Consider the following 57,433-nt stretch of genomic DNA (forward strand, 5'->3'; position numbering starts at 1 on the left):
TAATATACTATATATTATGGTATATAATATCCATCGCAATATCAAACTTCTACGTATATTCTCATGAAAAATCAAATATTTATCGGAATCAATATTTTCATGTTTATTATCATATTTATATTACACCTATTCATGTTTTCCCTTCTAGCAAATCAAAAATGGTCATAAGCTCATAGCAGTGTTTATTTTATTTATTTATGGAATCCACGGCGAAACTGTGTACTAGAGGGGCCACCTTGGCCAAACATGTATTCAGGGAGGCCAATGGGGCAGCCGATTGGGTGGCTGGCCATGTGGCCCACCACTCGGGGTATGCCCTCTGGTCAGGAGAGGCGGAGCTGCCATTGGCACTCCGTGAGGTCTTGTATTTTGACTTTATTGGGTGTATTCGTACCCGTACTATATGAAGTACCCGCTTTTAGCAAAAAAAAAAAAAAAAAAAAAAAAAAACTGTGTACTAACTTGCCCATTATTTTAACCTTATCAACCAATAAAGCAAACGACACCGTCTGATTCGTGCGCCAAGCAAGCAGCATGGGCCCCGTCAAGCGCTGACACCGTTGGATCCATACAGCTGGGAATTTACGGCTCGAGGACCCAATGCGTCGTTCTTTGGATCCTGGGCCGGCCCAACAATCTGGACTTTTGGGCTTCCTGTCCTTCGTAGCGACCAAAACCCCCGCCATCGCCTCCCCCCTTCGAGCCATGGGGATTAGGGTTTTTTCCTTCCTGGTCGCGCTTCTCCTCCTCGCTTCTCCGATGATCCAAGGTATTCGTCTCTCTCTGCGTCCCCCGATCTCTAACTCCGAATCAATTCCGCCTTCGTGGTTCTTGCTTCTGATCTCGATCCATCTCGATCTTTCGGGCTATATGGTTCCATTTCAACGCGAGGGGCAGGACGTGGAAGAGTGGGCGTGCGTGGAAACAGTCATCGCCACTCTTCCACGTCCCGCCCGTCTGATGTCATCCGGCCCCACCACCTCGCAACCTCCCCCGAAATCTATTGAAATTTTTAAAATTACCATCCCGCGCTTTTTGAGGCTGCATCGAATGCACCGTTAAAATAAAAAAGAAACGCTGATTCTTAATTCTGATAAAAAGAGAGCAGAGGATGATGGTTTCTTTTAAAACAAACCCCCGTTTCTTTGCTCTCCTACTCCTCCTCCTGTGCTGCTCTTCGTCGATCTTCTCTGCGTCCTTTGGATTCCACGAAGGAGGGGATGGTTCGATTACGATGGCCACCCTCGGAGGCATGCGTGACTCGCAGGGCAACCAGAACAGCATCGAGATCGAAGAGCTCGGCCGCTTCGCTGTCCAAGAACACAATAAGAAGGAGGTTCGCCGATCTTTCTTTTCTTTCTTCCTTCTTATCCAATAACTCCATCCTCTATAACACCTACTCCAGTGCGCATGCCGATACCATTCTCGGCCAGAGTTTGAATTTTCTTTGAAAAATAAAAAAAAACCAGTCCCATCATGATCCAGTGCTGGGGCCGTTTTAGGACTTTTAAGAAGTTAACCCTTTCGGGAAATGTTAATGTGTATAGGTTGTTTATTCTGATCATTTGCATTTCCTCTCTTTTTAACACGAAGAAAAAATGCTTCAGGCTAATATTGAATTTTTTCCGCTTTTGTATATCCCCATGGAAGAATTTTGTACCATTTATTTGTTTGCTCGGTTGATTTATTGCGGCTCGTTGTTGTTATTATTATTATTATTATTCAGTTTTAAATTTTTATTAACATTTTGGTGCTTTTTAAAATCTTCCAGTAGCATTTAATTGGATCACGTTTTCTGATGATGTTGATGCAGAATGCGCTTCTTGAGTTTGTTCGTGTGGTGAAGGCGAAAGAGCAAGTGGTTGCGGGCGCTCTCCACCATTTGACTCTGGAGGTGATGGAAGCAGGGAAAAAGAAGTTGTACGAGGTGAAGGTGTGGGTCAAGCCGCGGCTCAACTTCAAGGAGCTTCAAGAGTTTAAGCATTTGGGTGATTCCTCCTCGGTCACTTCTGCCGACCGTCGTGTGAAGCGAGGTGACATTGAGACTACAATCCCATTTTGATTTAGTAGGCATCCATGTGTAAATTCTGTATTGAGGGTTCAGGGACATGCAAGCATATTTTTTTTTTTCAAAGATAGATTGTCTATACTTCAATATTGTGTCATGGTCAAATTTACTTTTGTCTTTGCACCTTTTCAATAGTTTTAACTTTTAAATAATATTAATTTTCATAATTATTTTGGTTTCATTTCTGATATTTGAATAAAAAATATGCACGATGGTTGCATACAACATAGAAATTTTTGGTTTGATATTTGCAAGACGTTATTTAGAATTAGTTAATCAAAGTTAATAAAAATCAACTTATAATAGTCCAGGAAACTTATAGCACCTGAATTTAAATCAATCAACATGTAATGGTGTGGGAGAGTTAGCATATTGCCTTGAATTCACATCTTCAACCGACATATAATGTCTAAGGAAACTTGGCAAGTGCTTACGCTCAGCCTTTGCTTTGACTGCCCTAAACATATGGAGGTTTCTATTTGCCAGTTCGAGTCCCAAGAGGCTTCTTGCCATCGCATCAAAAAAAGTTTTTGGATTTAAATCATCTTCCAAATCAATCTTCCTTTGTTATGTTCTTGTGCAAGGGCCAAACATCACCCGGACGTAGGGTGACGATAAAGTATTGGCCCAATATGCACGTTTTGATAAAGAATTTTTTATTATGAGCTCACAATGCATATAGCCAGATAGGGACATAGAGAAGATAGGATGAAATCATTGAAATCTATGTTAGATTAGGCCAAATTTGAATCTTATCAATGTGTTCAACTCTTATAATTAATATTTTTCCTTTTCAATTGTGCATCCTACTATTTGTTTTGGGTTGTTAATAGTACATTAAGAGTTACATTACCACCAAAGCATTTCTGAGTGCTTTGACAATCTACACGAGAGCCTACGTTCTGGCCAAGATGGAGTGGGGTTGATGGAAACCCCCCAAAACTGCATAGCCATGGCATTCGGTCAGGCGAGGTTCAGGCAACACTCGGAGACCAGATCGGGCAACTGATGAGCCTAGAGGCTGACCAAGCCTTAGGTGGCCAAAAGGGGCAAAGGCAAACAGGCACACACACAGGCCCGCGTCTGTGCGCGGCAACAACACTAGCAGCAACACATAGGACCAGCCCGCGTGCCAAAATTCGCCCCATCAGCACAATGGGCGCCAATCGAGCAAAGCAGAGGTCGAGCGTGCTACGCATCAGTGTCTGCGCTCCCGGCCAGCCGCGCGTGCTAGCCAAACGAGGCAACGGCCACACGTGCTATGTACCAGTGTTTGCACGCCCGGCCAGCCGCGCGTGCTAACTTAATGAGGCAACGGCCGAGCGCACAACTCACAAACTTCTACGCGCTCGACCAGCCGCGCACGCTCGTGCGCGCTCTTGTCCAAGCGCGCAACACACAAGTTTTTGCGCGCCCATCCAGCCGCGCGCGTAAGGGCGTGCTCTCTTGTTCGACCCCAATGAGGCATTCCTTTCCTACTACCCCAGCGGGTCATCCGGCCAAAGCTCATCCCGAGGGTTCCAAAGTACTGAGGAGCATTGCAAATGGATTTGGCCCGAGCCAGATCGCTCCGTGGCCTTGGCCGTGCACGGGCGCGCCGCAGCAGCGGTCTCCTACCAACCCAGCAAGGCATCCGCCCAAAGCCCACCCCGAGGGTTCCAAAGTCTGAGGTGCATTGCAAATGGATTTGGCCGAGCCATGGCCTTGGCCGTGCGCGGGCGCCCATGGCTGTGGCCATGTGCGGGTGTGTGTGGCACGGAAGACGCACCACAGTAGCGACCCCCTACTATACCAGTAGGGTATCTGCCCAAATCCCACCCCGAGGGTTCCAAAAGACCGAGGAGCATTGCAAAGAACTTCGGTTGGGTGCGCGCCCAGTTTTTCAGGATGCGCGGCCCGGTCAGCCGGATCCCACGAGCCAACTGCAGCCAATCGCAGCCAATTGCAGCCAAGGGCAACTACATCCCAGCAACTGTATCCAACCTTGCAGTCTATAAATATCCTTGAAAGGCAGAAGTGCGGGGCATCCAGATTGTGAAGAAACCTGTGGAGAGTCCACTTGTAAAATTCGGCCTTAGGGCTTGGGCTAAGGAGAACCACATCAAGTTCTCACTAGATTAGGCTAGCAAGAGGAATGTCTACCTCTACTAGATTGGGCTAGTGCGGAAATCTTGTATGCCCCACTAGATTTATTTATCTGTACTTGTACTTAGTAATCCTCATTTTAGTTCAAATGAATAGCCACTGGGCAATCAATTTCCATCCATCCGAGTATGTGATCCAATTTATTTAGGCGTAGGAATTTGTTGCCACTTCCAATTCCTACGAGCTAAACCTTGGCGCTTACCTTCCTATCGATCCACGGCAGCATTGCAATCCGGCAAGAAGCCAAGAGACAACGGAAGGCAATGGTGTGGGGCTTGGGGACCGAGAGCTCCCATCAGGTAAGTGTAGGGTAACAGGCGGGTCATCCTACGATGGTTTAAATGGATGTTCTCATTTGTGTATAGATTGCCATTAGTTCACCTCGTGAACTACAAAGGCCTTCCATCAGAGGAAGGTCTAAAGATATGGGCAACTTCAAGTCAGAAATTGAGCAACATGTGTTTTTATGCTGTGAAGATATCTACCTAGACTGTGAACTCTCCAAGAAATGATGATGGTGTGATGATTGATGAACCAAAAAGAAACTTAGCAAGAACAGTAAATTCCATTTTGCCTCCAATACAAAGTTAAATTTCCTTTATGATATATGCGAGGTTCCCTTCATCCAACCCATAGGCAGTGATGAAGTTTACGTGGGTTCGAGGAGGCAACCTTGGCTGGCTTGCTGACTTTGTAATTAAATGGGTTGGTCAAGCCCAATACAAATTCTAGGGTTCTCTCTAAATTCACTGTGACGATCATTACAATCTAATATCTAATACAAAAAAGAAAGAAAAAACTGCAACCCGCGCATTGCACAGGTTATATGCTAGTTATATTCAAAATCTGAGAACAAAGATGGTTGAATAATTGTAGCATGAGGGAACGGAATAATGACTAGCTATTGGAGGCTTTTACGTGGAATTTGATGCATATAGCATTAGAAGCGTATATTGGTATAAGGTTGAATATGGTTTCGAGACAATTTGGCAAAACATAGACATGTACGACTGTTTTCACATTCTCCTTTAGGAAGCCAGCTAGGAGTACAAAAATGGATTCATGGTTGCAGATTCTAAAAGCCAAGGGTGGTGGTTGGGGGGTTGTGGGGTGGAGGGTGAGGAAGAGATAAACCCATGTTTAATGATTGCCTGTTTTTTAGCTAGATTTAATGGTTGCTCTTTTTTTCGGTAGATTTAATGGTTTCTCTTTGGACCTTACTTGGCTGTCCAAAAGCTTGGCTCAACAAATAGGATAATATAAACTTTTGTTGTTTCTTCCAAGTCTGTTTCAGTTGATGAGATATTCAATATGAACATTCTCAGTAAACTTTTGTAATCATGTTTTTTATTTGGGTTGTGTTGGTTTTTGCTTGGGCTTGTATTTCCTGCCTCCCCTTTTTCTTCCTCCTTCCTTCTTCTTCTCCTTTCTTCATTTTTTATTTATGTTTTTTTGAGGCTTTCCCTCTTTGAAGTCTCCTTGTATCATCTCATTTTTTCCAAGTCTCCTTGAAAAAAAAATGTTGGTGCCTTGGTGGCTTATCCATGTGTATTTTTATTTTATTATTTCTCTCCAAAATAATTGATGCTTTTGGTTTTTAATAATTTTTCAAGCATGTTGAGATTAGAACTGATTTAAACTAGAAGAAACTTAATTAAAATTTGACCCATGGGCAATACAGAACCTTTTATGTAACTATTTGGTTCATGAGATGTCATGTATGTAGTAGGTTTTTAATTTAGTTTTAGTTAGTGAATTTGAACATCACATGTTAGACTGTACATTCGGATGTGTAGAGCCAGCTTGTTGGGTCACCGAGCAACTCAAGGAAACTGCATTAGATTGGGCCATTTCTTTTATATGTGTTTCTATTTTAATGGAATATTTAAAGAGGCAAAACCATAAATGTCAGAAATTGAAGCTGCGAGAACAAATGTGGAAAAGTTGACAGAGAATGTAGCCTTAACTGATACATGGTGAAGACAACTCATAAAATTAACTTCAAACAATTAGGGGATTAGGTTTGTTTAATGGGTTTAAGATGGAAGGCCATTTCTTTTATATGCCTTTCCTTTTTACTTGAAGACATCATATTTGTTTTCCAACGTCAAAATGTATAGCCTACTAATTTTCTACATAAAATTCGACCTAATTGGTACAATGAAGTAAAAGCATAGTGAACTGACATGAAAGTGCAACTTTTTGTACATTGTGAGTTTTTGAGATTTGATTCACTTTAAAAAAAAAGAGTTTTTGAGATGGAATGGTTGTGATGTGTGAATTAACTGAGTATATTGTATGATGTTTCTAGATAGAATGTCTTCTCAGATTAATCATTCTTGCACTTCAATCATCATTTGAACACTCAAAAGTACATTCCACTATGGTGACATATGATGTTATGATTTTCCCCCAGCTGAAATGCCTTCTGTGAAGACTGAAAAAAGGCTTTCAAATCCTCTTATCAGAAAAGATGGAAGGTTTATTGCTTGTTCTCAAAAGAATCTTTTTGCATTTGAAAAGAATGGTACAGTTGCATGGGTTATTCCTCTTCATTATGAATGCAGAACAGATATCACCCCTGTTGCTGATGAAAGAGGGAAGGTAAACTCTTTGGTTGTATTTAAAAATGCATCACTTGGATAAAGATATGTAAGTAGAGCTTCAAATGCATTTGGAATTAAATTTCTTTTCTCTTTGTGCTTCATAGACTTAGTATTATTTGAAATAGGGTTCTGATGTAGTCTGGTTTGTGAAATAACAACTGTTTTAATGTGTGAACTGTAAAATATTCTTGAGAAGTATGCATTTAGGGCATTTATTTCTTGCATTTTTTTTTTTTGAATCACTTATACAACCCAAGCTTGGAAACTATACCGTGCTCTGAGAAGCAAATATGCCCTCCATTGAAAGATGTAGTTCCAAATACATGATACTTTATGATTTCTAAGTATCCATCTGCAAGCTAATTGTATGCATGGTTGAGAGCAGGTTGTGACACATCAAAATTTAGTGGATCATGCCTTGTCCATTATAGATGGGTTAAGGCTTGTTTAAAAATTCAAGGTTTATGTGTTTCGTTGCGATGCATCATATATCCCTTTACCTTACATTTGGACAATGGAACTTCATTTGTTTGCAGATGATTTAGAGTGAAGATTATTTCAGATACAGGGTTGTATGTGAATAGTGGTGCAACTTGGGTTGCGTTCAACCTGAAATCTGCCAACCCAACTTGCTCATTGGGTAGGGTTAGGTTGAAGTTTTATAAATTTGGGTTGTGCTTGGACCCAAAAGTCCCAGTCCGATGTATAGTAGTGTTAAGTTTGACCAGAATATCATTCTTTACTTGGACTTATTTTTGATACTTATAACTTATCCTACTCTAATGCACCGCATGTGTATATGCAAGAATTCCTAGCAGAGGCCTCCTTTTATGTCTATTATTTTGACAAGGATGATGAGTTCTTTTAGTTTCATCACCTTAGGCTTTGTGAATGAATTGTGCAGTGGCTTGTTCCACTTTTTGTCATCTATATATATGTCCAAAAATCAACATGTTATTTGACTGTCTCCTTTCGTATTGTAGTTAATATGTTAATTTCACAACAACTTTTTGTAGGTAATGATTCTGACAGAGTACAACCCTGGCAGATATATTTGATTGCAGAAGACAGGATTCTGCAAGTAATACCCTCAAATATTGGAACTTCTGAAGCTAGGGTCAAAATTTTCTTTGGTCAGAATTCAACTGTTGGGGGATCAGGGGAAATTATTGGATTTTCAATTAGTATATTGTATTCCTCTCTCTTCGTTACTGTAAAGAATCGTGGACTCTTTGCAATCCTTCTTCATGGGGAACTTCTTTGGAGTGCTGGACCAGTACTTTACCGGTTTGGCTACCGTCAGGGCTGTAAGAAAAATATAACAGATTGTTATTTTAGTTCAGCTCCTATCGTTGATCAGTGCGAGGGGGCCCTTTACGTAAGATCTCTATCTATCTTATTTTAACTTCTTGGATTAATGTTATAAATATTATTTTTAATTCTATTGGCTTCCTAATCTCACAAATATTGTTGATCATGAGGATCTCTTTCATCTAGTTATCTTTTTCCTTTTTCTTTATTTGAGAATTTGGCAACATACTTTCTACTGCTTTTTCTTTTTTTTCTTTCTTGGAGAATTTGAGGACATATATTTCTAGAATTTTAATTACACTTCCAAGTTATTAAGTCAATCTAATTCTAATTCAACTTCGGCGAACATTTAATGCATCTGTGTTATCAAATTAAAGTGTACTGCGATGTACTCCTAAGGAAATTATTGAGAAATATTTCTCTAGTTGTATTGCAAAGTTGCCCATTTCAGAGGCGAAATAAAACTTAGATACTCTTTAAATTCATAAACCAGGTAACTTTGTCAATCTATAGCCTTAAGAGCAACTTGTTAGCATAAGTTACTGACCTGGAAAGAGCATTAAGGCAGCCAAGATGAACCGAGAGCATGCTGTTGCGACCTAAGAAACATTGCTGCACCAAATGATTACATTATGTCAGTGAATAGAAATTACAGAGAACAAGATACATGAAGAGAAATGACTGTAAAGGTTGATTTACAGTATGATATCTAATTTGGTGAATTGAACAGGTGGTCGAAACTACATGATTAAGTTATATAATGCATGACTAGAGAAGATCATGAACTGCATTCTAGGTGCCATAAGTTTAGTGTCAAATAGTAGGATATTATAAACTGTTTGGTGACATTTTTCTGAGAAAAAGGGAAGGAGACCCACCTGCCACCAGGTCCAAATTATTAGGGATGCACCACCCAAGAGTCAATCCCAGAACATCCGGTTGCTTATCAGAGGGGCGTGATCACTGGGGCAAAACCCAGTTCATGAATTGTTTGGTATTATCAACTTTCAGTGTCATAATTTAATATCTAGTTCACAAAAGAAACAGAAATAATCAACTTGATATATGTATCTTACGGGACTTGATTTGCAGGATCCACACATACAAATATATTGTAAAACCGATGGATTTGTTTTAAGTTCATAAATTTTCAGCAATTCAGATACTGCCGGTGTAATGGTAGCCATTATTCAAATGTGGAATTCACCATGAAAAAAGGGAGAGTCTTGTTTCCTTCACATGCTCTGCGTTAGATTGTGTTCCATTTGAGGGAGTTTCTCAAATATCCCTGTTGGTGGCCTTTTCTGGAATGTCTTCTGGGTGCATTTCTTGGATGTTGTCATGGGCCCATCCATCCTGTGCTTCTCTTGGTTTAGAGAAGTGATTTTTCTTAAAAATTAGAAAAAAAAATTTCCATACAAAAAGCAGTTATACTTTACAGTTATTAGTGTACCTGACATGGTACAGCTACATACTTGAATCTTGTGTACTTGGAATATGAGCTAAGTCCACTTGTTAGTGAACCATGCAAATTATTATATTTGTTGGGTTCTTTTTCTTTCCTTCAGTTTTCCTTTAATGTATCTTTCATGATGAATTTAGCTATTTAGGGCTCTATTCATAGCAAATTTGATACAATGCAACTATGTATGAGAACGTGGTTGGCTGAAACAGAACTTTGCACAATGTTTTCATTCTTCTATTCTCTTTTAATTATTTAACTAGGAAACAATGCACTACCTTCCTTATATCCTGCCAGTAGATGCCTATCCAACATATAAAAGCAAGAACAGTGGCATGACAGGCAATCCTGGGTCTTCAAATCCATCATAGGAAACAACTGCATGAAGAAAGTCTTGGGTAGTTATAAAAAAAATAAAGAATAGTAGGACATGTAAAAGACTCAGATAGAAGTTAGATGAGATTGACTTAGCATTTAACCTGGCTTTGTGGAGTATCAAAGAAGAGTTATAAAGCTGAAAACAGTGATATATTTATCACTGAAATGAAGAAGCATGGCATTATATTTATAACGCGTCTCTGGTCTCACAGCTCATCGTTGGCATTGATATCTGCAGTTCTACACCTGATAGACATGTTCTTCAGTGATAATTAATATGATAGGATGATATCTTAACAAATCGAAGATCTGTTAAAACAGTAAGATGTTACTGGCTATTTACTTGATGAAATAGTTCACCTTAAATTTCAAGAACTTTTGTTTTTTGCATGCTTATGGAGTTTGAATGGTTACTTGCAATTGCAGATTGCAAATACTGAAGGACAACTTTATTCTTTATATATACACAGTCCACACTTTAGATGGATCCAAGATTTTAGTTCAGTCGACAAGTTGCTGACAATTACATCTGGAAATAATGGACATTTGTATGTAATTTTTCCCAAGAAGGCTTTAGTGATGGCACTCGATGTTTCTACTGGAAATGTTTTGTGGCAAAATAATGTTGGCCCCTTAAGTACAGAAAACTGCTCGCCCGTCGTGGATTCTAATGGTAAACAACCATTCATAGTATCTACAAATTCAATTTGTGTAAATTCATGTGGAAACTTTTATTTCTAGAATGCTTCTGTTGATGTTAATCTGTCGCAAGAAAACTGCTTTTGCAGAACTGATTTAATAATATATTAGTTTACTGTGCCTATTACATGCATTCATAGATTTCTAGTCTTAACAAGTTCTCTTCCCCCCCCCCCTCTCTCTTATTTTTTGGAGAATTCATCATAGCATACTTCTGAAAGCTTGCTAATTTAACTCATAAACAAGGTTGGATGTCTGTTGGCTCGTTGGATGGATTTCTGTATTCATTTTCACCAAATGGGGATCTGAAGAAGTTTCTTGAAACAACTGCACCTAACTCTGTGATTCAAGTTAGTCCAGTCGCGGACTGCTCTGGATTTGGAGTTTACATCTCTCAGACAGTGATGGAGGGAAAATCAAGCCGAATTATTGGTAATTATACCTACATATCTGCGATGAAGCCAATAAACATTATATTCAGTTTGTTGGCTCCTGCTACTGGAACTGTTTACTGGACAGGAAAGTATCCTGGTAAATGTCAGTTGGTTGTTAGTTTGTTACATTTATATTATTGATATATTCCTACTTGTACTTAGCTCCAGTGCATGAAATGCCTCAGGAGTAATGAGCATTGTCTGTTTCTTTACTGTGTATGCATGTATCAGGGGAATTGTCATCTTTGTTGTCCAAGAGCCATCTACGCTACTTCATGCTAGATGAGAGGATTCTTCTCACATTTCTTTCTGCAGGGCGTGAGTTGTTTTTCTCGTTACACTGATTTCATGTTCTATGCATGCATTTATCTAAGATCTTTGTTCTTCATGACTCTGTGTAGCAGGTTTATCACACAAAAATCTGAAAATTACTGGCATTATACTTTAGCCACTCAGAATAATCCAATCATAAAAATTACCTACTTAGGACGATGTAATTAAGCAGATTGAGCTATTTCTAGGTTTCTGGAACTTTCATCATCATGTCTTCATTTTTTCCCTTAATCAGCACTACAACTCTGTATTTTTGAATCTTTTCAGTCTATGATTATGTAGCTTTAAAACACATAAGAGTCAGGGTGTTTTTAAAACTGAGATTAACCTTGAACAGTTTACATGAAAGTTTCGCATTCATCCAACGTCTTATGTGTACTCTAAAATTTTGTGAGAATCAGTGCGGATGCTATGTAAAATATTCAAAACACTCTTTTTGGTGTTAACTATCCATCTAATTTTATAAGTTTGTTCTTATACACTAGTTAAGGAATGATCAATCTTATATTTGAGACAATAACAGTGTCAGACTTCAAATTTTTAACAACAGATTTCACAGATTACTCCACTTATAGAATGGTATTATTTAAAATTGCTCATGTAAATTGATTCAGGGATTGGGAATAGACTGCCATGCTACACAACAGGTAACTATCAATTTTCCCATCGTATGGTTAATTAGATTTATGCTCCAGTACTTTCATATGCATTTTATGCTTTACTCCTTTTGTTTTACCAGGTCAAAAAATTGCCTGGACCTGCTCACAGGCAAAACCAAAGTTTGTCAGCATGGACACTGGTAAATTATTTCTGAATTTGCTCTTTCCTCGATACTCTGCTATCACTTTCTTATACTTTCTGTTTATGTTAGGCAATGAAAGAGCAATTCTGCTGTTCCTGTTCTTCCAGTTTGCGATCATTATAACATTAGCTGGAGTTGTCCGGTTTTGTTGCATCTTTTGGAGGAAGAAGAAGCTTCAAGATCATGGCCTTGGGAGATTCCTTGAGAAGAGGGTAAATGCATGAAAAAAAACTACCAGCACCACTTTTTTGGTATTTTTGTGTTTTTAATGTGTTTTCCTTCCCCCCCCCCCCCCCCCCCCCCCCCCCCCCCCCCCCCCCCAAAAAAAAAAAAAAAAAAAAAAAATTGCAGCGATCTCTTCATAGCAAGAGGAAAATGTTCAGCAAGATGATCTCAGAGCTAGAGAAAAAGGCAGCTGAGGATGCCACGACCAATGAAGCTTTGGATCAATTGGGAGAAATAGTTAGAGCTAAGGAAGGAGTGGAGAGAAAACTGTCTACGTCTTATAGTTTGGGTAGGGACAGGATTGGTTCACAGCGAGGTTCTATATTGCCTTTATATGATGGGAAGACCAAAAGCCACTCATTCCATGGTTCTAGGAAAGAGAGTGTAACCATCTTTAACACAATTAGCGATACTTCTACCTCAGTAGAAAGCAGCAGTGGCAGTGACTATAGTAGTAACAGTAGTAGCAGGAAAGAGGAGCATGGGCATAGCTATGGAGAAATGAAGTCAGCAACAAAAGCTAAAGCAGTGGTGGAAGCTGGGTCTTTGAGCAGAATTTTTACACCTGGAGGGGATTGTGGGGAGGAGTCATCAGATTTCACAGAGGGGTCAAGGGTATTCATGAATCCAATGTTCATTGAACACCGGATTGACAGTAACGTGCATTCAACAGGTGAGGGGCTTATGATGGAACCCATGCAGGTAGGGATGGGTAGGAGAACGTGGTTAAAGAGGAGGAGGACACTGTCTTCAACTAACTGAAATGGGAAACCAACAGAAACTTTTCGTGTATGTTTGATTAATACACCATGTGCTCGTATTCAGTGACTCCTAAATTTATATTTTACTTTGATCGCTTGCTTTCTTGTTTTGGTTGGATAACTTGGAAGGGGAACCAGACTTAATTATGAAAACTGATCTAATCCAGTTAGGTGTTGCTTTGATGTGTTCTTTTCTACTAGTGATGGTTTCTAGGTGCCAACATTATGTTTGAATGATGTTTATTTGTCTAATGACTGTAAGTTTGTCTTCATGCATCTCACAAATTGTTGATTTACACAAAATGTATTATTGATACAAAGATGTATATTTCAAAACCGTTTTTTACTTATTATATATGATATAGGTGCCTTTCCCCCCCTTCTTTGAGGTTGAAGTTTGGTTCCAGCTCTAGAGTTGTGGTAGCTCTAGGGTTGGGAATGTCTACTTCAGAGTGATGGAAATCCTTCATTGGTGGCAAGAAGGATATATCTTAAATTCCTTTTTCTTTTTCGCAGGTATGGCCCAACACTGGAAAACTCCTTGCATACAGGAAGAAAATTAATACAATTAACAGAGTCAAAAGAAGGGATTCAAGACTTGGAAATTTGGAAATTTGGTGTTCATCTCCATTTGCTATCCATATAGCATAAATGTATCGTATTTCCAAGTGAATTGGTGTTTTTTTCCCATATTATATTCACTCTAATCTCAATTGGAATCGGATGCCAGCAGGAGGTCTCGACCAGTCATAAGCATTATCAAAGTCTTGCAAAGGCATTGTCATAGTCCCACGTTGCCAGTATTCATTTTGCCATTTCGTCATGGGAAGACAAAACTCAGCCAGCTCGCTCCAAAGCGGCAGCTACAGCTACAGCTACAGATCGGGACCCAACCTATCAAATTACAGGTCATCCACTAATCTAGTCAACTAACCTCAGAGAGCCCATCTAAAAGTTTAGAGATTCAGCACGTGAGTGCCCAAGAGGCCCAAGAACCGGACCCATAACTTAGGCTCTGTTTGGCAGAACTGTTGGCAGTAAAGCTTTCGAAAATAGAGCTTTTATAAAAAGCTATTTGTTGTTTGGTAACTATATTTTTAAAGTATTCTAAAATTTTAATATGTATTTGGTAAACAAATTGAGAAAGAACTTTTGGTATGATCATATGATCATAGTATTATAAAATAAAGCATAATAAAATATAATATATATTAATATATAAAGATATTATATAGTATAAAATTACTGTAATTTAATATAATATTATTATAATATAGTAATATAATGTTGTATACTATAGCACAATAATATAACATAATTTAATATTATATAATATAACATATCAATGTATTATGATGTAATGTAATATAATATTATATTTATAGCATAATACAATAATAAAGATATAAAAATATTATAATTATTATCATTATATATTAATATTTTATTAATATAATACTTTTAGGAATTAATTTTTGGATTTCTTGGTTTCTTTGTTGGGGCTTCTGTAGATTTTTATAATATAAAGAGACATTTTTTGTAATTATAATATTTTATTATGGGTATTTTGGTCCAAAGAGAAAAAAAATAAAAAATAAAAATAGTTTTTCGACACATGCGAAAAGTGCTTTTCCGAAAAATCTTTATTTTAGAGCTTCTCCCAAGAAACTATTTTAGCTTTCTGGCAACACTAAAACAACTTTTTAATTTTTTTACCAAATACTTCTATTCTATCCAAAAGTACTTTTGGAAAGTCAGAAAGTATTTTCTGACCCACCAGCAGTTATGCTAAACGGGGCACTAGTAGATTTGGGTTCTAGATCCTATTTAACTTAGAGTTTAGGTCATATTTGGTTGGGAAGAGTTGGCCTCCGAAATTGGAATAGGAATGAGTGATTTTCATTCCAACCATTTGGTTGGGGGAGTCTCATTCCCAATTTCCCATTCTGATTTCATTGGAGAATGAGAATGCTTAGCCTTAAAAATCTAATCCCAACTCTTCCCTAATATTCAAATTTCATTTGAATTCTAATTCTGATTCTGATTCCAGTCATGAACCAAATACTAGATCATCACTAATAACTAACTCGAGAGAGCCTATCTAAAAGTTTAGTGATCCAACACATCAGCACCCTAGGGGCATATGAAGCAGACCCCATAACTTAGTAGGTTCGGGTTTTGGATCCTGTTGAACTTAAAGTTTAGGGGATATTTGGTTGGGAAGAGTTGGGTTCGGGAATGGAAATCCTATTCTCATTTTGATTCTGATTTCGACTTCAGTCAAAAACTAAATATGTTGGAGAACATAGCCATTCCAAATTATATTCCAATTTATTTTGATTTCTTTTCCAATTTTGGCCGCCTTAAGGGGAGAGTAGGAATTAGAATCAGAATTAGAATGAAATTTGAGTATTAGAAGAGAGAGTAGGGATTGAGTTTTAGAAAGTTAGGATATTTATATTTCTTCTTTTTTTTTTTTGCTTTAAAAAGGGGGAAGGGGGGAGGAAGGGACACGCCCATCCCGGCGTAGCAGTCCTCGTTGGGCCCCCACCCCGCCAGAAGAATGTTCGATGCGGGCAGAAATGACCGTGTGTTGGGCACCCCGGTCGGTTTTACTCATATCCTCCCCACCCATGGGCTCGGCTTGGTTACCTCCTGGACTCCGGCGCGAATACCACATGTGGGTACATCATACTTGGCACCACCGAAGCTGCTAGCAGAGCGATACGTCCTTCCAGACCCCGTGTCCGAGCAGCGAGCATCCGGTCTCCACAATTTAATCGACGCCCGTGCGTTTCGAACTCGAAACCACTTGGTTGGAAGTAAGGTCACACTTCTATTGGGCTACCACCTCAGTGATTTATATTTCTTCTTTGGAATTAGAATCGAAGCAGGGCTCTCCCAATCAAAAAACCGTAATAGGAGTAAAGTAATTCGCTTCCATTCCCATTCAATGCTCCCAACGGAACGTATTCTTAATACAATCCACCGAGCTATTGGCACTTGATTTCAACTTGGAATGGCACGGTAGCATAGTACATTATACAAGAAAATAAACATGCTCTCCTACCTATTGATCAATAGATTAATTTTGAAAAGAGAAATTTTTTTTGAAAAGGGCGGGCTTCCTCCGTCGAGAGAAACAAGAGATGTTGACCTCCCAAAGCCAGTACGAAAAATGGCAAACGCGGCATTCAGAACTCGTGAGTTTCGACTCAGGGTACTTTCATTGCTTTTATTCTTTCTCCCGGAGAATGGCGGGAGCAATTGTCGACGTTGAAAGCTCCCAAATTCCTCGCTTTCTATCTGTCGATGGCTTCAAGCTTGTCAGGTATGGAAGAAGCGCTTCCGAAACCTAATTTCTCCTCTCTCAAACAGTAGGACCAAATGCTTAGGTCTTGATTCTACTCCTTCATAACTCTTGGAAAAATTCCTAAATGCTTATTTTTGTTTCTAGAATTCTCCTTTTTAATCTGTTTCTAATTGCTAGATGTTTAATTTTGTGCTCGAATTCCCTTTTAATATCTTTCTAATTGGTTCTCTAGGCGTGTTACTGAAAGTTGTTAACGTGTATTGTTTAAATTTTTGTAGTAGTTGAGATGTCCGGCATTATCTTATACTTCAAACAGATTCGAATTACTATGTCGAGGATTCTGGGAGAAGAAAAGTGTTGCTTAATTGAGCTATTAAATTTCGTAGTTCACCAAAGTGTGGATTTGCTAACTTGGTTGACTTGTGTAGTATTTAGCAGTCTTTCCAAAGTGTATGCTTTTCATGTCTTTGTTTCCACGTACTTCTTCCATTTTTTTTGAGAGAAAGATGGGGCTCGTCATTGCTTGATCTCTTATGTTTGCGTCCATATGTTTTAGGAGCGCATTGCTATAATTTATTGCTGTTATATATCAGTTATTACGGGTATTATAAAGTTTTGGATGTTATGCTTGCTAACTCAAATTGATAAGTTCCAAGGACCAACAGAAAAACAAGAGAGAGAGAGAGAGAGAGAGAGAGAGAGAGAGAGAGAGAGAGCTTGTTGTGCCTTAAGAATTTCTATGAATGTATTGACAATTTTTCTAGATTTTATGATGATCAATTGAGTGCTTTATTTGGGGTTCGTTTTCTCTATTATATCGATCCTTAAGTCTGATAAAGCTTCAAAATAATGATGTCTCTTAATGTTTCTATGTTTTTCCTTTTTCTTCTTTGAGCAATACCAAGGATTCAAACACCCAACCTCCTCCAAGGGCAAGCCCACTAGGGGAGAGGTACCATGCTAACAGTTATTGGCATGTTGCTGCATTTTTTCAGTCTCATATTAGGAAACTAATTCCTCCTTTCTGTACTTTGTTGTACATGCAAGGGATTCTTGACTAAGGTTCACATGCACCAATTGGTCCGTCCTTTCATATGATTGTGAGGTGCTGAGCCAAGCCGAGCAGGTGCATTAGGGTTCGGCCAAGCCAACTACTGCTATTTAATTAATTTTATTATGTTCTGCAGATTTTCTAAGCAATTACCTGATGGAGGATTGTGGGCACTTTTTCCATTTGATCTTTTGCATCCTAAGCCTTTCAAAATCTGCAAAAAAAAAATTCATTGCTTCCTTTGTCTACTTTGCAATCTCTTGCCAAAAAGATGGAAGGGCTTGTCTTGCTTTGAATTTGTGTGCTGAGATCACTGGTGTTGGTGATTGGGCTCTTGAATTTTGGTAAGATGAACTGTATGACCCTGAATATATGGAGGCAACCACAACTTTAGGGAAGTGATAAATCCTTCAATCCTATACTAATGATCCAACTTTCCTTTACTTGTTTAGTTCTGATTTTCAAGCACACATTTGTGTAGAGAGAGAGAGAGAGAGAGAGAGAGCTAATTTTGCAAATTCTAAAACATGCATTTTGAATTATCTAAGCAACAGTTTCTTATTGTCTTGTGCCTGTATTTGTGAAAATGGTAAATCTGGCCCATTTTGCATACTTTCATGTATAATATCTTAGATTTGGTTTGCAAATAAAATAACTGTTCTGTCTTATCAAGAACATTGCTCTCTTCCATGAAGTTTGTTGGTATATATGAATGTTGAGCCTACATGCTTCAATCTTGTTTTGAGGTGTTATCTCTCTAAATGCTTTTTTACTATCTGCTTCTGCACTTCAACTTGCAACAACACTTTGTTTCTTGCCTTCTTGCTTTCTTGGATATTCTTCAGTAGGTTTCAAAGCAGCTGCGCCATATTTCATATGCAATTGTAAAATGGCTATTTCATATGTGCTGCAACTTGCTATAGGGGAACAAACAGCTAGTCTTTGGCTTTTCCCCTCCTTTTGTACCATCATAACTTCTCATTCTGTGGCACAGGGTGACAGCCTGTCTCAAGAATGGTGCCACAGAAGCTCATATAGTCCAGTCAATAGGCAACATGGTAGAAGTGAAGAGGTGCATTTGCTCATCAGTTGCAGACTTGCACAAAAAGGGTTTTGGCATGCAAAATTTTTTCGTAAATCTTTATAATTTCTCCAAGTGCTGCCATAGACCAACAACCATCTGGAGCATCAATACCATGGTAGCCCTTGTCATATGAAAGCACTGGGAAAATCACAGAAGTGAAATGGTTTATTTTCTGTTCAATTTCAGACTTAAATCTGGAGTCAGGAAGGGTAGTATGGACAGTTGTTGTTTCTTCACATGGAGCCGCAAATAGAAGTATAGTGCTCGTCATATTCATATGGTTGTATCTGCCCAGCAAGGTAAAGCTTTCTCGTAGGTAAAACTTGTGGTTATTGAAATCTGAATTCCTGGTTGTTAAATCTCTTCTTTGTAGTGAAAATCTTATTGCTGTATTTTTCATCCTGTCTACATTTCTGGCAGATTTCTTTGATGGCATTCAACTTCCATTGGATGGCTGTCAATGAACTGCTGCACCAGTATCAGAAACACCCCAAGGTTAGGCTTGTTCCTCCTTCCTGCTGCAAGTTTCATGCACTGATTAGCAAGATATCTGTTCAAATTGAACATTATGGCATGAACTGGCACAATATCCTCAACTATTAAATCATAAGAGAAGTGAGTTGCTGCATCCTGTTCCAAAAGTTACTGTGCATGAGATCTGCCTGCCTGTAGATTCCACAGGAACAAATAATTGTGCCCATCCATCTAAGAAGATAGAAACAAGCATTCAATGATGCTTTCAGAATTTTTTATCAATTTAAGTTGTATAATGATGATAATTAAAATATTTATACAGAAAGTTTAGCACTTTTAGGCTTTTTGAGCATCAATTGTCATAAATATTTTAACGGCTTGTTGGCAAGATTATAAGACAGGGGTGAGGATCCTAGTGTTATTTTGATGCTTACAAAGCCATTGAGGCCATATAGAAGTGCTAATGCTATTAACTCAATTAATCCAGTACATAAGTGAGTAAGGAAGAAATATTCGATACATCATTGATAAATGACACACCCTCGATATATTCACGATACATTAAGAATATATGGTCAAAACCACTCTCAAGAATTGATAACGAGATAAAATTTGTAATAGAGAATGGTAGAAAGCTCAAGAATCTATTTTGGCAAAGTTTCACGTTAAAGATACCTAAAAGGGCAATTCTGTAATTTCTACTGTTAAGGGTATGAAACTTTATTGTGCCATGCATCGTAATTTGCTTGGAATATCATATTGTTGTTTCAATGTGCATAACTAACCTTTAAAGTGCAGAAAAACATGGTTAGAGTTGACCCCAATTAGTTTGGAGTCGATCCCGATACATTTGGCACGCCTTGGAACGAAATGGCACGCCTTTGGAACACTTGGCACAGAGATGGAGTCGACCCTAGAAGAGATGGAGTCAACCCTGGCACGTTTAGAAAAATTCTGCAATATTCTAGCATTAATGGCAAGGATGAACAGTACTTGGGTCGACCCAAGTGAAAGTTGAGTCGACCCCATCCTCAAGCTTCAAGAAAACAAGTCTCTGAAATCCCTGAGAGGGTCGACCCCAATGGAACTTGAGTCGACCCCACCTTGAGTCAACCCTAACTGAACTTGAGTCGACCCAACCTTGAGTCGACCCTAACTGAACTTGAGTCGACCCAACCTTGAGTCGACCCCAAAAAGAGTTGAGTCGACCCCAGTGAAAAACGGCTGAAATATAAGGTTCTGTGTTTCCTGAGAGGGCCGACCCCAATGTAGCATGAGTCGACCCCAGTGAAAGTTGGGTCGACCCCAGTGAAAGTTGAGTTGACCCCAAGTCTGATGAACAGTGGTTTGAGTCGACCCCAGGAAAGTTTGGGTCGACCCAAGCACGGGCAGAAGCATAACGGCTAGTTGTGCAGAAGTGCTTTTTGGACTCCCAACGGCTAGTTTCTTCAATCCAACGGTTAGGAAGGTCTATTTGGAGGTTGGAGAAGTATTTAAGAGGGAATATTCATCAGAGGAAGTAAGCTTTTGGAAATCAAGAAGCACATTCAAGAGAAAACCCTAGAAAAGCAAGCCTCATTCAATTGCTTCATCTTAAGAGCCAAAAGGAAGTGGTTGAGCAGTTTCAAAGAGTCATCAATAGCTCCGCCAACCCTTGTGAAGTGAAGCAAGCTTGACAAAGAAGAGAATAGCTCCTTCAAAGTGATAAACATTCTCTAAACTCTTCTTTGTAGTTTATAATTGCCTTATTTGCTCTTTTAGGAGATTTCATTCTTTACTTATTACTCTTGTTGTAAGATTTGTTGGTAAGCCCGTAAAACCAACGTAGGTTGTTAGTAAGCCCGTAAAACCAACGTAAGTTGTTGGTGAACCCGTAAAACCAATTGTGAAGGTTCGTTGGTGAGCCCGTAAAACCAACATAGATTTTTGGTGATCCCGGAAAACCAAAATGTAAAGGTTTTTGGATTGTGAGCCCGGAAAACAATCCAACTGTAATCCAAGGAATTATAGTAAATTCCCAAGGAGAGGCTTGGGGAGTGGACGTAGGTGCTTGGAGGGCACCGAACCACTATACATTGTCTTGTTTGTGTTGTGCTTGTTCTTGTATTTATTCTTGCTTTATATTTGATTCTTGCTCTAGGGTAAGTTCACACAAGTAACTTAAGAAAGCTTCCACAGCTCTTAACAAGAAAACTTTTAAAGCATTAAAAATTTAGAAAAACCCAATTCACCCCCCCTCTTGGGTTGTCATCTTGGGCAACAAGGGGAGATCATAGTTAGGAAATCATTTGATAGAATCATGATAATGGGTGCTCTCATGAATTCAAATCCATGTAGAACACTTGAAATAAAATTTAAAACAATATTTGAAAATTGTAGGAAATATAAGGTGCTTTATTGACATGTTCAATCACAGAAGAATTGTCTCATGTTTTTGTAGACACAAATTTCTAGAGATGAGGAGACTCTTATCAACAATTCCTATCCCATGTATGTTTTACTACGATCTAATCCATTAAGACCTATTAAATTTATATGTACCATGTTTTCAGATGTCTGCATAATGATCCATAAAGTGAATTTTCAATTTATATGTCCTATTGTGTATCTTATCACACTAGTGCAATTAATAGTGTTTGTTTTTGTACTACTATAATGCGTAGGTTAGAGATTATCAAAACACATGATTTGGTTTATGAATATCTTTTATTGTGTAGATCATGTTCAGCAGTTTAGATATTGAATTTGGATGGTCTATCATTGATTTTGAAGGCGAGAGGACCATCTTAGCTATTCTCTCAAGAAAATATTAGCATTTAATATATGTGTATATTTACACACATATATCTCAAAAATGTCTAACAAAGTTAGGATGTATGTTCTAAAAATAGTTAAAAGTATAAAACAATGCAGACAATAACAATCAGGGTGTAGGTCTGTTTTCACATTTCAGCTGACATATCCGCAAAAAATACGAGGAATGTCATTTTTCTAACCCCTAATGAGATGTATGATAGGATTTTGCTTGCTTATTTTAATATCTCGCTGATTATTCTTCTGTCATTGCTGGCCTTTACTTTGTAGATATAGTTCTCTCCGTACTTGGAAGCTTTTTTATATCATGCTAATCATGTAGACTAAAGGAGATAGCTACTTTTAAATTGCATAAGAGAGCTCGAACAATTTATCCTGAATTCTTTTCCAATTTCTGAAACATATCATTTGCTTCCAAAATGTTATTTTATCTTTTGTTTCCCCCTTGTCTTTCAAGTTTGGATTGATAACATCTGAATCTTGCTGTATTGCACTGCCTTCTCCACTGATTTGATATTGATTCCACAGTTCAAGACACTTTTTTGACTTTCTGAGAGGTTGTAGAATGTAGGGGAATTTTCTAATAGATGCTATACCACAGGCAGTGTTAGTGTATCAAAAAGGCAAAGATCCGCACATCTTGATTTCAAATCTTGTCTGTTGAGAAGATCTCAGGTACTTTGACAACGATATTATCTCCAACCTTACAAATGGAAATCACAACTTAATCACAATAGAATTGCAGTATCTCCTCCTGCAATATGAATCATGCCATTGTGATCTTATTGTTCTTCTTTTCTCAGTATTAATTCCATGCAGATATTTGTCATCCATTTTTCTGTTCACGCGTGAGATTTGAGGGAGTAAGTTCCCATGAAAGTGATCTAGAAGCCCTAATGATAACCCGAACTCAGTTTAGGTATGATTATGTTCCTAAAGTCTTATGTGATATCTTATCTATTGTAAAGTTCCATAACAACTTAATGTATAAATCCAAATTCACTGTAGTGTTGGACATGCATTTCCTTTTTCTTCTTCCCTATATCCACAAACTTAAAACATGGTAGGCAGTCATCAGCATAAGCTCATATAACAGTGTCAAAAAGATGGTCATTACCATCCAACCTTTTCATCAAAATAGGTTGTCTAGGGAAGCATAATTCTAACCCGTAGAGGCTCCTTGGAATGTCTAAGCTGATTCTTGTTTTAAGTGGTCAACCTGACATCAACCTTCTAAAATTGGGTCTCAGCATACAGGCCAATGCAACTTTAGACAAAAGAGGGCCTATGCTGAACCTAGAAGGCTGGTTGACATTTAGGAAGGCTGACATTATCGGTCATAGTCTATGCTCATGCAACTGAGGTGCAAGAGTAATCCTTTAAACATTCCCTAGACTTGGACAGAATCTGTGACCTTACTGCATGTCCAAACATGCAGGTATTTTTCTCTAAAAAGAGGGGGGGAAAAGGAGGTGTTTGTGAACAAAAATAGTGAGAAGCATTGTGGATGCAAAAATCAGTCAATAGTCTGTGCAAGGTTTGAAGGTCTTCCTTCACCTGTAGGCTCATGAATCTGGGTCGTTTTTCCAACATATTGCTCTGACTAGGATCTTGTCCATTCGTACCATTGTCTTACTATGTTTTTCACATTATTAAATATCTCTGTTTCGTTCCGAACATTAAGGACATCAGGCTGACTGTGTTTGGGGAGCAACTATACTCGGACAATATCAGACAAGCCTATCAACTTTCCTTCTCTTGGCTTTAGTCCATTTATAGAAACATTGCCATTTGCTTCCATATTTTTATTCTATGTACTGTTTAACTTTTATATGTATCTTGCATCATGCTCCTGTCATTGCTCACACCTGGTCGAACAACTTCTGAACCCTGCTGCAACGACGGCCTTTTGCACTGTTTAATGATCAATTTGGTGCTGGAAAAACTGTTTTGCGACCTTTGGGGATAAAAGATATCCTTTTTACTCCATAACTCTTAGCAGCAGAACTGCTAGATCATTTAAAGGCCATCTCATATTTTGATTTCAACCTCAAAGAATGCTCGGAAGGTACTCTTAATTATCTTTACAATGTCTGAATCAGTCTCCCAATCTTAAAAATGAAGAGTCTTACTCAATTTCCTATATTATGTATATCAGTGTGCATATTCGTTAAATCTTTTAGTGGCATGTGTTGGCTAACTCTGAGAATGTCTTTTTTATGTAGTGTAAGATCAGCCTAGATATGCCAACTAGTAGGCTAAAATAAATGAACAGGGTGTGCTTGACTGGAACCTCCAGGGAAGAGGATAATTGAGTTTCCATGGACCAATGTACCTTTGCCTTTTAGGAACATTCCAACCCTAAATTAGGCGAACTGCCAGGACCGCCGGTTGCTCATGACTTCGGCTATGATGGCTTTCCAGTTCAAGGTGTGTCAAAAACTTCTTCCATATCAGCTAATCATTAGAGTTTATCTTTCGCAATTGCAAGTTGATTCTACTAACTACGAGCTCGGAGAGGTCATCTTCATCGAAACGATGAAGTCCATCCCGGCGAAATTTCAAATGGATTTCTCTGACATTGCCCCAATTCATACTTCTTTAGCATGGCTTTCTATTATCACCTTGATATCATAGACTGGTAGCAAGAATTGGACCCCAAGGATTCCTGTCCATGCAACCCCAGACTAGAGGCGAAATCACAAAGAGGGACGGTGTATGAATGAGCCTGCATTCATTAATCTGTTTGTAATAACTGTAGCCATGGAAGCCTACCAGGATTTCAACAGAAAAAGGATAGGTACTCGGATGCAGTACTCCTTTGTGTATCGTGCCATCTTAGTGCCGCTTATGTTTGCTTATTCCCATCCATGCCCATATTCCCAAGTTTTTTGTTGCTAAAATTATTGATCCAGGTTTAGCATTAGCTGTATTTGTCATGAACGGTTCGTCCTGTATCGGTCTTTCCAGTTACGAGAGAGATGTTTTTGGTGATGGCTGTAGGATCATTGATTGCTTTCTTTTTTTTTTGAGAAGAGAATTATATTTATAAGAACAGTAGTAAGAAGTTGATGAAATTTGATAAGAACGGCTATATTTGATACAATCAATCACAAATAAGCCAATAGACCTACAATAATTTTGACAATACCGATCGTCTCCGATCGGATGGTTGCTGATGAATTGCTACACCAGTCTTCTTGTGCACAGTGCACAATGAGAAACTAATCATGTCTCGCATCACATAGCATGCACAAAGATGCGAAAGGAGGACAGCTTTTGCATCTAAATGAGTGGTTGGTAGTACTGCAATCTACTCCAAATTCGAGACCAGACCTCAAATTAGAAGCCTGTTGAAGAGTTTAGAGGTTCTTCGGCGAGAAAGGATTCTATATATGGATACATTAGACATGTCATATGCTTGTGCCGCACCTCCAAGTGCCCCTCCCTCGAAACCCCGGGACCATCAGCCGACCCCTATCAAATCGGAGACCAGCACAAGGAAGACAGCAGCTGTGGTGTTTGTCTCCCATAGGCTAAGTACGGTTGCTGTGTCTTCACCTGCAGTTAAGGTGTTTGCCATGCACCTCAGCCAGTCAAAGCTGCTCTTTTACTTTCCCCTCATCTCTGGGCCCACCTCCGCCCACCCATCCCAAGGTTTTCACACCAACGGTCTTATCTCACTTTCGATCGCCCCTCCTTTGTTTCCTCCTCTCTCTTGTATCTGGTACTGTTTGTGTTTGTTTTGCTTTTTTTTTTTTTTTAATTATTTCTTGTAAGCAGTTTGGTGGGTCTGGTCACCTCCCTCCTGCTGTCAGTATCCTCTAGCCATCTCCCAGTACGGACCCCAGCGGCTGACAAAAAGGACCAGAAGCATGGAATAAATGAGCCCCAAGCCCAAAAGGAGACACAAGAAGGGAATCTCTAATCTCGCTATTGTCTTTACTCCTCGATCATTCAGCGCGCTCTCCACTCTTTTTTTTTTCTTTCGCACCTCCCTCTCGTTTCTTTGACTCCTGTTGTCTTTAGCTCCCTTGCAGATGAGGACCATCATGGCGAGAACCCCCCATGAGTCATCCTTCTCCTTCTCCAAGAGGCACTTCCAACGGATTATCGGAAAGGGAGGTGGGGGTGAGGAGAGGAAGAATGGAGATGGGAAGGCAGAGGACGAGTTTCTCGCTTTCTCCAACTCCTCATCGAATGGTTGTGAGGATGAGGCCGTGGGGGCTGCTCCACCGGCTGCAAGGAAAAGGGGGGCTTCCTCTGCTGCCGTAGCCGTCTCGAGGTTCCGGTCGGTGATAGCAGCGGCAATTGCCCGGCGGCATCGGCTGGGGGGCCTTGGTCCCCGTGTCACCGGCACCCTGTTCGGGCACCGCCGGGGCCACGTCCACTTCGCATTCCAGGTGGACCCCCGGTCGTGCCCGGCGCTGCTCATCGAGCTCGCGACGCCGACGAGCACGCTCGTGAGGGAGATGGCATCGGGGCTGGTGCGAATTGCCCTCGAGTGCGAGCGGAGGGACGGGAAGGCGGCGGGGAAGCTGCTGGAGGAGCCTCTTTGGCGCGCGTACTGCAACGGGAAGAAGTGCGGCTACGCGGTGCGGCGCGAGTGCGGGCCGGCGGATTGGAGGGTGCTGCGGGCGGTCGAGCCGGTGTCGATGGGCGCAGGGGTGCTGCCGGGGGATGGCGGCTCCAGCTCCGAGGGGGAGATGATGTACATGAGGGCGAGGTTCGAGCGGGTGGTGGGATCTAAAGACTCCGAGGCCTTCTACATGATGAACCCTGATAACAATGGCGGCCCTGAGCTCAGTATCTACTTGCTAAGAGTTTGATGATCCAAATGGATTCTGATCCTATTCTCTCCTTGGCCATGGAAAAAGATTTAGGTTCTTTCTGGTAAGCATGGTACTTTGGGTGGTTGGTTCTGTTTTGCCCTTTTCCTCCTCTTTTTCTTTTTCTTCTTCTTCTTTCCCCGTCCATTCTGCTGGTAATAAACTCGTTTGCTTTGGGGACTGTTTTGTTAGATTTAGTAGATAAGGTGTTCCATAGCGGTATAGTGCTCTACTGGTAATGCTTAAAACTAGTGGTTGGCTTGAAGGTTTGTCAAAACAATTGTTGTAACATCGTATAAGTTGGGAGTATATATTGTAGTTGGCTATTTATGTGTTTATATCTCTTTCTTATAATTTCTATTTGGAGAATAGGAGGATCCAAGGTAAGGAATCCACTCTGATAAGTGTTTCTAAATGGATCTCTCAGAAGTAATTTCTTCATCCCATGCTTTTGGATGGGTTAGTTTTTCTAAATGATTTTTTCTTCTTTTTTTTTTTGGGGGGGGGGGGGGGGGGGGGGAGGAAGAACAGGAGCAGCAGCACCAGGAGGAGGAGATTTTTTTTTTTTTTTAAAGTCTATTTTGTTGTTTGATGAACAGGGTGAATAGTTGTGTTTGCCAACTTTTCTCTTAATTTTTGCTAACCAATAAATGAACTGTCCTTTTTTGCAACGGTTAGGATTTAAATATAGCCGGACATATAAATGCCTGAACATAGTCAAACCGTGAGAGATAGTGGTGCATCGTCATTTCCAGTAGTCAAGGTTCCTACAGCAGGCGAAATGATAGCGGGTGAAGGTACTTAATAATATTCAATTCGTTGGTCTGTGGATTGAACTTGGAAGTGATGTCCGTGTTATTATATTCAAACAGGACAAACCATAGAAAAGATGGGTTTTGGTGCATTTGCTTTGATTCATTTTATGATGGTTTAGGCCATAGAGGGGACATGTTTGACACAAGAAGAATAGACAGCCTACTCAATGTAGACCAAGTATACCTCAATAATGTATAACCACTGCCCTTAGTTAAACTAATATTTCGAGAGCAACTCGTGCGACATCATGCCCCATGCTGTGCTTTCAGCGTTGGCCATTATTGGTTTATCGGCCAATCGCATAGAGATATTGCTCCACTCTTGCTTAGCTGTAATCCTTTTTATAGAAGAAAGATTAAGGTGTTATAGTACTCCATAATGATCCGGAATACGAGCAAGGTGCAACACTACACAAGTCTTCCGGCCAAAGATTCCGTCTTGGTTCTCTTCAACCTTGCTATCTTGGTTGTTTGATTAACAATATAGATATATGGATCCATTTAGCAAATAGCTGATCAACCTGTATGGTTCTTAATAATTTTCCATCAGAGCAAACTTCTATAAGCTAATGGGCACTTTAGCTTACATATCAAGAGATTTTTATCCAAGTAATAAAAGTAGATTTAGTTTTATGTTGTGGCTCAGAATAAAGTTTTCTTTAACATAATTAAGCCTTGAGAATTATATGTGAAGACCTCTGGCTTACTTTGTGGACAAGGCTTTGGGTATGGATGTGTGGTATGGATTTTCATACTAACCTTCTGCTAATTTCCATAGAAGCTCATCGCTGATGCAAATCATGAAGGCAACTGTTGCTGATTTAGAAAAGGAGAGCCACCTTCCCTTAGAGAGACTTATTAATACTAAATTAAATCAATCTGTCAGGATTAAATCATGTCAAACCATCCAAAACTTGATCAATCAGCAGTTGCGTGTGGATTCCTTGTTCATGTTAAGTGATTTCAATTTTCACAAGATGACTCCAAGCCCATCATCCTCACATCACCATAGATGTGACCAATCAATTCTAAGCGGGACAGTGCAGCCCCATCTATAGCTTTCGAGTGGAATATCCTGTCACTTGTGGAGCAGTGTTGGGTGCTCTAAGCCAAACATTTTTTTTGGGGTGGGGGGGTGAAAGGTAATAGGAAGAGGGAAGGAGGTGTTGAAATGTGGTCTTTGGGAATTTGGACTCTTGGTCAGATTTGCCATCCCGAGGCATGCGAAAGCAAAGCAGGGAGAGGGAGAGAGAGAGAGTGAGGGAGGGAGATTTCAGAGAGTGTTGGTTACAGCTGGGACATGAGAATCTAGATGGATTGTGACCTCGTTGGGAGAGCCCTTGGAATTATCAGACATGGGATTTATTCATACTGTCGTTCAAAGGGCTCAAAGCTAAAGTTTGGAACATGGAACCACTTTGGAGGCTTTTGCTGCTTTTGCTATGTTGGGCCATCATTAGTTTATTATTATCGTTATTATCGCAGCTATCATGACTGTGTACCTTTGTGTCGCATAACGATAAAATGGGGGAACGAGTTCCTATAAAGGAATCCATAAGTTCTTGGATCCTAATTCTGACCAGAGTGAAGCTAGGAGGCAGGAAAGGGCTTATAATCTCGAATTCTTTAGTTAGCCAATGAGTTAACAGACGAGCGATTTTTTTTTGTTTTGTTTTTTCGTACTTTTTGGGTGAGGGAGAGATCAGATCCGACTGTATCTACGTTGCCTCGTTGCATGAAAAACCCTCTCAGAACTAGCGAAAGGTGCTATTTAAAAATTTTGATCCTATACAGATGTCTAAGGTCGAAAATAAAACTAAATACCTACCTACACATATTCTTACATACTTTCTTCATTTAAATTCTAACGTTCTCACGAAACTAAGGATCTAAATACATTTAAATCTAATCACAAGCATCACAATTAGCTTTCATAAACTCTTACTGTAGTGCCCTCTGGTCCACATAGATTACGGATTGGATCCGCTCTGATATTATTTGTGATGATTGAAAACTTCACCTAAAAAACTAGTCGGAAGATATTATTTAAGTTTCTTGACAAAATATATATGTTGTATAGCCAATGTGGGACTAAATACATGTCCACATGGATCCTTAAAAATTTAGCATCAGTTGTTTATGTATAACAATGTGAAGTGCTCCAGTAGTATAAAAATTTAAAATTATATATTGTTAAACTATATACTTCAATAGAAATCCATCTTATTAAGGATGTTACTGTATGGCAGCATGAGGTCATTCATTATATATACCATCATAGCAAAAGCTCTCTACATCAGACTCTCTCTAAACCTCCCTCGAGACCTTTATATGAAACACTAGCTCGTAAGTTCCTTTCAATTTGAAAATAAAATTACAGAATTCTCTAAGTTTGTTGCTCTACTTCAAATTGAGTGGGATTTTTCTCTATCTAGAGGGACACACGTAAGATATTCTAGGCCAAATTGGTTTTAAGCTTAGCTCAGTCTATACTCGAACTAATTTGTGTGTATGGAACAAGCTTAAGCCATCGAGCTACAGGAGAGCTTTTAAAATCCACACATATCCATTGCACGTCCAAGCCCAATACTATAATTATTAGATAAACAATCAAGTACGGATGCATATTTGCAAATTGAGTGCAGTTTCAATCTTGTGTATCCGATTTAGGTTTGGAAACAGAAAATTGGCAAACTCAAACCTCTGCAAGCCTTAAACATCAGTCTTTGAGTTTAAAATAAATTAGTGTTAACCTAACCAGTTAGTCTAATTCATATTATATCAGTAGTTGATTTAGAAATCTTTTTTTTTTAAGAGAGAGAGAGAGAGAGACATAGAACATTTCAAATGATTATATGTGTTAGAGCTACTCTATTGTCAAAGGGAAGCACATGAAGTCCACTTCAGTTAAGAGTGACATATCTCTTCATATAAGTGATAGTCCAAATTTTGCACACAGAAAGATACAGCAGACACACATACAGAGGGAGAATCTGCAGGCCCTCAATTGTTCCAGACTTTCCTACATTAAGAGTTACACCACCTACATGAAAGAATCTATGGATGCTAAATATTCATTTGGTTGGGATATCAGATCAGGAGTCATCTGATAATTTCTAAAAATTATTTATCTAAAAAAATAATTACGTGAGAAAATATATTTTACCATGTTTGATTGTAGAAAAAATACTTAAAAAAATACCATCGAAAAAAATTACTATGTTTGGTTGGAGATAAGCTTATATAAAAATATTGTCAAATTTTCAACAATACCCTTAAATAAATAATTCTAGTAAAATATTTTTTTCAGTCTATTAATTGGCCATTTATGGCATACTTACATAAACACGGTCAATATTAGTTGTTTCGACTATTAAATATATTTACATGAGTTAATAAATATTTTAAATTAATTAATATATATATTAAAAATATATTTCATATTATAAATAATTTTTAGTTTATTTGGATATACAAATAAATATATTATTTGTTAATAAATCCTATGTTAGATTTATTGATAATTAATAAATATGTGTTATTATTTACTAATAGTTAATCTTTATTAATAAATATATTAAATATATTATTTTTATAAATATTATTAGTCAATATATTAATATAATATTAATATAATATATTAGTGTAATTAATATAAGTGAGAGCATTTTCGTAAAATGATATTTTCATATAACCACCACTTTGTCATCTAGTGTAGAAAAATAAATACCACTCTGGCGATATTTATTTTATTTTCTCTTTCAGAAAAATAGATTTAGGATCTAGCATTTATTTTACCATCTCTTTCATCTATTTTTTATACCAAATATGGTAACTTGATATAAGATTTATTTTTCCATACTAGATTACTCCAATCAAACGCATCCTAACGAATTGTTGTATAAGCGCTCAAAACTTAAAACTTTGGATTGCCTCAATTAATATTTTTTTATTCTTTTCTAAAATTGGCCTTGCTCTATCACTAAGTTGAATCAAGTGGTATATTAACATCAAATAACGTTTGCCGATCTAGGCTCAGCCAAGTGACTCGTCCCAATGTGAAACTCAGGTTGGGTTTTCAGTTTGATTCAATAATCAAGTGCTATTTCCAATATAAATTCTTTAAAAAAGTCTAAATCCTCCAAATAATTTAATCCAAAACCCAACCCACGTAACTTGGCTATGAATTCTTCCAACTTTTGGACCGACTACCTAACTCTTATTACATGTCTCTAATAAATATGGTAACCTGCCACATTTTCACTCAAGAAAATAAGGGGAAAAAATCAACCATTTAAACATCAAGTTCTTGAAAACATGAAACTTATAGCTGGCACTTGTCTGTGGGGTCGACTCAAGGTTAAATGAGCCCAAAAAGAGGGGGTGAAATTAAGGGTTATAGGAGAGAATTTAACATCATAATGGGCACCACAAATAACACTATATTGGATGCTTTTATATCACAGCGTAGCAGTGGATTGTCTCTCGTCGGTTCCTACTAAATTTCTCCATCATGACCAAAGTTGCCGTTGCAAAGCACGATAACCGATGAGGAAACTCTCTTTTATACCAGAATTTAAGCCATATTTAATTCCAAATCGACCAAGGTATTGAAATACCAAGATTCGAGGGACAGGAAGGATTCATATAGTCTTTAATTGGCTTAATCGGACTTTATAATGATGCAGCACTAAAAGGTTTTAAATTCATACAGTTGAGAGTATTGAAAATTTTTTATGTGGAAGATACTAAGAAGCCTTCATGTACCGAGCTCAGCTCTTTTGGTAGATGGATTACAGCTACATGAATACTATTGCTTCACCAAACCTCATAAAAAAATTGGGTAGCCCATTATCATGCTGTCTACCATATCAAGATTCAAGACATGCCAGTACCCCCTCTCAAATAAAAAAATTAATTTGATATTTTCTTTTTGGGTACAAATGTACCAACTCCAAAGTTCATGAAAAAGACCAATCAAAAAGTGTTATTTAGGTTCTTTGATCTTATATAAATACCTAAGATATGTACAAATGCTACATTTAAATTCTGGCTCCTCATCGCGTTAGGAGTTTAAATCCATTTAAATCTAATCACAAATGCTACGATCAGCTGGTGATCGATCTCTATAAATCCATGTTGTAGTGTCCTTTAGTCCATATAAGCCATAGGCCAGATCCGCCGCTCTAATACCATTTGTAACAATTTAGGATTTCACAAAAAAAAGGCAAGTCAGAACGTACTTTTTAGGTTCTTTGGTCTTGTATAAGGAACTAAGATTTACCTAGTGCATACTGACATAGGACTAAACACTTCATACAAAGGTCCCAAATATTCAAGTAGTCAGAGAATGATGTCAACTTGTTAAGTGGAATGCAAGTTAGTATGGTAATGGATTTGGCCCGTTGGACTAACAATGCCGCCTGGGATCACTCCTAGGCGTTAAAATATTCCTATTGCCGTATGCAATGATAGGTGAGTTCAACAGGAACGGATCCTTGCCACCTCCACCACTGTAATGTTCTTAGTAACCTAGAAATGATGTGGTGTTAGGAAATGAATATTTAGATTCCCCAACCATGTGGAAATCAATCCAATCCAACACAAATGAACTCGAACACGCTTTTCCTCTAGAACAAGCTTGTTATGTGTGACAGGAGCATGACTTCTTTCTATATAGATCATTCTGTACTAGTTCTTTAACTTCTTGACAATATTCTGAAAATTGTGGTTGATGGTGAATTTGAAGAAACAAGAGATAAAAATAAGATTAGCGAGAAAAATCAGTAAACATATGGAATTTATTTGATCAAATGAGGATTAACTTTTCTTACGACCTTTGTTATCACAGTCCCTCAAGTCTTTTAGTCATTTGAGGGCCATAAGTTAATGACAAACAGTGCATCACGTGCAAGCAATACAAGATAAATCACATGCCTACCCTTATAAGGATTGGTCAGTGTACATTATTACTTTGGATAGGGGATTATTGTCACAATTCACATTTGAACTGCCAAAGAATCTAACTTCCTAGCTTCGAAAACGTATGTAGCAAGAGAATTCGAACTTCTTAGTTGTGCTCTGAATTGCCCCTCCTAAGGATGCAGTAGTTTGACCAAACTCTTTTTTCCCCCAAAAAGATGTAAACTTTATTACCATAAACCACAAAGATAAGAACTTGAAGAAGAAAGAGTGGGTGTCACAAGTATTACAACCAAGAACTATCGAACCGGTACCAGGATCCATACAATCCAGTTTAAAACTGGGTTGACTCGGTGCGAACTGATCAGTTCGTACTGAGTTGGCATCAAACCAGCCGATCCCTTTGCGGTTCCGGCCTGTGGGAACCGAATTGAAATGGAGAATCGATTTGGTTTCGCACCGGATCGGTTCGGTACTGCCTGAACTGAATGGTTTGGCTCGGTTAGGCACATTTTGGTTACAATGAATGAGAATTGGCTAGAAAGAAAACATCTATGAAACATAAGTGGAAAAAAATGAGAACTCAAAGGCAGAAAAGCTCGGTAGGAATATATGTTGGCAGAGATTTCATGTAGCAACGCTAAGAGGATCTTTATACGTCGGTTTTGTAGTGTTTGGCAGAATGGAAGTACTCCAAGAACTAGAGAGAATCTAAACTCTCCGTAACCATGTCTGAATCTTCTTATTCTGATATGAAATGATTATAGGAGCTCACGCACTAAAAACTACCAATACCTCAATTCCATTACAATTCTTTGAGACTTGTTTGAAACTTTGAATATTTACATCGCCATTAAGTTATCTAGAAAGCTCCCATAATGGAGAAGAAAAAAACTGACATAAATACAGCATGTTATAAAATTTTAAGTTAATGATTTTTCCACCCATCTTTCAAATCATTTTTGCCAATTTTTCCGCCCATCTTTCGAATCATTTTTGCCCACAATGTTAATCAATAGGATAGATCTAAATACATAAGAGATCTAATAAACATAAACCCCAAGACCTTTAACTATCTTTATTTTCACAAATATAAACATAAGGCTAAGTAATTTAGAAGACATACCTGGATCAAGTCTTCTTGTTGCTGTTGAAATCTTTAGAGCAGATACTTTTTAGGAAAATGATTTCTCTCACTTAGCCCTCAATTCAGATACACCAAAATGATGGAGATAGTATTCATTTATAGGGTATAGAGAGAATCACATTTCCAACCTTTTACATACCAAAAGACTCTCTACTGCCATCATAGTGGGAGTTTCAAGAGGAAATTAACTCCTCATAAATTTGACCATTAACACACTTTATGGGGAATTGAAAGAGCCAATTAACTTAAGAGTCAAATAAACCAAAAGTCATCAATGTTTCTGGTCATGCGGGACATAAAATATCTTACACACAAATATCAAAATATGGAAATGAATGCAAATCAGAAGTTTTGTTTCTTTTCACGAGATAAAAGCTCATTACGTGAGGCTCTGATATAAACAGTGTATAACTGTAGTATCATGGTTTATCGGTCAGTAAACATCTTACCTTCCCCAGAAAAGAGGTGACACATAATAGCAGGCTAGAGAAAGCATGAAATGGTCATCAAAGCATTCATGGCAGCCGAGAATATATATATATATATATAAAATACCAATCATAAAAGTGGAGAACTCGAATAAATAAATGTGATTCTTTCTGGTCAGCAGCCGATAACAGAGATTGAGATTGTGTCCCTTTTGCTTCCACATTCATTTTGATCTGTGCATCTCTTCAAATAAAATAAAAAATTAAATAAACAAACAAAGTGCAGTCATGCCAAAAGAATTGTGAGCCTTTCCTGATGAAATGAATTCATTACATGTTGAAGAATCTAGGTTAAATACACTGAAAAGCCGAGAACAACAAGGAACAAGGTTCGGATATGGTGTGGGAAAAAAGCAAGAAATAATCACCCTGACAAACTACATGGGGCATGCGAGACAAACAAGAAAAGAATAGACCTCTCTCTTTCTCCTCCTGCATCTTTCTCCTCCATATTGTGTCAACGTTTGGAAGGATCAGGTCTCGGACGAGTGAAGCCCGGCTGAAATGAAGTGATTTGCAATATGAGGCCCCAACAAGAACACAAACCAGAAACATTGATATGCAAGCTGCATCAGTAGGAGAATGCTCACATACTGAAGTAAATAAGATAAGGAGAATGGGCAGACTCCAACTTCAAGGAGAACAAAACAGTTGGTGTAAAATACAAAAGATTCTCCATGTATACCAACAGCCATTATTGACAGCCGCTACTGTACTTACACATGGGCCATCTAATGTATTACACAACCAGCGAGCCCATACTTTTCTCCTTATACTAAGAGATACGTCTACAGAGCACTGGAATCTATACCTGAAGCAGCATGGAAGGAGCTGGAGGGGTTTCAGTAGCAACATGGCTTCTAGTCTTTCTGCCTTTAGCCGCAAGAACTGATGGGCTGTTACCAGTTGTTATATCCCAGAAGCTGCGCTTCTTAGCAGTCGGCACAGGGGATACAAACCGGTGACTTGGGCTCTTCAACGCTCCTTCGGTTGCCGCCCTCGCTCCCTTACGCAAGCTAGCTCTCGTGACGACCCTCTTTGCCCCTTCTTCCAAAGGCAATAAACCATTTTTATTTATCAGTTCATGGATGAAATCATCCTTCTGCTTGATCTGCAGCATATGCTCCTTTTTGAGCCTCTCAATCTCAGCCTCCAAAGTTTTCACTGTTTTCTTTAGCTCCTGGACTACTGCATCATCAGTGGTCGATTTCTTCTTCGACTCAGGCGTGCTGAAGCAGTTCCCAGATAAGATGGAGCGCTTCACTTTTCGTTGGGTCGAACATGGCGGAGAGAGAAGAGGGGAGGAAACAGCTGGGGGTGCTGGCGAGGAGTTTGCTGCCAGTGATTGAGCTTGGATAGTAAGTAGCTTTTGTTGGTGGCGCACCAACTGCTGCCTTAGCTCGCTATTCTCCTTGTGTAACTCCAGTAGCAGTTTTGCCTGTTCTGTTTCAGATTCTGGCACCAGTATCACTTCCTCATTTGCATTGCAAGCCTGAAAAGTTTTGAATTTGTAAAGACTCAGCAAATTCTGCATGTCCTTTAAGGCTTTAAGACATCGTGAAATAGAAATAAGGACGACGTAAGAAATTGTTCAAATCTGGCCACCTTTGTAATGAAAATAGTAAATAGTTATGGCTTTCAGTGAGATGCAAACATTTGAGAAAACATAATTTGAGCAAAAAAGATGTAGCTTGCTGTTGTTTTCTATATTTTGCAATCCAAAATTGCCTTTCATCTAAAATTCAGCTAAAACATGTCACAAGTTATTGTAACATGGATATTCTAAATAACACCAGGATCAATTAATTGGTAGAGTAGCAAGAAATTATAGTTAAGGTAAAATGGGTTTGAATATAGCTACTAAATTACATATACTGCTTGTCATATTAGCATCTATGTATGTTAACTTATTAACACGTTGGAAGAAAAAAAGAGATAATGTTATAATTTCTTTGGTCACTTTTGTGGAAAGATATAGTATAAGGCAATTCAATGTTCCTTGTATCTGTTGCAATTTGAAGTGTTTGTATAATTTCTTACTCGAACAATACCAGGAAAGTCTACAGTTTAGTTGATTCCATGTTTTCAATTATTAAACAATTCGTACTTTCATGAAGTGGGATTGTGTAAGTTATTTCAAAATGACACTACGTGACAGGCTTTTCAAGGCTTTAGTCAAGAGATTTCAATAGTAGCAAACCTTCGTCTTTATCTCCTTGGCACGGTCTGCCCAGTGAAGAGTGTTTTGCGTCTCACCAAATGAGAGATTGCTTGGGCTTATGTTTGCAATCATAACAGTGTTGCATGACCCTCCTAGTGAGTCCTTGAGTAGCTGGGTGAGCTTGGAATTGCGATAGGGGATGTGCTTCTTTCCCTCCACAAGAGCATTGATGCAACTGCTTAAAGCAAGGAGGGAGCGGTTAATGTTGGCTCCCTCAATTGTTCTCTGAGAACGTTGGTCAGTCGCTAGTGCTCTCTCTGATCCAGCTAAGTCAATGAGCGAGAGCTTCCCCACTCGGGATGCAACATTACCTGATTCTTTGACTCTAAATTCGGCAACGACCTACAATGGGTAAAAGATCAATTGACATAATCAATATTGAGTTTGATATTTGAGGAATTCGAACAAATGGAAAAATAGAGAATTACAAAGAAAATTACCTGCAGTATTGCATGAGACCTGGAAGAGGTCTCGTTGACTCGAGTTGGTTCGGTGGTTCGGTTTTGATTGCCTTGCTGAAGCAATGCCATAACCTATAAGAGAGATAAACAGCACCATCTTCGGTGAGCTTTGTTATATGCAAGTCAGCTTCTGAGAAATTAGAATACTGAAGAGGAAGATTACTTCATCTGTTGAGTAAGCTCTGTACTGAGTAAGGCCTGCAGCTACAATTCCCTGAAATATTTGCAGACCAGATTGTCTTCTCTTTTAGCACATGAACTAAAATAAAAGATCGATAACATAATGCATCACCTAAGCTTATTAGATGAAAGTGTGGCAAAATATGTGAACTTATTCTCATGAAACAGCCAACCTAGAATCATACTTTCCATTTTATCTGACATCACAGCAATGTACAAGAGGCCATGTTGAACAAGAAATTTCAGCAGCTTCCATCTTATATTTAGTCAAATAAGAGCAGTTCGAATTTTGCAGCATATAGCAAAGAACAGGAATTCCATCTAGACTTTGAAAAAAAAAAAAAATAGAAAGAACAAGAAAGATGAATTTGAAAAGAAAAGAAAAAAGGATTAATCTATTCTATATAACAGCAAGTTAAAATTTTGAATTATGGACCTCCTATTTTGGAAGCAAAATTTCAACAAAAATGTTTTCACTTGCAATAATAAAATAAAGAAAACAATCTCTCTACATTTAAAGCAAACAGCGTGATAACAGACAACAATTATCCTTCAGGAAAAAATGTCAAAATCTTCATTCAGGATCAGAACAAATTAACACTGATTGCTGCATTGCAATGAGCACAAAACTGTTTCTTCTTCTTTTTTTTCCCTTAAAACTCATAAATGCTGTTTGATGAAGCTTCTCAGTCAAGCACAGGATTACAAATGAAGGTTCCAAAGAAAATGCATAAGCATTTTCTGGTACATATATTAGGTGGTAAGGAAGAAAAGAGAAATGGACCAAGCTACCATCAGATGCCAGTTCCATACATAAATGTTCAAAATGATCAGCCTAGTGTCACCTCAGTCAGGTAACTAGTCACATGATGTGCTGGGAAAGGAGCAAGATGTTTCGACAAATTGAGACTTGAAGCAACCAACAAAATGTAGAGCAGAATGTAGAATTTGTAGAACTTAACCACAGGAATCACTAAAACCATAAAAGATAGGTTCCATGAGGCAGTGAATGAATTCTGAGATTAGACTTCGCTTTACCATGTTTATTCCAAGAAAAGTACTTTCATTTCATGAATTGAAAGAACCAATCAGAAAAAAATGTTGATTAAGTGCAAAATTGACAGCTGCACTATGTCGAGGTTACTACGAAGTAGGCAGCTGAAGCCTACCTGTTTATCTTCTCTGAGGATCAGAGGTCTACCAGGGGACAACAAATCTCTAACAGTCTCATTGTAGACCTCAAGATAAGAAAGCTGGACTGAATGGTTTCCATCATAGCTCCTTTGCCTTATTTTAGAGAAGAGGTCCTTGATGGCCAGCACCATCACCCCCGGGTTCTCTACCGTTCCCAACATTGTGTATGTTTTGCCAGCTCCTGTTGCCCCGTAGCAGAAAACTGACCCATTCCTCCCTTGTAGCACGCCCTCTACAAGATCTGCTGTTCTGCAAATATACAAGCACTCACAAAGCAATCCATGAAAACCTTGGCATTTAGTAGAGGAGATTAATAGTGTATGTGGTATAATAATTCATATTTTTCTTTGAATTGAAATATAAATAAGATTGAGACTTTGACCAAATCGAACGTATGCAACCAAATGTCATGATATTTTCACAGATTTGTTTGATGCGAAAGTTAGAAAGACTAGTCATTTGCATGAGGGCAATTGAATGCAGCAGCATAGATGCACAGAAGTAGGTATTAATAGAAAAAAATTAAGAGCTGTTCACATGATGGGACCATCCATAATTGATGGTTAACAAATGTTGGGACCATCCACTATATAAAGGTCAACCATATACTTTAGATCCAAAAGGACACATTTTACAACCTTTTAGTGGTCAAATTTGAGAAGAAAAAAGAATTCCTAATATTTTAAGAGATATTTATGATTAATTAGGAAATTTTATTGTTTGTATAACAAGAAACAACCTTTTTTCCAAAAATAATCATGCCCAAAGACAAATCCTAATCCATGAGTTTTGGTTGAAAAAAATCTTGGGGAATCCATTACCATCAAGAAAAGCGAAGAGAATAACAGACATGATTTTAGTGGAGATATCACAACATCTTATCTACTACCAACAAAGCCAGTGCGACGAAAATTCTTACGTGGTACCATAAACTTCTTGCTGTGTTGTGGAATCAGGAAACGAGGCATCAAAGCAAAAATGGCGCCCTCGGAGCCTCTTCAGCCGGAGATAGTCGGTTTCCGATGAAAACTCTGTCAAGTATACTTCCTTTCTGTTCACGATCTTGACGCAGCACCGAGATCCGGCCTCCTTCTCCTTCTTGGCCATAGGCCGGAGCCTTACAAACACAAGTATCCGGCTCCCTGACTGGCTATTCTCTGAAATCGCCCCCAGCTCCCCACCAGCCTTCCTCCTCGTAAATCTCCCTTCGGACTGCGCACCAAAGCCCCCCATTGAGAGCTTCCTGGCCGCTGCCGTCGTCGTCGCGGCAGGCTTCTTGGGGCAGGAGTACGCAGTGACGCGGTCACCACCATCGACTTCTTGGTTCTCCTTGGCGTCAGTTCTTGGGAAGACGATGGGATTCGTCGTCGCCTTCGGTTGGCCTGGCATCACGATATTCTCCTTCATCACCAACTCTACTCCTCCATCAGCTTCCTTCTTCCGCTTCTCTTCACCTTCTTGTTCTTCTTCTCCCTTCTTGCGGTTGGAGTCGACGAGCTCCACGCTCCGGCGGTGGGTCGCCAAAACCCGGGACTCCGATCGGGAGGAGTGGTCCTTGGAGGAGGCTAACTGCTGCTTGTGCTGCTCGTAGAAGAGGGTGAGGGCCCGCATCTTCTCCTTGAGTCCATGGTGCGGGTTCCGGAGGAGGGCTGAACCATGAGCCGGATGCAGCGGCGGTTCTTGATTGGACGGCGGCGGCGGCGGCTGCCGCGACCGGTGGTCTGCCGAGATTGTTTCATCGCGGCTGACGGAGATCTGCGACCGGGTGGAGACCGGCATGCTCTACCCACAGAAAACGAGGGGGAGGGGAAGTGGAAGAATTGGGCTATTCAGGCATGGGATTGAAGAATTCTCGAATGCCCCAAAACCAAGATCCAATCTTTTTTGCGGGAAGATTCAGATTTTTGTGTGGAGATCCAGGGAAATGAATTTCTTGGAAGGAAATAGATGGGAGATTTTTGCCCTTTCGCACCAGTAGCAGAGAACAAAGTGCAGTAGCTTGTAGGAGAGTTTCGAGGAGAGGATGGACTCGGGGAAGATCTTTAGGGGTCGATCTAGGGCGTTGATTGCGGTGGGAACGGACGGCTGGAAGGGGAGGTGGGAGAGAACTTTGAAATTTGGGAGACGGTGCAACGGTCGAAACTGGGTGTCAGCTTCTAACGGTCGGTGCTTTTCAAAATCTTCTTTTTAAAATAATATATTTTGCTACAGTGAACCGTCATAAATAAAGGGGGCAATGGGGCATATCGATCCGGTCTTCTTGGCTTTAAGCTTATGTAAAAGATACTTGGTTCTGATGGCAGTGGGCTGGGTAGACATGTTCGTAGTAGTAGGCCACTTACCTGTGTGAGGAATTGCGATTGTAGTAGGCCTTATATTAGTGGGCCTTGACTGACATTTGCCCATAAGCTTCAGAAATCCCCATTTAATTTTCATGTGACAATATATATTAATTCTCAGGACATCCATAAACAAAATATCCTGTGTTTTGGAGATTTCTTAATCTATTGGAAATCAACGCATAGTATCATGCTATTATATTTTCTCAAACAGATATCATGCCACTATAACTATTGATTTGAATCAACTGATGCATAAACCGGAGAACTTTAAAAAATATTTTTTATTTATTTATATATATATTATGAGGATCTATGCAGGCATGCATTTTATCTTCTATTAGCTATGCACTGAGTAAATTTTGAATATTTATATAGGACCAAGGAACCTAAATAATACCTTCCGGCTAGATTTTTTTGGGTGAAGTCCTAAGTTGTGATAAATAGTATCAGAATAGATTCGGTCCATGACCTATATGGACTTGAAAAACACTGCAGCATAGGTTCATGTAGACTGACCAGGGGTTAATCATAGTGCTTGTGATTAGATTTAAATAGATTTAGACCTTTGGTCTGGCGACGATATCAAGACTTATACGGAGGGAGTATGTAAGAATCCATGCAGACGTGTTTAGTTCCACATCAGTTATATACTGAATAGATCTTGGATACTTGTATTGGACCAAGAAACCTAAATAACATCTTTTGGCTAGCTTTTTTGGACGAGTAGATAGAACTGCTCTAGGCGGACCTGAGGGATTTGGTCCACTAGTGCAGGCGCCGCAGGGGGTGGACTTTGAAAGAGGTAGCCGGGTGCTGAAACCTGGCTACTCGACGCGTTCGGAGCTCCATGACTCGGCTCCATGATCACAACTCAGACTCTTCCTCTAGCACCAAATATGTTGTGGTTCAAATTTGGCCCGAGGGTGACCATGCCGGAGGAGTCGAGGAAGCCGCTTGGGCATCAGGGAAAATGAGGTAAGGTACGCCACCTGCATGCCGAAACACCTGCACAAAGCCTCACCGGTGTTTCTGGTGAGGGCCCTCCAACGATCAAGTTAGGGAGGTGTACGTTTGGTTTTTCTCTAGAGAGAGTCCCCCCTTTGGGGTAACCTGGTGGGACTATTTATAGTTCCGGTAGAGAGGCCCAGGTGGCGGAGGCATTGCCCGCCTTCATCATGAGGGGGAATGGCTCTTAGCCGAATGCGCACTGCTAGAGCTGGGCAGTGGTGTGTGGTGCCCCCTGTTCCTGAGGACGGTAGGGTGTTGACAGTCGTAGTAGGGCTTGGCCGGAGTAATCACGGAGCCGTCATTTGACTGTCGTGGACCAACTAGTGAAGCGTGGTGTAGTGGCATTGCAATATGCAGCCACGTAGGAGGGCGTGGGCTCGCACATGGTTGCAGCCGTTGGGGAGGCCGAGTAAGTCGAGAGGTCGCATCATGCATTCGATGAGGTCGGCCTGATGGGTGGTGTGGCAAGCCCAGCACCTCGGATTCTGAGGCGCGCCTAGCGGAGTGCCCCGGGCTCAAGGGACGGGCGAATCGACGAATACAGGAGGTCGAGGGAGCTTTTGGCGGAGTCCGAGGTCGGGCCAATTTCGAGCCGGACCGAGGACACGCCTGGTCGACGACGGTGCTTATTAGGCCGAAATTGGGTGGCCCTTTTGTTGTGGCCAGCCCCCCATCAGTGCTACTATAACTATTGATTGGAATCAATTGATGCATAAACGGGAGAACTTTAAAATATATTTTTTATTATTTACATATATATTTTATGAGGATTTATGCAAGCATGTATTGTGTCTCCCATCAGCTATGCACTGAGTAGATTTTGGATACTTGTATAGGACCAAAAAAACCAAATAACACCTTCCGGCTAGCTTTTTTGGGTGAGGTCCTGAGTTGTGATACATGATATCAGAGCGGATCTGACTCATGGCCTATATGGACTTGGAAACATTGCAGCACAGGTTTATATAGACTGATGAGGGGCTTATCATAGTGCTTGTGATTGGATTTAAATAGATTTGGATCCCTGGCCTGGTAACAACATCAAAACTTAAACGGAGAGAGTATGTAAGTATCTACACGGACATATGTTTACTCTCATTTCCGCTATATACTGGATAGATCTGGGATACTTGTACTGGACCAAGAAATTTAAATAACATATTCCAAATGATCTTTTTGGGTGAGGCCCTGGATTGTAATATTTTTGATTTTCTAGATCGTATCGTGTGGTTTATATTTTTATTTTGCAACAGTTGGTGGCGGTTAATAATCGAGTTGATTTTTCTTTTTAACCCTTCAGTTCTTGTTCAACAATAGTAGCTTGACCTAATGCTTTACAAGATTGTAATACTTAAAAACCTAACCTGAATTAGGTGAACAAACTCCCCTCATGCTGGTTAGCCTTGCATGCAAATGTCTCTGATGATGACACCAGCGGCAGCATATTTACAATAAAATACACACTGCACTTTAACATGTTTCATAGAACTGAAAAGGGAGAGAATTACTTGCTTGACAAAAATGTAATAATTAATGGTATTCATCATCAGCCGTGCTTGACGTTGTTTGGTATAATGCCCTGCCAAAACTATACTGGAACAGTTTGGATTCACTGCGAAATGAAAACCATGCAAGATGTTTTCACTTGGTGGACCATTGCGCGTGGCATACTTCTGAGATTCCACTTATAGGGTGAGTATACGTAGTTATCAACGACTATTCTTACATCATGCATCGAGTGCAAATGGCACATAATTTATTGTAGATCTACTGCCATATGCATCTCTTGCTCCTAAGGAGGCTAAAAAAGAATAGTTTTTTTCGCATACGCACCACGCGTGTTAAATTCTAATATATATAATACAAAAGGATATATAACAGATAAGGACACGCTTACCCACCGAGCAGCAGTGTAATGGAACAAAGTCTACAACCAAAGTGTTGGGGGTTGGAGATCAACCTTGCGCAACTAGTTCCTGCGACCTTTCCCTCCTAATGGAGCAGGTATTAAAAGGAGGGAAGAAGCTCTTCCATGAAATGCGAATGCCAAGTCCTTCGCAAAGCCCAGCCAATTACTGTTCTTCTCTCCCAAAAAATCAGAATTGCGGGCTCCAGCTCTCAACTTCTTTCTTAACCATCCAACTTCAATCTTTCTCATCTTTAATCATATCTAATTGACTCCCCTCTCCTCAATGTAGTCGCTGCTGCTCAAGTTTTCTTTGGAGTGCATTGCATGCATCAGTATCCAGCAGTAATAAGTAGAAATCTCATGGTCTCTCTCTGAGGATCCGTACGGATATGTATTTAGTCCTGCATCGCTTATTTATCGAAAAATTTTTAGATACTTATACATGTTTAAAAAATCCAAATAATACCTTTCAATTAGATAATTTGGATGAGATTTTGAATTATTAAGTGGACTAGAGGATACAAATCTATTGGGGCTGACCACGAGTCAATCATGGTGCTTGTGATTAGATTTGAATTTTTAACCTAGCGGGCACACTAATACATAAACAAGAAGAGTATATAAGGATTCGTGTGGACTATGCACTCAAATAATACCTTCCGCTGACTCTCAAGTAAAAATTTTAATAACTGGAAAGCAAATGGTATCTCCAAAGGCACAACAAGGCCGGTCGAGATTTAATAATGGGAAGCAAATGCTAACTCCAAACCATATATAAAAAAACAAAGGCAACTCCAAACAAAGGCCAACACAAATGAAAAATAAAGAGTCATTTCAATAATGTCACAATACGATCCTAGATGACATCAAAGGACAAGAGGGGAAAAGAAAAGAAAGGGCTCGAAGATAAGACCGAATGTTGAAGGCATGAGTCTCATGGAGAGACATCTCTGTCAGGGCGAATGGAGTTGTGCCTTTCCGATGGGGCCGAAGGTGGTACAGGAGCCCTTCTGTCGAAGAAGCTGGACGGCCATCGTCGGGAGCCAAAATCCATGAGACTTTTGTGACGATGGAGATCAGAATGGCCTCGTTCCTTCGAAACAAAGCTTGTGGTCCAATTCTGGAGTCCACAGCCATTGGACATACCATGGAAGAGTGGTAGTAGGAGCAGCAGGAGGAGGAGGACGCAATATGGGATACCAGATGATGGAATTAGACCCATCTTGGAATGTGTGATGAAGCTATGATTACCACAATTTGTTGGGGTGGTGCAGTGAGTTCTTATACATGTTAATGCATGAGATTGAAGAGATGGGGTTGGGTGTTGGTAGAAGGAAGAGATCCATGCCAACTGCTATAGAGATTGAGATTGTCGACTAATGAAGGCTATTGATCAGGGGCAGCCTGTCACTGTTGGACAAGTACTGTACGTGTTCTGGCTCCATAGTTTAAACTTGGCTACGGGCAAGGTTGGTTGTTGGTGGATCGAAGATCTGCTTTAGTTGGACAAGGAAGATTTTACCAAGCCCTAGCTCGTTCACAAAGTATGTTCCCCCGCTATGTGCCATAAGGTCATCCTATGACTTGCACCGCAAAAGATTTTAGTGTGCCTGCCCAGTAGAGCTTGAAAAATTATTGCCTACACGGCATCCAATCATGGTTATTGAGTTTTATGGATCCTATTTATTAAGCATGCATCTCAGTGCACCATCGTAGAAATCTCAACTGCTATGATTGGCTATTTGGACGGCCATGCTGATTCACATAGGGCTCGTTTGGTTCGCGGGAAGCATTTTCCTTCCTAGGAATATGATTCCTGGGAAACAAATTTCTAGGAAGAGGATGCCTAGGAAAGTACTTTTGGCATGTTTGGTTGACCATGGGAAAGTGACAAATTTCCAAGATGCTTATGTTTGGTTGGCCATCCACTTTCCTAGGAAAATTATATATAATTCCTATTATGCCCTTAATAAAAATTAGATTTTTAATGCCTCTTTAATGCTTCTTTAATGCTGAAGGGACTTTTTGGAAAAAAGTAAAAATGGAGTGATTCCCGCCTCATGGGAAAGTAACTTTCCCATGTTTCTCATGGGAAAGACTTTCCCATAAAATGTGGGAATCACATTCCCATGGGAATACAACTTTCCCTTCTCTCTCCTTTGAAAACTCCAACCAAACAAGAGGCATCTCATTACTTTCCCGTTGACCACACTTTCCCCCCTTCTTTTCCCGCGAACCAAACGAGCCCATAGTGCAAGCAAAGCTTCCTCACAGCCCATAATTTGCTACACATGGAGAAAAGAAAGTAAATCAACCATAAAGGTTGGCAGCTTTTAGAGATGTACTAAGGGCATGCACATACGCTATTGTCAAACCTATATTTACATCTAGTTAAATTAATAACATTAGTGAAATTGTCCGTCTCATATTAAAAGTTAAAATTGTCCTTAAAAAGAAAGAAGAACACATATATTTTTTTATACTTTTGGATGGTTGTTATATCATCTTGAATTATTTTGATTATTTTTGAAAACCTTTCTGACATAATATTAGGATTTGATTTAATATTAATTATTTGATAAATATTTTGTTAAGTTATGAGTTAAAATGATAGATAAAATAAATCGGGCCAGTGTGCAAAGCAAAATTGTTCCGGCCTGACATATTACCCAATCTGACATCTGGATCCAACCGGCGCATCTTGTAACCGGACGGCTTCACAAATGAAGAGCACATGGAGGTCATTCACGAGGAGAGGGAAAGCTCGGATTTGCTTCTTATGATCGAATCCGCATTAATTTTAGTACTTGCAATTCCTAATCAAGGATGCAGGGTAGTGTTTTCAGAAGCTCACTCTGACCGGCCTCCAACTTATTGTGGCCGCAAAAGAGAGGGGTTTGTCAAGTGAACATAATTAGATGTTAAAGATAAATTTTAATGCTTCATGCTGCAAATAGGAGTGAAACAGATTTACAAGCCCTGGGGATTACTTCAGAGTAGGGGAGGATCATCGGAATCGTTGTGTCTCCAGGGCAATTGAAGAGTGCAATTCATGGGAGGGGGGCTGCCTCTTGATGCAACAAAACTGATTCCAATTTAAGAGGGGACATTCCGTAACTCAACTCCGACCTATTTAGCGAGGGATCTAATTTTTGGATGTAAAATAACTCCTTAAGCAGCAGGTTATAGAAACCAAATTTATCCGCAGGGTCTTTGGATTACACTTTTGAGAGGGATGAAAAGTATCCTAAAAATTAAATTTTTTTTTTGCATACATATCCTTCTAAATATTGAAATTTACATAAATACCCTTTCAAAATTGATATTTGCATGTATACCTTTATAAAATACTTGCTTCGCGTATATATCCTCTATTTTTCTTTTTTCTTGCATATATGCCCATCCCATCTAATACGGTTAAGAAATTAGCGGTTTAAAATTAAAAATAACTGAAATATCCTTAATAGGTAGATGTGTAAAAAGAAATATTTGATAAAGGTAAATATGCAAATAATACTTTGTGAGGGTATTCATTCAATTTTACATATTTATGAGGATTTACATGCAAAAAATCTAATTTTATTTTTACTATTTCAACTTGTTTTAGTTAGAGTGAGATCTGTTAACCTGTTACCCATTTTAGAAATAAAAAGATACTTTCATAATTATAATTAATTTTTAATTTAAATAAATATAATTTTGGCTAATTACGTTAGCTGAATCGTTATATCAAAAGTATTCATACAAAAATAGTATTTTGTGAGAACATATAAGTCAATATCAATTTGGAAGGCATTATTAATATTTAAAAGGATATTTATGCAAAAATCTAAATTTCTTTTGCATGTATATCCTTCTAAATATATGAAATTGCATGAATACCTTCCAAAATTGCTATTTTCATGTATACTCTTATAAATTTTTTTTTTTTGCATATTTATCTTTCTTTTCTTCATTTTAATTTAAATCACAAACTGTTTAATGACATTAGATGACATGTGTATACATAGAAAACAAGTATTTGATGAGGATATATATATATATATATATATGTAAATATTAATTTAAAAAAATATTTACATAAATTTAAATATTCTGGATGTAAAATAACTCCTTGCGGAACAGGTTATAGAAACCGAATTTATTCAGCTTAATGACAACCGCAGGGTCTTTTGATTACACTTTTGAGACAGATGGGAGGATCCTAAAAATTATTTTGACAATGAGATGAATCAAATTGATGGGCCATTAATTCCAGACAGCAGGAGTGCCAAATGAGAATAATAAAAGAGCGGTTGTGCTTGCTTGCTTTTTTTTTATATGGGAGGAGTGAGAGGGTGCCGGAGGGTATTCTGAAATAATTGACACAAATTATCCAATAAAATAAACCGCCTTGCGTCTTTTCCGGACGGCTTGCTTGACGTCCTCAGATTATTTTATTTTGGAAACGCGAGAAAAGGTCCAAGTCACGTGCAAAACACGTGCAGCGAGCATGGTGGAGAGATACATGCAACGAACATGGTGAAGAGATGTATGTAGAGAGGGAGAGAGGGAGAATGGAGCCGGCGGAATCACGAAGAGGAAGAGGAATGGTGGGGCCGGAGCGGCCGTTGTTCGTTCTGTTCGGTTCCTCCATCGTCCAGTTCAGCTTCAGCAACGAGGGATGGGGGGCCACCCTCGCCGACATCTACGCACGCAAGGTATCTGATACGCAACCTCCAAACCCCTCTTATTTCGTTATTTGTCATCCATTTTCATAGAATTCTGATTTAGAATTCTGGATCCGCACCCGGAGAAACTGATGCTTGTTCAAAATTCGTTCTCTTGTATGTTGGCTCCGATGAAATGTCTCCATCTGAAGAAGAGATATGTTGATGATTTAATTTATGTTCGAAAGGGCCAATAGATCATGTCGATTGAAGATTTTGATGTTCGATATCGAGGATTTCCATTAAGATGAGCATGAGTTTAGCAAGTGTTGTCGGCTTGTTCCAATGAGTCATCTTAAGAGTGTCAAAAAATCCCAAGTTAGCTAATGCAGTACGGGTCATTTCTTTCAACAGAGCATTCGTTTCTTCACGATCTGGTTCTCATTATTAGATACTCGTAGTCGCATCGCAATCCCCGCCATTCTTGCCTCCATAACCCCTCTCTTCATCCCTCTCTTCAATCACCAGTCCACCTCTATGTCATCTTTTGAAGAGGAGTAGATAAAATTCTACGCCTTTCTGCGACATTTCTTTCTCTTTTTTTTTAAAATTCTTAGGACCCTTCTTCTCTATGCAAGAGGGCATTCACTGAAAAATTCCATGGGCGTAGCAGCTTCAATTAATTTAGGAGGCTGACGAAAGTGTAAGAAACTGAAAATAGTCTTGAACAAAACTTGAAGAAAAAATTGCAGAGCTGCATTTGACATATTTAGGCTACAAAATCCAACCAAATATTCTTTTAAGTGCAACTTATCCTATCAAACAACAATTGCCTTCCGCGCACCACCAACCTTCATAACTCCATTATCTTGTCTTTGAACAAATTTCTGGGACAACGATTTAGCATTGCCACCAAAATAAATGAATCAAAGGGCAATAATATATAGCTTCTTACAAAATCTCGAATGCATGCTTGGATAGAGGACTGAAAAAGATAAAAAAAGATGAATTTTTTGTCTTAGGATCTAAAGGAGAGTCAGTGTTTCATAATCAAATGATGGTCAAATCTGATATTTTATTATGACAGTTTGTTTAAGTTTCCTTTCTTTTCCTTAGGTTTCTTCTTAAATTGGATTGATTATGGTTCTTTAGCTTCAGCTTCTCACCTTCATTTGATATTCCTAGGAGAATGTCATCTTCTTAATCACGGCAGCTATTTTGACCATGCTTATATGCCATGTCACTTAGGTTGAATTTATGCATTATCACTTGGAGTTTATGGTTTTATTACATAACGTACCTAGTGTCAACCATCTCAAATAATTTATCCATGTAATTTTCTTGGACAAATCTTCTGATAATTCATGTATTCTAGTAATGCTGCAATAAATGCTATTCAGCATGTATAAAGATGATCTTGTTTCGTAGAGGATTTGCCCAATCCAGTGGAAGAGGTTTCAATCTTCTTGTGCGAAGAATAGAACATGCTTTAGTGAATGAAAGATAAACACAATATGATGAGCGAATACTCAGTTTTATCGTCACTGACACTATTATTCCTGTCCGGAGAAACTCAATCTTGGGAGAGTTTTTCTTAGCAAAAGTCAAGTTGACGCAATCTACATATTGAGAATTTAAATATTTATTTAAATTGTTTGAGTAAAGCTTAGTAGGGCAGTTCAATTACCCATAAAATCCATGAAAGAGAATCAGAAGAACTTAATTTTGGTTGAGACATTTTTAAGTATTGTCCTGAAACAAGTTCTCTCCCATTCCCCCTGCAAAAATATGCATTTGATTCTACAATCTCCAAGATATGACTTAGGATCCTTCTCAAGGCGCACATTTCAAGTACAGAGGATCTTGAATCAATCAGAAATGCTTGGATTTTCTGAAGACACTGGAAAGAGGAAAAGAAGCAAGGAAAAAGAAGGATAGAATGGGTATTGGGAATTCTCTACCTTTCTACCAAGAAAGGAAAAGAAAAAAGAGTTTTTTGGGGGATCTTTGTCTATTTGCTACACTCATTTTATATGCTTTGGTCATTTTTGTTGCAGAATTATATAAACCAAAATTACCTTGTGGACCTGTTCACTATCTTGCAAATTTCCCCCAATTCTCAAAAGGCATGCATGGAGCACATACGACCTCAAGTGTTTCTCTCTACTTCATCTTGCTAACGACAATCCTATCGGATGGACTTTATCATCTGATGAGTCTCCATCATCTCTCATTTTTTCATGTGGTAGATACAGATAAGTTTATGCTTGGATATCAATAGGAACCATTTCACAAACGAAAATGCTACTTAAATCTGTTATTTAAGAGTCATTAAAGAAATTAGACAAGAAAGAACTCAAACCAAGATGGGAAAGTGGTGAACTATTCACCACTCTCTGCTGCATCACATGTTTACTGATTTGCAGTGTTAAGTCCAAATACCTGAATGTCTGGATGGGACTCTAAGGTGTTGTTTTGTTGGACAGTTTTAGCAAATTATTTTTAAAATAAAAAATTTTAGAATTTTATGAAACCAGCTGTTTGTGGAAAAACTTTTAACGGTTTTAACAAATCTGGGTGTCTTGCAAAATAAGAAAAATAGGTTTTATGAAAGACTTGGGGTTCTATGTTTTTCTCAAAACAGGCTCTCCTGCATCTTAGTAATCCGGATTTAGATAGATTCTCCCAATTTCTTGCCATACAACAAATCTTGTAAAATATGTTTTAGCAAAACATGTTTTTACAAAATTATGACTTTCTAAAAAGAGTTTCCATCAAACTGTCAACCAAACAGCACCTGAAAGGGTGAAAATATCCAAAGGCATGGATTATTTTTTCCTCGGGAAATATAGGAATAGCTTGTTGCTGTTAAAAGTTTGGAAACTTGGAAGACTAAGGGAACATTTCCTTTAAACCACGAGGTGGGGGTGAACTCTAATAGACACTTCATAGTTAGACTAAGAGCAATACCAAAATGTCAATAATATCCTAAAATTTTCCCTACACAACCATATGGCCATGTATCTAGCGGTGGAAACCTAAAGTCCATTGAGTGTTTTGTTTAACATATTTATTTGGCATTTGAAAAAAGTAAAAATTCTATAATCACTTGGCTGCTTTTATCGTTTTCTCTGTGATTCGGAATAGGCTGATATTTTGCTGCGAGGATATGCTGGTTGGAACTCAAGACTTGCTCTCCAAGTGATTGACAAAATCTTCCCCAAGGTATAGATTTTACTTTTTTCAAACATCACTTTGTTGAATAACTTAGGTAAGCGATTCATTGATGGCTGAAACTACTACTCTTTTAGGCTATTGTTCAATTGGTTGCAACAATTCTAGGTCAATTCATAATGCATGTATGCCTATCCAATTGGTGAGTTGTTTGTGTGGAAACTTTGCTACAATGCATGCATCCTGTTAGAAAAATGGTTTATTTCATGTAGTCCACATTTCTCAACTGTTTATATCTAGTGTGTGAATAAAAACAAAAACTACAGTGACATGATTGGATAACCCATGTGTTTACTCACATACAAAAAATGCCAAGGCCTCATTCAGGTCTTGAAAAGTCCAAGCTCAACTGGATTTTAACCAGTGGTTATAGCTGCTGCCTCTCAATCTGGAAAAGAACTATAACCATCTTTTCACTTTATAAAGCAAACTTTTGAGCCATCTGTTCATGGCCCCATGAAGCCCTCAGCATACTTCCTTTTAGCCACCTGTCCCATGTATTATATTAAAAGATAAACCCGCCTATTCTTTAGAAAAAGAAGAAGGTCCTCCAGTTATTTGATTCTGTGATCCATCTGGGAGTTCCATGTCCATCCTTCCATTCGAGAGTCCTAGGCCATGCTAACTCCTTTGAACATATATAAACAAAAAGGGGAGTATATCTATCAATCCATTGTGAAAATTTTTGATTGATGAACATAGTCATCCCATGACACTTAAAGCAATCACGTGCGTTTGAATGTGCCATGATCTAGTGTAGGTAACAGATGACACCTATATAATTCCAATTTGACATATCGATGCAAACTCATGCTTTTGTTGATCTTTACTTTCGTAAATTATTACTGTCAACAAGCCTTCACCCCTTTTTGTTGACTGTAGGAAATATTATCACAAATGGTTTTAATGCTACCTTTGGCAATGTTCTGAAATGATTGTCCTGGACCAATCTGTTTTAGCGGCCAGCTCATGGGTCGACTATTCAACTGCTGTTCGACTATAGACCAACAGATTAAGCTATGATATCATAAAAAATCCAAAAATAGTATAAAAATAAAAAATATTAGAAAAATGGAAATGTTTAAAAAAATACAGTAGCCTTTTATTACAGTAAATTGATGACTACATTAAGATACGTATCATAGAGGCCATCTAACTGAAAAATAACCAATGCCCTAAATAGATGTAGTCGCATGGCAACAAGTATTTGGTGGAAAACATGCTCACAGTCTTAACAACCAACAAAGTGCATAAATTAATTCACATATCATCATTGAACAGAAATGCACCCCTTTGCCTTCTATGTTTGAGAAGAGCAATATTTCCCAGGAGACTGATGGATTTGTTGGCCTTTCCATATATGAAAGAGCATATTTCATGACAGAGGATATGGGGAATCAATAATGGAGTTCCAACCTGTAAAGAATGAAGTCCAGTTTAATAAAGAATTAGAGTATAATACAAGCGATATGTTACCAAGAGATTAGCTAGAGTATGAAATCCAGAAATCCCTGTTATGAATTATGGGTATAAAACTCTGTTCAATGTTCAGTTACTACTTAAAGAATAGAGATATGATAATCTCAACTTTCTGTGGATACCTTCACGAGAATGGGGAAAGTAACAACTACACAGTCAAAATAGAGATCACCCCCAATCAATGATGACGGGACTACTGGAGGCTAGCAGCTGGTAGCTAATGGCCTCCTTGATGCCGGTAGCCAGTTTAAATAAGAGGATGGAGGAGGAGAGATGATGCATGTCGACTCAAATTGTCTTCGAACTTTGAGGGAGAAGAGTGCAAAATACCACCCTTTTCTTTCCTACAGCATTGGCAAAAATGTTTTAAACCTTAAGGAGATGAGATCTGGCTGTTGGATGTTGGCAGTAAAGGCTTCAAGTTGATCCAACCTGCCAAAGGTTATGGGTGACAGGTCAGGATGGTCAGCCTGGTCAATCTGCCTGGGTCTTAAAACACGGAACTCTAATGCTATTGTTTAGATGAACAATGCACCATCTCTTACTCTTCCTACTTCAGTTTGCTTACTTTAAGAGTTGGATGGTATTCCTATTATTATATTATATTGCTTGTTTCAACTCTTACCCTTCATATATCAGGTTAACTAAGTTACTTTGCATCTGTTTATTGTGTCTTAGGATGCAGCTGTGCAACCTTCTTTGGTGATAGTCTACTTTGGTGGCAATGACTCAATGGGACCTCATCCATCTGGCTTAGGTCCTCATGTGCCACTTCCAGAATACATTGAAAACATGACTAGGATTGCAGAACATCTTAAGGTAACTTTGAGCCTAAAATCATTGATACATGCATTTTAAAGAATTTTCTGACATGAAATATTACTTTATATTCAGAGTCTATCTGAAAAGACACGCATTATTTTCCTCAGTTGCCCTCCTATCAATGAGGAAATGCTTCGCCAGTTAAGAAGGTGCTATAATGCCTACATATTTGTTGTATTTGTTGTTCTTGTTTTGAAGACTTAATCTGTTTGTTTTCCAACCCAGTCCTGTTCTAGGGGAGATAGTGCGGTCAAATGAGTTGTGCCGAAAATATTCTGAAGCTTGTATACAACTGTGTAATGATATGGACCTGAAGGTTGTTGATCTTTGGACTGCTATACAAAAGCGCGATGACTGGGCTACTGTCTGCTTCACGTGAGTCTGCTTCCTCATTTTCTGCTCATGTTACTGAAACTCTGGACCCTTGAAGTTTTTATTTTTGCGCATCTTCTTGGTTACAACAGGAAATGGAATTTTTATCTATTTTCCTGTCTCATATCACTACAATTTTTCCTTTTAGGTCTTGACAAGAGTTTGGCATTTCCTCATCAGGACAGACCGATATTATATAGCTGCATTTGCTTCACTTATCCGATAATCCATATTTGTCTGCAGTGAATGTTCAGAAATGTTCAGATGCAATAAATTTGCTTGCTTCTCGTTTCTAAAATTCTTTTGTCTGGTTTCATTGGTGATTAATTATGTGCATCATGGATGAAGTATTTCAAGATGTTGTACTGATAAAAATTCTTTCAGGGATGGCATTCACTTTTCCTCTGAAGGAAGCAAGATAGTAGTGGCAGAGATATTGAAGGTCCTTAAAGAAGCTGAGTGGGAGCCTTCACTACACTGGAAGTCCTTGCCCACCGAGTTTGGGGAGGATTCACGTTATTATCTCGTAGCTTCTGATGGAGCATCTACCTTCAACCCTTCTGAGTGGACTTTTCACCGAGAAATACAATGGGACTAAATTATTGTGTCGGCGCTCAACCAATTTGGCGCTAATAAGGTTTGGTTATTATTGGAGTGGTAGAGAGGACTCTAGGCAACCATTATTTCCTTGGAGCTGCACTAATCTAGTATGGTTTTTATTGTACTGCTTGAATTAGAGATATTTTTGATGGATATGAATAATAATTCTCTTGGCTGAACTTAGCATTCATGCAATATAACTAATTGCTATCTGTTTCTTCTTGCACCTGAATTGTGTTATGATCGTGGAAGATCAAAGATGTATATACTGCGGAAAATGTTACTTGATGCTGTTCTTTCACCCAAAACCAGCCTGCTGGTGCAAGCAGCTGCAAATGCGTTTGTGCTGCAGCAATGAGAAGCAAGTGAAGAAGAATGAGGAGGATGGCTTTGCACTTTTTGCACCAAGCTTGGGAAAAATTGGATGATAAATGATTTTACTCATCCTTGAAAAATCGTGCTATGTAACAGTTTCCGAGAAAGAGAGAGAGATTGCAACTACAAACTAATATGAGATTGCATCACTATATTTGAAATCATTAGCTCATGTTTCTGGCGTTAAATTTTTGATTGGTTTCATTGGATTGCGTACGGGAGCATTATACATTATTTTCTCATGGAAGAGATCCTGAGTTTGAAATGGAAGGTGGCATTCGAACCATGTTTCTGAACAAAAAAAAAAAAAAGGTTCATTTATTGGCATGTCACCGGTGAGGTTTCTAAAATAAAATTTCTAATACCAAATTGCAAGGTAGTAGTGCCCGGGAACAGAATTATATCAAAAATATATATTCACAAAAGGCAGACAAAAGCTACTTTTTTTTTTTTAAAAAAAAAGAGTCAACTGCAAAGTGTTATGTGCAAACTAAAACCTTCTAATATCCGATTAATCTATTTTGGATTCCATTTTTTAGTCTATTTCCAAAATACCGTTGCACATCATTTATTTGTTAAGAGAGAACAAGTCCTATCTTTTTTCTGCAATAATCATGGGCCCGGTTTGGCAAACAATATATCAAATATTAAATAGGCTCGGCCTAACATCTGAATAGAAATGTATATAATTTAGGCTCGAGGCCCATAACTCGTGCATTGTACGCACGAGGTTCGGCAAATTGGTGTCTGTTTGTGGGGAGGCCCGACCGGCCCATTATTCGATTCTTCATTGATTCGTGCTTCGCTCCCCACGCCCCTCCTCTCGAGCTCAGGCAAACCCTCATTCTAAGATAGAGAACGAATCCAAACCCTAAATAGAAACCCTCATTCTGAGATAGAGAACGAATCCCAGCACGGAGAGCAGAGTCAGACAGGAGATTAGAGAGATACTGCAAATACAGGAGCAAGAGGGGACGCTTACCAACCTAGGCGTCCCTATTACTGGCCGGAGGCTACGGGTGGCAGAGTGCTCGGGTCTGGTGCAGCGGGTCCAGAGCAGGCTGGAGGGATGGAGGGCGTCCTCCTTATCCATGATGGGAAGAGTGACACTGGTCAGAGCAGTGCTGGGATCGATACCGGTGTATCTTATGGCCAACACAGTGATTCCGAAGACGATCCTGTTAAGAATCGAGCGCCTTCTTCGGAGCTTTCTGTGAGGGTCATACGGTGGAGGTCACGGAGTGCACCTGGTGGCTTGGGAGCAGGTTTGCCGTCCTACTAGTGAGGGTGGTCTAGGGGTGCAGTCCCTCATAGAGAGGCGCGAGGCTTTCATTGCTCGGCATGCGGCTCGGTTCACGTTAGAGCCACACGGTCTCTGGAGTTAGGTGATGGCAGCCAGATATGGTCGAGGGGCTTCAGGGGTGGC

At 39.0% G+C, this 57,433-nt stretch overlaps 4 protein-coding genes and 1 long non-coding RNA gene across 11 annotated transcripts; 4 read left to right on the forward strand and 1 right to left on the reverse strand.

Annotated features, from left to right (window-relative positions):
- The first annotated feature begins 622 nt into the window (after window positions 1–622).
- LOC103715945 (protein GAMETE EXPRESSED 3) lies at window positions 623–13,983 on the forward strand. 6 transcript variants are annotated; one of them, XM_026808042.2, is made up of 12 exons: window positions 637–1,336; window positions 1,814–2,033; window positions 6,630–6,693; window positions 6,781–6,817; window positions 7,868–8,197; window positions 10,397–10,643; window positions 10,916–11,200; window positions 11,335–11,421; window positions 12,051–12,083; window positions 12,176–12,235; window positions 12,308–12,450; window positions 12,590–13,496. In XM_026808042.2, exons 1-12 carry the CDS (start codon window positions 1,112–1,114, stop codon window positions 13,223–13,225), a joined length of 2,367 nt encoding a protein of 788 aa, XP_026663843.1. In that variant the 5' UTR covers window positions 637–1,111; the 3' UTR covers window positions 13,226–13,496. The 6 variants fall into 6 exon arrangements, with proteins under 6 accessions (XP_026663845.1, XP_038981568.1, XP_038981567.1 ...); XM_026808044.2 differs by lacking the exon at window positions 12,590–13,496 and adding an exon at window positions 13,741–13,983 and having other exon boundaries at window positions 623–1,336; window positions 6,630–6,817; XM_039125640.1 differs by lacking the exon at window positions 12,590–13,496 and adding an exon at window positions 13,741–13,877 and having other exon boundaries at window positions 623–1,336; window positions 6,630–6,817; window positions 12,346–12,450.
- Window positions 13,984–16,232: 2,249 nt separating this feature from the next.
- LOC120110367 lies at window positions 16,233–19,538 on the forward strand. The gene is made up of 3 exons (XR_005511298.1): window positions 16,233–16,555; window positions 18,583–18,971; window positions 19,093–19,538. It is a non-coding gene; the product is annotated as an uncharacterized LOC120110367 (long non-coding RNA).
- Window positions 19,539–25,775: 6,237 nt separating this feature from the next.
- On the forward strand, window positions 25,776–27,127 carry LOC103715943 (protein MIZU-KUSSEI 1). Its single transcript, XM_008803743.3, has one exon. The coding sequence runs from the start codon at window positions 26,001–26,003 to the stop codon at window positions 26,787–26,789; it is 789 nt and encodes a 262-aa protein (XP_008801965.1). The 5' UTR covers window positions 25,776–26,000; the 3' UTR covers window positions 26,790–27,127.
- An 8,263-nt stretch (window positions 27,128–35,390) lies between these two features.
- On the reverse strand, window positions 35,391–41,308 carry LOC103715942 (kinesin-like protein KIN-8A). Of its 2 annotated transcripts, none has more exons than XM_008803742.3 (7): window positions 40,137–41,308; window positions 39,193–39,466; window positions 38,007–38,057; window positions 37,823–37,915; window positions 37,362–37,724; window positions 35,973–36,653; window positions 35,391–35,660 (listed from the first exon to the last, which is right to left on the reverse strand). In XM_008803742.3, exons 1-7 carry the CDS (start codon window positions 40,994–40,996, stop codon window positions 35,619–35,621), a joined length of 2,364 nt encoding a protein of 787 aa, XP_008801964.2. In that variant the 5' UTR covers window positions 40,997–41,308; the 3' UTR covers window positions 35,391–35,618. The 2 variants fall into 2 exon arrangements, with proteins under 2 accessions (XP_008801964.2, XP_017700400.1); XM_017844911.3 differs by having other exon boundaries at window positions 35,391–35,727.
- A 7,656-nt stretch (window positions 41,309–48,964) lies between these two features.
- Window positions 48,965–55,858, forward strand: LOC103715941 (GDSL esterase/lipase CPRD49-like). The gene is made up of 6 exons (XM_008803741.4): window positions 48,965–49,176; window positions 52,273–52,350; window positions 54,517–54,657; window positions 54,733–54,809; window positions 54,886–55,035; window positions 55,417–55,858. The coding sequence occupies exons 1-6, from the start codon at window positions 49,006–49,008 to the stop codon at window positions 55,628–55,630; spliced, it is 831 nt and encodes a 276-aa protein (XP_008801963.3). The 5' UTR covers window positions 48,965–49,005; the 3' UTR covers window positions 55,631–55,858.
- The last annotated feature ends 1,575 nt before the right edge of the window (window positions 55,859–57,433 follow it).

This window comes from Phoenix dactylifera, chromosome 4 (assembly GCF_009389715.1).
Source record: "Phoenix dactylifera cultivar Barhee BC4 chromosome 4, palm_55x_up_171113_PBpolish2nd_filt_p, whole genome shotgun sequence".
NCBI lineage: Eukaryota > Viridiplantae > Streptophyta > Magnoliopsida > Arecales > Arecaceae > Phoenix > Phoenix dactylifera.

Excerpts from the sequence above, each read along its gene's own strand:
- LOC103715945 (XM_026808041.2), top strand. The coding sequence starts at position 1,112 with ATGATGGTTTCTTTTAAAACAAACCCCCGTTTCTTTGCTCTCCTACTC. Across the intron at positions 6,818-7,867 it reads TTGCTGATGAAAGAGGGAAG|ATATATTTGATTGCAGAAGA; the intron begins GTAAACTCTTTG and ends CAACCCTGGCAG. Across the intron at positions 10,644-10,915 it reads GCCCGTCGTGGATTCTAATG|GTTGGATGTCTGTTGGCTCG; the intron begins GTAAACAACCAT and ends CTCATAAACAAG.
- LOC103715943 (XM_008803743.3), top strand. The coding sequence starts at position 26,001 with ATGAGGACCATCATGGCGAGAACCCCCCATGAGTCATCCTTCTCCTTC.
- LOC103715942 (XM_017844911.3), bottom strand. The coding sequence starts at position 40,996 with ATGCCGGTCTCCACCCGGTCGCAGATCTCCGTCAGCCGCGATGAAACA. Across the intron at positions 39,467-40,136 it reads CAAGAAGTTTATGGTACCAC|AACAGCAGATCTTGTAGAGG; the intron begins GTAAGAATTTTC and ends GTATATTTGCAG. Across the intron at positions 37,916-38,006 it reads GAGCTTACTCAACAGATGAA|GTTATGGCATTGCTTCAGCA; the intron begins GTAATCTTCCTC and ends TCTCTCTTATAG.
- LOC103715941 (XM_008803741.4), top strand. The coding sequence starts at position 49,006 with ATGTATGTAGAGAGGGAGAGAGGGAGAATGGAGCCGGCGGAATCACGA. Across the intron at positions 52,351-54,516 it reads TTGACAAAATCTTCCCCAAG|GATGCAGCTGTGCAACCTTC; the intron begins GTATAGATTTTA and ends ATTGTGTCTTAG. Across the intron at positions 54,810-54,885 it reads ATGCTTCGCCAGTTAAGAAG|TCCTGTTCTAGGGGAGATAG; the intron begins GTGCTATAATGC and ends TTTCCAACCCAG.